The 68,503-nt window shown below is 52.3% G+C and overlaps 4 protein-coding genes and 1 long non-coding RNA gene across 7 annotated transcripts in view; 1 reads left to right on the top strand and 4 right to left on the bottom strand.

Moving 5' to 3' along the window:
• Nucleotides 1–9,019, bottom strand: part of DNAJC16 (DnaJ heat shock protein family (Hsp40) member C16) — a 36,631-nt gene extending 27,612 nt beyond the window's left edge. The window contains exons 1-4 of one of the 3 annotated variants that reach the window (XM_019801958.2): nt 8,861–9,019; nt 6,464–6,648; nt 2,574–2,640; nt 1,243–1,582 (exon numbers count right to left, since the gene is read on the bottom strand). In XM_019801958.2, coding sequence (XP_019657517.2) covers nt 1,243–1,582; nt 2,574–2,640; nt 6,464–6,630 — 574 coding nt within the window. In that variant the 5' untranslated portion in view covers nt 6,631–6,648; nt 8,861–9,019. The other 2 variants (XM_011227693.3, XM_011227694.3) reach the window with 2 other exon arrangements.
• A 1,507-nt stretch (nt 9,020–10,526) lies between these two features.
• CASP9 (caspase 9) lies at nt 10,527–28,321 on the top strand. The gene is made up of 9 exons (XM_002921431.4): nt 10,527–10,637; nt 13,239–13,632; nt 15,661–15,695; nt 16,620–16,796; nt 17,247–17,336; nt 18,545–18,692; nt 25,206–25,385; nt 25,990–26,099; nt 28,093–28,321. The coding sequence occupies exons 1-9, from the start codon at nt 10,620–10,622 to the stop codon at nt 28,180–28,182; spliced, it is 1,242 nt and encodes a 413-aa protein (XP_002921477.4). The 5' UTR covers nt 10,527–10,619; the 3' UTR covers nt 28,183–28,321.
• A 2,830-nt stretch (nt 28,322–31,151) lies between these two features.
• LOC117804363 lies at nt 31,152–43,946 on the bottom strand. Its single transcript, XR_004628715.1, has 3 exons — nt 43,810–43,946; nt 42,032–42,118; nt 31,152–31,282 (listed from the first exon to the last, which is right to left on the bottom strand). It is a non-coding gene; the product is annotated as an uncharacterized LOC117804363 (long non-coding RNA).
• A 6,317-nt stretch (nt 43,947–50,263) lies between these two features.
• CTRC (chymotrypsin C) lies at nt 50,264–56,210 on the bottom strand. The gene is made up of 8 exons (XM_011227696.3): nt 56,072–56,210; nt 54,855–54,946; nt 54,661–54,758; nt 53,695–53,817; nt 52,791–52,927; nt 51,842–51,987; nt 50,874–51,026; nt 50,264–50,326 (listed from the first exon to the last, which is right to left on the bottom strand). Exons 1-8 carry the CDS (start codon nt 56,109–56,111, stop codon nt 50,312–50,314), a joined length of 804 nt encoding a protein of 267 aa, XP_011225998.2. The 5' UTR covers nt 56,112–56,210; the 3' UTR covers nt 50,264–50,311.
• Nucleotides 56,211–60,873: 4,663 nt separating this feature from the next.
• On the bottom strand, nt 60,874–64,934 carry EFHD2 (EF-hand domain family member D2). Its single transcript, XM_011227704.3, has 3 exons — nt 64,752–64,934; nt 63,754–63,888; nt 60,874–62,620 (listed from the first exon to the last, which is right to left on the bottom strand). The coding sequence occupies exons 1-3, from the start codon at nt 64,863–64,865 to the stop codon at nt 62,489–62,491; spliced, it is 381 nt and encodes a 126-aa protein (XP_011226006.2). The 5' UTR covers nt 64,866–64,934; the 3' UTR covers nt 60,874–62,488.
• Between the last annotated feature and the right edge of the window lie 3,569 nt (nt 64,935–68,503).

Raw genomic sequence — 68,503 nt, 5'->3', positions numbered from 1 at the left:
TTTCATTGGTACGTTCTCTGCAGAGAAATCCAGGCCCTTGGCCCCTATGACTGAGTTTGGCCTTTCTTAGTTACTCAAGAATAGGTCTGCTAATGCCTATAAAACACAACACACACACCCACAACTCAGTAATTCCAACTTTTAAGAGTCATTAAAATAAACACCCTGTCTAGATCACTGGCATCTTCCTGGCACTAAGTGGTAACTATGAACATCGAACAGCTAATTCTGTGATCCAGAGCGGTAACCCATGACCGTGAGTGTTACGGACAGAACTGTGCCCCTCTGCCCAAATCCGAATGTTGAAGTCCTAACCCCCAGTACCTCAGTATGTGGCTGTATTTAGAGACAGGGCCTTTAAGGAAGTAATTAAATTAAAATGAGGTCTTTAGGGGCGCCTGGGTGGCACAGCGGTTAAGCGTCTGCCTTCGGCTCGGGGCATGATCCCGGCGTTATGGGATCGAGCCCCACATCAGGCTCCTCCACTATGAGCCTGCTTCTTCCTCTCCCACTCCCCCTGCTTGTGTTCCTTCTCTCGCTGGTTGTCTCTATCTCTGTTGAATAAATAAATAAAATCTTTAAAAAAATAAAAATAAAAAATAAATAAATAAAAAGAGGTCTTTAGGGTGGGCCCTAATCCAGTACGACTGGTGTCCTTGGAAGAAGAATTAGGACACAAAAAGAGAGAGAGACACCAGAAACGTGCACACAGATACACGACCACGTGGACGTGCAGGGAGAAGGCGGCCAACCGCAAGCCAAGGAGAGAGGCCTCAGGAAAAAAAACAAACCTGCCAACACCTTGATCTTGGACTTCTAACCTTGAGAACTGTGAGAAAATACACTTCTGTTGTTTTGTGGTATTTTGTCATGGCAGCTCTAGCAAATTCAATCACAGGATGAAATCACAAATCCTAATGAGAGCAATCTGGAGATCCCACCAGCATCAAAATTGATGCTTGAGGGCTGCTTTGTTCAACCAATAATTTTAAAACCTCTCCCATGTATTAGGCCCCCAACTAATGTTAGGAAACTATACAGACAAGGCTTCAAATTCGTAGTACAAAATGAGAGTGGCTGACACATTTCTTTCTCTGAAAATGTGTCCTTGGGAAACCCCAGTCACCATGAACTTGGGAAGAGAAATGTCACTGTTTCTTCTCCCCAAGAGCCCATAAAATTCAAGATACAAATGTTACCTTCCTCTATACAGACACCTTCCAGCAAATAAAATGATCTTACCCAATCCTTCCAGCTCCTGAACTACCTCTTTCCAAACAGGCTCGATGTGGATACAGCTGAAGCACCAATCTGAGGTGATCTTGATGAGGTAGGGTTTCTTGAAGCTATCTGGAACCACTTCATTCACGTAGTGTGAGAAGTGCAATAAATACTTCTCGTCAATGGAGTCCCGCCGCTCAGAATTAAAAGGGAAGTGAAAAAAAGATTCATCGAAGTAAAAATTCTCATGGAAATGGCGGAAGCGATACTCCCGCTGTTGCTGCTGCTTCTGGTAGCCCTGGTTCTCTCCGGCATCTCCATAGTGATCATAATTGGATCTCTTTTCTTCGTTGGAAAGAATCTATAAGGAAAGAAAAAAAATAGGAAATCCATGAAACAGGAAAAGTTTCACCCACAAGGCTATCCTGTGAGCACCACGGAAGACACAGGAAGAAAAGAAATGTAAAGCTACAACAGGGTTAGATATTCTTCAACATACCAGGAAACTCCTCTCTCAATTGAAATGTTCAACATTTCAAGACCAAAAGACTTCGGTCATTCAGATCTCGTGTTCATCTTGGCTTTAGAGATTTTGAGTTATTACAGTATTCGACGCATCAGTAAAACAAGTAAAACTTAACATAATGTTGACCACAAAAAAAATTGAGTAGGTCATGCCACTTCAGTTGGAATAACTCAAACCAAGATATGAGAAGCTACGAACACCAAAAAGTAGCCACAGGACTGAGTTCAGCGTCTTGTACGTTAGCTCTGGTTTACTTAGAAATAACTCTGAAGTCTAAAATTTGAGAAGCTATTTTAGGTGATGCACCATTCTAAAGCCAAGCACTGTCTCTCAAAGAGCATTACCCTGCACAGATCAGGAAGCCACGGATTCATCTTTTCTGCACATTCTAGACCAAGCTACTTAAGCGGACATGTTGGAAAATTGTTGAAAATCTTGTGTTTCTATGTACTTGTAACCTTGTGCCACTTTAATAAATACAGGCACATCGGTCTTTCTTTAATATAAGTTCTAGTATATATGCTGCCGAGGTGAGCATGTGATAAAAGTTTCTACAAAAGAAATACAGGCCTACATGTAGGAATTCTACAATTCCAATTAAAGCCTTTAAAATAGGCCAGTTTTTTTTTTTTTTTTTAAAGAGCTGAAGTATTCAGGCACCAATTTCAACATACTGGATGTGGCTAAACATGCTTTCTCTACCGTCATCTAGACACTGGGTCAAGGGCATTGGGAGTGTGCCCCTTCTGAGAGGTCTTTACAAAACTGGCCACCTAAAGAATATTTTATCAGAGCTAATGGATGCATCACAAGTTTGACACGGTACCTCATAAGCCTTGCTAATTTGGATGAACTTGTCTTCTGCTCCAGGATCTTTGTTTTTGTCAGGATGCCTGAAACACAAACGGGCAGGCAGTGAGCGTGGATTTAATGTTTTACATGCAGTTAACATCTTGTACACACAGTTCACTACATCAGAGGCAAATGGAAGGCCGTTTTGTCAGAATGGTTTCTTAAACGTAAACGGTAGAAGCAATCAGTTGCTTCACATGACCGTGATAATTAAGTGAAACTTGGAAGCAGGCTGTTTCTACCAAAAGCACTTCAGTGGGGCACATTCTCAAAGCACCAGGGAGTTCAGCAGCATCCCACTGAGGAAAGGTGTGCTATGCGCATGTCCTTATGTGGTTCCTGAACGCTGCTGAAGCTGGTTCCAGGCTACTGTCACTGAGCCCTAAGAGCCGACCTCTCTTCCCAGGATGGCAGCAATTCACCCCAACGTTGGAATGTGATCAAGGAAGGGATTTCTTCTGACAACTCAGGTAGACATAGGAAACAGCTTTTCCGATACACCGTTTAGTGACAACCATGTTCCAAAAAGCATTTGGCTGCTGATGTTCGAATGAGGTTTCAGTTTCATTATTGCTCTGCTTATCCCTTTTTTGCCTAAGGTGGCCTTTTACCTGTAAATGGATAATGATTTCCAGGCCCCATGTTTTAAGAGGTGAGAAAAATCTACAGTTCATGCAAAGTAATTTAAACTTCCGTTAGAACTACTGTTTGCTATTATACACAGCTGACAATTAACTGTATCCATTGGCGGTCATATGTTGTTCTGTAATTTGCTCGTGTTTATGCCAATTTCAGCTTTGGAGATTTTTAAAGTTCTGGAAGGTAGGGGCTAGGTTTTACTTCCTTAGGATCGCCCAAGACCTAAATCAGTGTTTTATACCAACTGATTTTTCAATGTTCTTTTGTTAAGAGATTCCATTACAGAGTATATTCTTTACGTAATCACTTCTGTAACTTTTAGTAAATTTCCTCTAGAAAGGTTCAGGAAAGAGAAACAATCCACTGGGAAGCAAATGACTACTAAAAACAGCACCAAGTACATTGGAATAAAGAAAATTTATAACTTGATCAACTTATTCTGGCAGGAACATGTTTGAATGAATTATACCACATATTCTGATTTCTCTAAAAAAAAACTGCAAATGGCCGGCTGTTGAATTTAGACATCATTCCTCCCTTAACTGTTTAGTTCTTATTACGGATATTAGTGGGGGAAAAAAAATCTCAGCTGGGTATAATAAAAATAGTATGACTTAGGGAAATAAGATGGTGGTTCCAAAGCATGTTTCTGGATGAAAAAAAAAAGTGTTTTAAATATTCAAACTTAGGCTAAAGGCTGAAAAGAGAAAAATGATGCAATCACACAAATGAAGATTTAACATACAGAATGTAGTAGGGGAAGAAGGATTGGAAGGGGCTTTTGAGGAGACCGAACCAAGGACAGGGCTGTGAGGGCGGCTGGGTTAGAACCACAGATCCCGACGCCGACAAAACCAAGGCCAGAGAACGGGGAGGAAACCACAAGACAGTTTCAGGTTATAAGGAATATTTTCCTAATTGCGGGACGCTACCATGAGGTGGGAAACATGTAGAAAAGGATAAATCCAGCTCTAGGAAAGAACTGCCCAATACTATTTTCAGTGTGTAGGAAACATGTCACCAGCCGCAATATGATACACGGCCTTTAAATCTGGAAGTGAAGAAAATACTGTACTTGGTATCTACTGGCTGTAGAAAAAGTAACACAGAAAAGTCACAGACAAATCGTTTTACTGTCCCAGTGACTGACCACGTTATACCCATTTGCTTCCAATCAAATTTTAGGATGCCTTATTCTTGGGGTGTGAGGGTGTTTATTTTGCCAATGTAGATGATAAAAGAAAAGCACCTATATTAAAACTTAATTATTAGGAGAGAAACATAGTTTTCCTGAGAGGAAAAAGTGACTTGAAATGGTTTCACCAAGGAAGGGGAAAGCTCTTGAGAAGCTTAAGAAACATGACTTAGGAGTAAAACCTAGCAGAGGAGAGTTACAAATCCAATTCAATGATTAACCGCTTCCCCTTCCCCCAGCTGCTGTTCATACCGAAAAGTCAGACTGGGAAGCACGGCTATTTTCAGTGCGTATGAAGCCATCATGAAATGAAACCAATGATTTTACGGCTAAAACACTGCCATAGCCAAAACGGCAACAAGGAATAACATGGTGAAAATACAAAGGTGAAGTAAAATTTTAGACTTTCCCTGGATGATACTCTCTATATTTCTAAGGTGATGAATGACTCCTAGAGAGAATCTAATTAAGGAAGAGAAGCATATGACTCATTTAATTAATAGCATAACACCCTTTTCAGCTCTGGAAGACAGAAAAGTCAAACCTGTACGTTTTAATAGATCCCACGTACTCAAACGATCATTTCTGCTTTTAAAATGTTGCCAAAGTCCAGTACCCTGTCCAAAAGAACGTTGCTATCTTATGAATTTATTGCAGATTTATGTATTTTGCTTTAAATATAGAGGCAAGAGTTTGAAACGATGCGGAAAGCAATTTTGCTGTAAAGAGAGTCCCTGGAAAGAGGCCACACATAATCAGATTGTGTTTTTAGTATAGAATTCTGGATTCTCTGTGATTGGAGTTTGGTTTAAAATATTTATGTATTCAAAACATTATATTTTAAACTATCTTTTGCCTTTATTGCAACCAGTTTAAAGCTACGCTACATCTTTCACTGAAGAATAATGGTGTCAGGCAGAGTCATGCACGGCCTGCAATGTCATCTGCATGTGGCAGCTCTGCTCCTGCACAACTTCCTGCCCGCCCCAACACTAACCCACTCACTCTAACATCTGCTCAGACCGGTAAGTGATTAAAAAGTAAAAAAAGCAATAAACTACGTATGAGCGCAGAAGGTCAAGCTACGGAGCCCAGCGGTAATAAAGACTTAATAAGAGTGAGCCTAGATTTCCCCATAGGTAAAAGAGGGACAGCATATCTCCCTCATAGGGTAATTATAAGGTTTAAATAAGATAAAAAGCATAGAACCTGGAGCCGAGCACGCAGCAGGTGCACGATGATCGTTTCCATCCCAAACCTGCTTTTATTATCTATGACTGGCTCCCCCAGTTTCTAGTCACCTGTGCCCTTCCCATCCTTCTCCTCCTGCTGCCACTCCACTCCAGCTGTGTGATCCAGAAACTTCTACTTCTTTGGCACGTCCAGAGCATTGGTGGAAAAAACTGATGACGTCTGTCCGTAAGTTTTAAATTTATTGCTCTCCTGCTAATTCACAAACACTTGTATACTCTTTAGCAAATACAAAACCTATCTAGATAAAGTTATGATTTTTTTCTATAGGATGATTTTTAAGAGTAACGCACTCAGTTTCTGAACATTGTAAAATTGAGGGCAAAAAGCTCTTACTCTAAATTTTCTTGAAAGCTTAAAACCAATAATTTCAAATATAGGATTGGAGGGTGTTCCCTTCTGCAATGACACTCATACTGAGCTACTTCATGGCTAACACATCATGGGGCTGGTTAACTGATCCACGGTTGATTACATACACATTTAAAACTAAAGCTCCCTTCTACTTTAACAGTAAATACACTAGCAGCATCTAGGGTAGTCCTTTAGGCCAAAGAATTCTTGAAAGGGGGTTTCACAGCAACACAGGCTTTGGATCTCATCACTAAAAATTACAGGATAACATGAACATTAGTTCTCCCCAGTAAAATATTTTAGACAGATATATGTTTATTGAACATAGAAACAGAGACAAATAAAAGCTAACCATAATTTAGGCTTCATTCCCCTGCTAAAACTGCTTAGCTTATATTAAACTGCTATTTCTTTGTTTCACCTACCATTCCCGGGCGAGCTTCTTATAAGCCTTTTTAATATCAGCCTGACTGGCTGTTCGGCTGACCCCTAGGACTCTGTATGGGTCCAAATCCAACGCAGACAGAATTTGCAGGGTCACAACCAGAACTACCAAGAACTGCCAGGAAATGCTCAACTTTTTCACTTCCATTCCTCTTCCTTTCCAGAGCTGAAATGATTGAAGAGGCAATAAGTCTCAGCCGTAGAAACCTGGACAGTCTTGCTTTTTAGGTAAAGGGATAAGATATACAGATGAAAAACAAAACAAAACAAAAGCTATTTGGCAGGAAAAGTGTGAATCTGTTTGACCAAGTCTTTTAAAATCAACAATCTTGCTACTATTTTTGAGTATATCACACATAAGAACTATTATAGATGAAAAGATGAACAATAGGACTTAACAGCAACTTTCCAGACTCCTTGGATTAGAAAGGCTTTAGAAATGACTGAACATGAATGAGATGAAGAAATAATAAGCCAATGTGGGAAAACGTACATAGGAAAACCAAGGCAACTACATCTCAAAAACTGTTTCACTTATTCTGACAATAAGACTTCAAATTTAAAAATAGCGGCTTAAGAACAATTCACTGAGTACATGCTAAATAAATTCATGAGATCTTAAGATTTGCCAGGTGCAAAACTATGAAATTAAATAGTTGTGACATTCTTGGGGTTAAATAAGTACAAGTAGGAAAGTGAGATACTCTAAAAAAAACAAAAAACAAAAAACAAAACGGTTATGACATTGTGTACCCAATTCTATTCTTTCTCACCACACCCACTGGACCAAGAAAACAGGGATGGTGCTCTTTAACCATGAGCAATATGGGTATTATACATGGAGACCTCATGGTGAGAAAAAATTTAGTTTTCCACGTGAAGGGAGATTAATGGCAAAGGCTGTAGACCAAGCAGGGTCTTCAAATGTCAAAGAATCCATGTCTGGTGAGTGTGGTAACTGAATTCACTGTGGGTTCAGAAATAACCCTGGTTGGCTAATGAACAAGGTAGTGCTGTATTGCGAGGACATGTACAGTCCAGAATTATGATCTTTGTGCTATCATATGGTGAGTATTCAAGGGTCGTATTTATCTTGACTTCTCATGAATTACTAAAGTTTTAAGGTTCAAGTGTCTAATGTGACACCTTATTTAAGGAAGGCTAAGCTGTTAACAGCGGTGGATTTTGACAAGCAGAAGTCTAAATAGTGCCTGGGCGTGCTCACGAAATTGACTCACTTGATGGCCAATTTTTAGGACTGCATGCATGCTGAACAAAAATCCTAGAACAGGGGTGCCTGGGTGGCACAGCGGTTAAGCGTCTGCCTTCGGCTCAGGGCGTGATCCTGGCGTTATGGGATCGAGTCCCACATCAGGCTCCTCTGCTATGAGCCTTGCTTCTTCCTCTCCCACTCCCCCTGCTTGTGTTCCCTCTCTCGCTAGCTGTCTCTATCTCTGTCAAATAAATAAAATCTTAAAAAAAAAAAATCCTAGAACAAATCAGTTTCTTCCTTGTTAAGGCAACCTATAACCTATTCTGCCCTATAAAACAAGTACAGAGCGCTTAAACTTGGGACGGTGAGGTAGGTATTGGTTAAGCACACAGGCTCTGGAAACAGACTCATATTGGGATCTGTCCTCCACCACTTTATGACCTTGGGCAAGTTACTTAAACTTGCTAAGCCTCAGTGTCATTCATAAATGGAGGCGAATAATACCACCTTGAAAGGATCAGCAAGGAAGTTAAATGTATGTAAAGGATTTACTGAACATAGGGTCAACAGTCAGAAAGTGATACTTATTATTTTTTCTATTACGCAGTGCAATCGCTGCCTTATTCCACCGTGTCAGTCGCCTCCAGTGAGCAGCCCAAGAGACGGGGGGCTGTGAAGTTCTTTGGCTGGCAGTCTCGAGCTCGGCTGTGCCGGCCTCGGGGCAAGAAACCACCTGCCCAACAGGTAGACTACCGCCCGCGGGCAGTATTCCCTGGTCCAGGCAGAGGCTCCAAGAGGCACGCTCCAGGTCTGAGCTCCCGCCGGAGGTCGCAACCCTCCAGGAGAATACCGCCTCCCCCGCCACCCACCGAGAGCCCTGGGCCGGGCCCTGTCGACTCCCGGTTTCCCCCGGGCCCGGGGGAACCCGGAACGAGGAGGAACTGACGGGAGATCCCCGAGTCTGCCCGGCCCCGCCGCATCCGCGGCTCCGCGCGTCACGCCGGGAAGGAGTTACCGGGAAAGGGCACCGGCCCAACCGGCTGCAGCGTCCGTGCTCCAGTTAGTCCGCCGGGCCGGGAGCCTCCGGTCCGCACCAGCGATAGCCAAGGGGAGAGGGGCGGGGACGAGCGGGAGGGGTCACGTGACACTTAAAGGCTCGGCTCACCGAAGGCGCGGACTGAACGGGTCGAGGACTTCTACTTTGCGAATCTGTTTTGACCCTTGCTACCCGCCGTCTGCGCGTGGACCTGGCGCGGTTGCCATAGGGACGAGGCGCGCTCTTTGGCTGGATCCAAAGGGATGATCGTGACCAAAGAGGCCAAAACGTGTCTCCTAGAGAGACGAAGTCGCGATGCATGATGGGATGCTCAAAAGACATCCCCGATTCAGGGAGGAGTTTCCACTCCTGCCAGGAGATGGCCCTCGTCTAGCAACAGTTGCTAGGGTGGGGAAACAATCGCTGGTCCCTGTTCTGTTTCACCCTATTCATAGAATCCTAGAGCGTCGGAGTTGGACGGGACCTTAGGGAGCCTTTCTAGTCCGACTTCACCTTATACTGATGGGGAGACTGAGGCCAAGAGAGGGGCAGGGACTTGCCCAAGGCCTAGAATCCAGGACTCCTAAACTTACTTACCAAAGCGAGCTCTGCCGTAGAATGTGCCAGAGACTGCCCTCAGCCTGGGAAAGGGATATGTGTGTGGCGGGGATGGAGGGGGAAACTCACAGGTGAATGAGGTAAACTTGCATTGAGCCAATGATATAGGTTCCTTGGGGATATAATGAAAGAGATTTCATATCCCCCCCGCCCTGTTTTTATTATTTAAAAAAATTTCCTTTGCATTTATCACCAACACACTCTTTTATTTCTTTATATTGTTCATTGTCTGTCTCCTCCCACTGGAATGTAAGCTTCTAAGGGCAAGGGCCTTCTGTTTTGTTCACCTGGATCTTCTCGGTGCCTGAGTAGACCTCAGCACAGGCAGGATCTTAATAAGTATTTGTGGAATAAATGAATGAATGGGGCTGAGGTTTTGATGCTCAAGAGAATGGATTCTAAGGTGGACTTGAGTCAGGTTCCGGTTTAAATTTTGACTGCCTTGTGCCACTTACTACCTCTGGGACCTTGAACGCAGACCACTGCTGTAAGATGGGGGGGGAAAGAACACTTTCTGGTATTCCTTTGGTAGGATCGTAGTCAAGGATAAGTGAGATAACGCAATGTAAAGTGACTAGCACAATGGCTGAGACTTAGCAAACGCCCAATAAACAGGAGCAATTATTTTTGAAATGTGGAAGTGAGCTGTACAAACTGGGAGTTCAGAAGAGATTACTGCCAGTTTTTTTTTTTTTTTTTCCCTCTGTAGGAGGTGCTAGAGTGTGGGAGGGAAGGAAGAAGGGGATTTAAGACCTTGAAATGTGGGCTTGGTTGGATGACACAGGCGAGTTTGGAACAGTAAACGACATCTGGCCACGGGCGGGGGGCAGGAGAATTACGGTTTTATTACCAACAGGGATGGGGCTGGAGGACCCCATACCCGCGAGAGGCTTGAATGGGGCGGGACAGACCATGACTCCAGGCATGGGCGTCCTCTAACCAGCAGTGTGACCGCCTCCGAGTTTTTGTAAAAGCGGAGCGGTGGTGCCTTCTGGCTAGGGGTTGGCGGCGCGAACTAGGGGTGCACTCGGGTGGGAGCGGTGACTCGGGGTAGTCCTGGGGGAGGGGCAGTGACTAGGCATGCGCCCTGGGGGCGGGGCAGCGACGCAGGGTACGCCCTGGGGGCGGTGCGGCGGCGCGGGGGTGTGTCGGGGGCGGGCGCGGAGGCTGAGCCGCTAGGGCGGAGGGGTGCCGGGTGCGGCTGGTCACCGAGCTGCAGGTGGCCTCGCTCTGGGACGTTCTGCTGACCCGCCAGCTCTTCACGCCCGCCATGATCGAGGACATTCAGGTGCGCCCAGTGTTCCGCGCCGCGCTCAGACTTCACGTCCCAGCTGGGATCAGCGAGGCCGCGCGGAGAGGGTTGCGGAAGCCACAGCATGACTTAAAGGCCGAGCTCCAGCTCTCCCCTCCCGGTCTGTGCCCCCAGTACCCGTCCCCTTTGGGGAACCATCGTGTGGGGGCCCCCTTTTCCACTAGAGCCCACTGGATCGTCCAGCGGAACCGTGCGATCCCAAACACCTCCTCCAGGGTTGGCTAGAGCGATTCCGCGCCCTGTACCACCAGCATGCACTGTTGGCTGCTACAGCCCAGTGTTTCTGCTCGGGAAGGAGGCCTGTGTTCTTCCTTCTAGCGTGGAGGTTCAGGGCACCCAACTGGAGGGAGTGGGTCACACTGCCTGGCTCTGTGTCCCCGGCTAAGTCACTGATCGTCTTTGACCCTTAGTTTCCTGGACTGTGAACTGGGGACAGCAGTAGTAGTGTGAGAACCAAATGAGCTGATGGATGTGGAACTGTAAGGTCAGGCACAGAGTCGGGGCCTAGCTGGCGGTGCCCTCTGCCCCCTTGTCCAGCTCCTCCTGTGCTAAGTTTATGTTTCCTGAGGCGTTTTGGAGATGAGGGGCCTGATGCAGGTAATGGAGAAAATAAACATATGAGGTTCTCTTCAAAAGAAGTTTCATGTCTTACTTGACTCTCACCACAGGCCTGTGAGGTTAGGAGGGGTCCAGGAGGTTATTTCCTACCAGGAAGTGTGTGTGGCTTTCTGGAGGCCTCTGGCCATTGCCCTGGGGGCTGCTTGCAGACCGAGTGTCTGTTTTCTCCATCATGCAGGAGGTTGGGCTGACCTAGTGGGGTAGTCTTTAATAGGATAAGGGTCATAATGAAAAATTACCAGTGAATAATAATATTAAAAGAAGTCTCATGAGCATCTGCTCTGTGACCTGTACGGAGGAGTGGAAATGGTTTGAGGCCATATCCTTGCCTTCAGATACAAATTAAAATGCCCACAGAGGCCCAATGGGTGGGCACTGAGGTGGGCAGCTCCCCAGCTCCAGCACATATGGTCATTCCAGAATGCTGGCCCTGTGTGGCCAGATTTTTAAAGAGAAGCTGAAAGTCCTGATTTTGATGTTCAATTCCCTGATTTTAAACGTTAGCAACAAATTCAGAGTTTTAAAAGAATGTCACATGAACGACAAGGCTGCCATTTTGCCTCCCCTGGTTTGGCTGAGCCACATGGATCTGGGTCCTCATCCTGGCTTTGTTACATATTAGCAAGTTGCAATGCCTTTCTGGGACCCAGTTTCCCTCATCTGTAAGGTGGGGATAATTGTAATTTAACCCCTTAAGGTTGTTGAGGGGGACTAGATGAAATGATGCATTTAACACAGTGTCTGTCTTACTGTGAGTTCTCCATAAATGTTGAGAGAAAGGCCTGTAGCTAGCTGTTTTATTAGTGAGGATTATCTTTTCAGTGACATTATAGGTCTGTGCTGGTCAGTATAGTAGCCATTAGCCACATGTGGCTATTTAAGTGTAAATCTGAAGTAATTAATATTAAACAAAATAGAAAATTTGGTTCCTCAGTTATAGGACCCCAGTGCTCAATAGCCATGTTGGTTAATGCCTGCCATCTTGGTCAGCACAAGTGAAGAATATTTCCATCATCATAGAATGTTCCCTTGGACAGTGCTGCTGTAGGATATTTGAGGCCAGGGTGGTGGTGTCTTATTCCTGTGGATCCTGAGGAACTTGGCCAGAGCTGGGTCTCAAGGGATGAGCAGCTAAGCAGTTTCTTCCTTCTTTTCCCTGTGTCAGTGACCAGCCCCACCATCCTGACACCCATTAACCTCAACTATTCCTGCACTTTACAGCCCACCTGATGAGTGCCCAAATCCTGTGCATTCTCCCTAATTTTTCTGGTCTGTCCACTCACTTCCCCATTCCTGCTGCGCCATCTTTGCGACCACCTGACCTGGCTGTGGCTCACTCCCTTCTGTTGTCCACCCTGCCCCTAGGATGATTTTTCTAAAAGGCAGATCTGACTCTGTCACTTTTTAAAACTCCTCAGTGGCTCCTCACAACTTTCTTGGCATGACCACACAAAGGCCTCATCCCTCACGACTGTTTCCCATTCCAGCTTACATTTCTCATTTCTCTGAATTCACTATTCACTTGCTAATGGTCCCTGGGGTCTCACTAAAGACATCCCCTGCTGGCGGCCTCCCTGGCTTCCCAAGGCTGAGTTGGATTCCCCTGGACCCTCCAAGGCCCATGTGCTCTCCCACCTGACACTTCTCTCTTTGGTGTGTCACTGTTGATTTGCCTGTTTGCAGCCCCCACTAGGTGTCTGCTTCTTGAGGACTGATAATGTTCACTGCTGTATTTTCAGCACTTAGCACAGTGCTGGGTTCATGGGAGATGCCTCCAAAATACTGAATGGATAGAAAAGCAAAGGCTGGCAAGTGGCACACACTCAGTGTAACCGCAGGCTCAAGTTTTGCCCAAGTGACCGATTGTTTAGATTTATGCTAGATGGGACATAGTGGGGACAAAGTGAGAGTCACAGGACATTGTGTGGATAATAGTGCCATGTCTTTCTTTCCAAACAGCATGCAGGCTCAGGGTCTCGGAGCGATCAGGCCAGGCAGCTGGTCATAGATCTAGAGACCCGAGGGAGTCAGGCCCTCCCTTTGTTCATCTCCTGCTTAGAAGACACAGACCAGGATAAGCTGGCTTCATTGCTGAGAATGAGTCGGCAAGCAGAAAAGCAGAATCCAGAGGCTGTCAGACCCCTGAACCTCATGCCTGTGGTGCTTAGACCAACGGCCCTCACACCAGAGGATCTCAGAGAGAAGCACGGTCCATCAAAGCCAACTCCAGGAAAACTCGCTCCAGTGGTGCTGGGGCCTGAGCAGCTCTGGCCAGACAAGCTCAGGCCAGAGGTTCTCAGACCAGAGGTCTCCAGGCCAGTGGACAATGGTTCTGGACGATTCAGTGATGTCTGTGAGTACCAAGAGAGTGGTTGGTGGGTAGTTGGACCTATGAGGTTAATGACCTTGGATATCCAGATCTCTCCCCAGGTGTGGGAAGTTCTCAGCCATCATTTTCCTAAACATGCCTGCTGCCCCTTTCTCCCTCTCTTCCTTCTTCTGGGACCCCAATAACACAATAGATGTTTCTTTTCAAGATAACCCACAGTTCATGTAGGCTTTCTTTATCTTCTTTGTTCTTTTCTCTTTGTTCTTTGCTGGTAATTTCAAACGACTTGTCTCCTACTTCGCAGATTCTTTCTTCTGTGTGATCGAGTCTGATGTTGATGCTGTCTGTTGCATTTTTTAATTTCATTCATGGCATCCTTCTGCTCCAGGGTTTCTTTTTTTTTTTTTTTTTAAGATTTTATTTATTTATTCGACAGAGAGAGAGACAGCCAGCGAGAGAGGGAACACAAGCAGGGGGAGTGGGAGAGGAAGAAGCAGGCTCATAGCGGAGGAGCCTGATGTGGGGCTCGATCCCATGACGCCAGGATCACGCCCTGAGCCGAAGGCAGACGCTTAACCGCTTAACCGCTGTGCCACCCAGGCGCCCCTGGTTCAAGCCCGATATCAGGTATAGAGATTACTTAAAAATCTTTTTTTTTAATTTTAAAAATTAGGGGCGCCTGGGTGGCGCAGTCGTTAAGCGTCTGCCTTCGGCTCAGGGCGTGATCCTGGTATTCCGGGATCGAGCCCCACATCAGGCTCCTCCACTGAGAGCCTGCTTCTTCCTCTCCCATTCCCCCTGCTTGTGTTCCCTCTCTCGCTGGCTGTCTCTCTGTCACATAAATAAATAAAATCTTTAAGAAAAAAAAAAAAAAGAAGAGAAAAAGTCCTACTACTTTATAGGCTGGTGGTCAGTGGACTTCTTGCTAAACGAAATGAAAACTCACTTGACCCTGAAGGAAGAATGATCACCTTTACTCATTTATTCATTCTGCAAATATTTGCAGAGGACTTTCTGAGTGCCGGGCTCCACGGATTCTGCATACAGGAAGCGTCCACTCTCCTAGAGCTTCCCTTATGCCTTTCTGTTTTAGAATTTCATATGAATGGAATCATGCACGTATACTCTTCTGGCTTCTTTTCCTTGGCATAATGTTTTGTGTTATCCACAGCATTGTACATGTCGGTACCTCGTTCCTTTTCAGGCTGTGGAGTGTTCCCTTATGTGGCTTTTTTCATAAATTGTTTATCCATCAACTCGTTGATGAACATTTGGGTTGTTTCTAGTTCCAGGCATTAAGAATAAGGCTTCAGGGGAACCTGGGTGGCTCAGTCAGTTAAGCGTCTACCTTCAGCTCAGGCCATGATCCCAGGGTCCTGGGATTGAGTCCCGCATCAGGCTCTCTGCTAAGCAGGGAGCAGAGATAATTTCAAATGACTGCCTCCCTCTCCTGCCTGCCACTCTGCCTACTTGTGATCTCTCTCTCTCTGTCAAATAAATAAAATCTTAAAAAAAAAAAAAAAAAAGAATAAGGCTTCAGTGGGCCGCCTGGGTGGCTCAGTTGGTTAAGCATCTGACTTTGGCTCAGGTCATGATCTTGAGGTCCTGGGATCAAGCCCTGCATCAGGCTCTGCACTTGGTGGGGAGTCTGTTCCTCCCACTCCCTGTGCCACTGTTCCTCCTCCCCACTTGTGTGCACACATGCTCTGTCTCGCAAATAAATAAATAAATAAATAAATAAATAAATAAATAAATATTTAAGGTAAAAAAAGAATAAGGCTTCAGTGATCATCTGTGGCCAGGTTTTTTTTGTGCTCACTGCACTCATTTCTCTTGGGTCTATACCTGGGAATGGAATTGCTGGTCAGAGGGTAGGTGTGTGTTTAACCTCACTGGAGACTTCTGAGCAGTTCTGCAAGGTGGCTGTCCCCCTAGTCTCTCACCAGCACTCCCTGATGTTTCCCAAATTCTTGCTCTTCTGTATTTAAAGACCCTTGCCCCACCCCTGTTGGGCCAGGCGTTCACATCTTCTCTCTCTCTCTCTCTCTCCAGGTGCTCAGGAGATTTCCAAGCAAAATGTTGATTTGGTGAGTCTTCCTGTGGCTTGGGGCCAGCTGCCTTGGCTTTGGGCTCTTCTGCTCTGCATGTCCCAGGTCCTTCCCTCTGCAGCTGTATTGGGAACCCAGGGAACTGAGCCCAGCTGGAGGGAGGGTCCCAGGCCCCCTACAGCTCCCTGACGCTGGCGCAGCTCTTCCTGGAGCAGGTTGTCCAAGCCTCCCTGCTCTTCCCTTGTCTGTGAAGTCAGGGGTCAGACCTCACGTGAGGCGGCCATCAGAATTGGCTGTGGGACCGAGTCACTCCCTCTCGTTCACAGTGTTTGTTGTGTGATTCCTGCGTGCCGGTCCTGGGCTCTGTGCTGGGATACCTTTGAGCAGACCCCTTGTGTTTCTAGTCCTTGTGCTAGACCGTCAGCCTAGCAGAGGCTAGTGACACAAAGAAATATCTAAATCTCAATCTCAATCGTGTTAAGTACTGTGACAAAAAGAACAGGCTGCTGTGAGGGGGTTCCAGGGGACACGGGGAGCCTGGCTGGGAAGTGGTGTCAGTGCTCTGAGGGCGGGTCTAGGCACCAGTCTCTCTGCTGACAGAGCCACCCACACGGTTCTCCCAGGCTCCCCTGGGTGGGACAATCTGTCAGGTCCTTTCCGGTCGAATGCCTCTGGGTGTCAGATTTCTAAGCTGAGGGCGGCCGAGGGAACTGCCCTCCTCTCCCGGGTTAGCTATTCGCACGTCACACCGCTCGTGCTCACGCCCATCTGGTTTGCGGTTTGTGGGCTTTTGCCCCAGAATGCTGGGTGTAGACGCTGCCGCTGCATCAGAGAGAGGGCAGACCCCCTCTTCGGTCCCAACTCTCCAGACTGCCGACCGCACGCAGGAAAACCAGGGCCTCGGCTTCTCTCCTGAGGGGTGCAGTGAGACCCCGGTTGACACTGGCCCCTGTGCTTGGGCAGGCGTATGCCCTGAACGCAGACCCCTGCGGCCACTGCCTCATCATCAACAACGTGAACTTCCGCCTCGAGTCGAGGCTCACGGCCCGCACCGGCTCCAATATCGACTGCGAAAAGCTGCATCGGCGCTTCCGCTTGCTGCATTTCACGGTGGAGGTGAAGTGCGACCTGACGGCCAAGGTAGGGTCGCTGTCTGCGGAGAGGGGTGGGGAGGGGTGGGGCAGGGTCCTGCCACCCACCTGACAGCGAGTGACTCCCCTAGATGAGCCCTGAGGACCGGAGCACTAGCAGAGGCAGTGTGGCTCTGGGGGGTGGGGGGATCCCAGGTCAGGCCTCAAACTCCGGGTGACCTGGTTCAAGACGGGCCCTCCCGTGTGTCTCCTGAGCTTTCCTGAGTTTCCTCGTCTAGACAGCAGGAAGGGAACTCACCTCCTCGGGTCACTGTGAGGAGTGAATGAGCTGTGCCCGAGCGCAGCACCTTGTCCCCAGGAACGGTGCCTCTTGTGACTGTCAGGCTGGTCATTACTGCAGGGTTGGCCGCGGGGGCAGGGAAGGGGCTCTGCCCAGGCGGGCCCAGCGTGGGGACCCGATCCGTCAGTGCTTTGGCTCATCTGCCACCTTCTCTCGTAGCAAATGGTCCAGGCTTTGGTGGAGCTGGCGCGGCGCGACCACGGTGCCCTTGACTGCTGCGTGGTGGTCGTCCTCTCTCACGGCTGTCAGGTAGAGGTGCCGGCTCCTTGGACAGCTGCCCCGAGGGGCTGAGCTGAGAGGCCATGACAGAGCCTGGTCCCTTCCTGTGTCCTGGCCTTGTGGGAAGAGCCGTGGGGCCCTGTCTGTCCCCTGTTGTCTTCCTGGGAGCCATCTGGCTCTCTGAGGACTCGGATGCTCTCCTGGGTGGGGCCGTGTGCCTGGGAGAAGCCATCTTGGGAGAGGCAGGGAGGAGATTCTTCTCACAGAGCTCCTATCCCGGATTTTGTTCAGAGCCGGGCACAGCACACAGCAGCTCCCAGCTCTTGCTTCCATTCCCACTAGGCATTGTTCCAGGCCCTTCGCCACTGGTGGGCATCAGGACACTGGGACCCACTCTGGGCTTGGCCACTCATGGGCTGGGTCATTGTGGCCCCGCCCCGCCCACTGCCTGGGCCTCAGGTCCCTCATCTTTTCATGTAAGGGTTGGACCGATCAGAAGCTCCAAGCTGGAGGCCTGTAGTCCCCCTGGGGGGTTGCCCAGTGTTTTCAAAATTGGCAACTTTCTCACAGAAATCAGGATTTCCAGCTTCTCTTGAAGAACCACAATGGTCTGGCTTTACTAGGCCACATCCTCACAGAGCAAAACTCTGGCCTGTAGCTGGGCAGGGACTGCCCCCTTTTCATTCATGGTGTGACCTGTGGACCAGCGGCATGGGCCTCACCAGGAACTCGTGAGAAATTCAGACCCTCAGGCCTTGCCCCAGACCTCTTCATGGAGAGCCTGTGCTTTGACTGGGTCCCCGTACACAGAAAGTTTGAGAAGAACTGATCTAGAGCAGTGGTTCTCAATGCTTAGCTGCACCAGAGGCTCCTGAAAGACCATATTGCTGTTCCCCACCACCAGGGTTTCTGAGTTGGGTCCGGGGGGAGCCCAGGAATCAGCATGCCTTACAGGTTCCCAGGTGATGCTGACGCACTGGTCTAGGGACCACACTTTGAGAACCATCAGTCTAGAAGAAGCTGGCCAGCACTCTCCAATTAGGCTGTCTTAGGCACGTGAGTCTGAGACCTTGGAATAGAGACTGCCTAGGACCCATCCAGAACCAGCCTCTGTCTAAATCAGCCTTGTGCCCCTGGCTGGGACCTTCTAAATGCTTGGCCCCACAAAGCCTCTGAACAGTGTGTTGGATTCCTACCCCAGCTTCTTGGTTTTGTAAACAGGATTCTTGGTCTTCTAGGCCAGCCACCGCCAGTTCCCAGGGGCTGTTTATGGCACGGATGGATGTCCTGTGTCCATCGAGAAAATTGTGAACATCTTCAATGGAGCCGGCTGCCCCAGCTTGGGAGGGAAGCCCAAGCTTTTCTTCATCCAGGCCTGTGGTGGGGGTAAGCAGGTCCTCAGTCTCCCAGCTGATGACTGGTGGGAGGAGCCCCCCTGCCTCCTTCTCTCTCCAGCCTCTCTTGATGCCAAGGGGTCTGTCGGGGCAGTCAGAGGGTCCCAAACGTAGCCCCTTTGTCCGAACGGCAGCACCTGCTTCTGTCTTGAGTAGGCCTCCGCTTTGCCCAGCCTGTAGAGGTTAGAGCCTTTCAGCTCACGGTGCAGTAGCCTGAGGGGCTCGTTTGGCTCTGGCAGCTTCAACTCCAGAGACTTGGCAATCACAAAGCAGAGGAGAGGAAAAAAAACACCTCTTTCATTTTCCTTATCATTCCCCCGACCTCCCTCAACTCGACCCTCTTCCCACTGTCCCAGAGAAAGGGAGGCCAGAGCTAAAGTATTAGAATTCTCATGGGCCCAGGGACTGGAGATTTCAGTAATATTACGTGCATGTGTATATATATACGTATATGTATATACGTATGTATATATATTTTTAAGAGAGAGCACGAGCAGGGGGTGGGAAGGGACAGAGGGAGAGGGAGAGAGAATCCCAATGTAGAGCCTGACGCAGGGCTAATTCCCAGGACTCTGAGATCATAACCTGTAGCGTATTCTTTTTTTTTTTTCTTTATTTTAGAGAGAGAGAGTGCATGTGCGTGCGCACGTGAGGGGGAGGGGCGTGGGGAGGGAGATAAGCAGACTTCCCGCTGACCAGGGAGCCCGATATGGGGCTTGATCCCAGGACCCTGAGATCATGACCTGAGCTGAAACCAAGAATTGGACGCTCAGCCAGTTAAGCCCCCCGGGTGCCCCAGTAGCGTATTCTGAATGTGCTCATCTGTCCCATGTTGTTCCACGTTGGGGGGGGTAAGGTGAGGGGGTGTGGGTCGTCTAGGAGAGCAGGCTGTGGTCACATGACATCTGGTAAGTGTTATTGAGTATCTGCTGTATACCCCCAGCTGTGTGTTAGGTGCTGGGGATACGGGATAGACAGGGTCTCTGCCCCCTGCAATTTATAATTTGACTGAACTGTATCGGGTCGCTGTCGTGACCCACGCCCACAACTTGGCCACGAGTGACTGGGAACACCAGGTTCAATCTTGGTAGCCACTTACTTCCTGCACAAATATGGGCCAGTCAATCTCTCGAAGTCTTTGCCGGTGGGGATGATAGCAGATCCCACCTCCTAGCGTCACTGGGGAATATCTAGTGCACGACGCAGCACACGTACAGCACTTAACACAGTGCCGGGTTCATTTTTGTAGCTGCAGACCTGGACTCTCCCCGTCCCCCTGACCCCAGAGGACCCCGTGTCGCATAGGAGCCCCCTGTGCCCCTGTCCCCGGCACAGTTACCCTAGAGTTGTGGTAAGAGGAAGGTGGAAAGGCTGCTGCTCTTGGGGTTGTAGAAATCTCCAGTTCATCGTTTTTCTTATGATCCCGAATGTATAGTCAGGTGATGTTCTTACTCTGAAGCAAATGGTTTTTCTTTCTTGTGTGAAGAGAGTGAAAGATGAAGCGGGCAAGGGAGCCGTGGATAAAGGCCGAGCTGGGATGCCAGCTTTCTGGGAAAGTCACAGTTCATGGTCTTGCGGCTCAGTGCCTCCTCACGGTCCATTCCCAGCAGCACGGAGGGTCTTCGCAGGGTCACTCTCTGGACCCCTCAGCGGGCCCACAAGGTCTCCTGCAGCCTCTGTTCTTCCCTCTCAGCACTTTCTCCTTGTATTGAGATGGCCTCCCCTGCAGGTCAGCTCTCCCAGGGCAGGGCTAGGCCCGTCTTCCCTACAGCCGGGTCCCCCCAGCCTCGCACAAAGCTCACAGGATGGTTGTATCTTCTGTGGATTCTAATTATTTGATTTTGAAATAGAACCATATAAAAATTACTGTAAGCAAAATTTTAAATAATATAGATTCCCTCCACTAAAAACAAACAAACAAAAAAAAACCCAAAATAAAAAAAAAACCCATCTTGATGGGAACAGCAAGATTTCAGAGCTGGAATGCAGTGATTAGGATGCTGCCTATGGAACTGTGGTCCCTGCTCCGCCCCAGGTGGCTCTTGACCTTGTGTGGAACGTTGTGGCCACATGGGGGCAGTAGGCCGGCTGAGAACGGAAATGCGACCTGCCCGCAGTCTGGGTCCGTCACCCGCCTGGTGTCCTCTTGCTTACAGGCATCCGAACCTCTGCCCTGGATTTTGGTGACTCTTGGGTTGCTTTTGCAAAATTCACTGTTGTTGCAATTTCCAACAGTTTGAAAATGCTTTGACAAGTTACCGGTTCTGTAAGAGGTGGCTCACGCCCAGGGCACAAACACGCGCTTCAGGGTTGGTAGGGCTGGTGTGGCCTGTCCGTGAGTCAGTAGCGTGATACAGCGTGACCCAGCCCGATGCACTTGGCCTCTGTGAGGCTGAGCTGTTCGTTGCGGGGCAGCCCCTCTTCAGACTTCTAGAGCTCCTGCTGAGAAGGCGGGGTGGGGGGGGGGGGGTGGGGGGGGTGGAGCACAATGTGCTGGTGGTTGTGGATTTTCTGTGCTGCAGGGACAGCTCCTCCCCGCACTGTGTGTTTATTCTTCTGGGGAAGTTAGTCTGCCTTACAGGGGGTTTTGCATTCGAGAATCTCCTTAAGCACACAGCTGTGCATAAGGTATGTAACCTGTGAGCGAGGCTTTTACCTCAGATTTGTCGAGTGAGGACACGTGAATGGAAACGGAGTTCACATCCCCCGTCTGACTCTCTCTCTCTCTCTCTCTTCCTCTCTCATATTCCCCAGTTGGGTCCCACTGTATCTTCTCTGCTTTCCCCAGGTGGTCCCTCTGTCCCCCTCTGTCTCAGGCCATTCCTACGGCTTTTCCCACCACAGTGCCCCCGACCCTGGCTACCCATGTCTCAGATTCCGGCCCCTGTTCCACTTCAAGTGATTCCCAGACGCCCAGGGCAGATTCCGGGATCTCGGCCAAGAAAATAACCAGAAGCAGGGACCTGAAGAAGCAGTGGAACAGTCCAGCTCTCACAGGTCTCAGAAGTTCTCTTTGCGGGCTTGGGGGTCTCCATGGAAGAGGCAGCAGAGCTAAGAGGCAACACGCGTAGGGCAGAATCCTGGCCCCTGAAGGTCAGCTGTGAGAACAAAGACAAACTACCAAGTTTCTGGTCAGATGTATGGGGTGAGAGGTCAATAGATGTTGGGGCTATCGTATGGGGTTGCCAGAACCATCCTTATCCCGTCTCTGCCCCCCTGCAGATGGGACCCTGGCTTCCCTGGGTGAACTGTGACCTCCTTCCCTCCTTGCTGTTTCTCACCACAGATCCTGCCACACAAACCTGCCTGCTCTCTTGCCCAGAGCCTGCCCGACCTGCTGCTTCCCCCACCAGGATTGTTCCCTCTCCCGTTGGAGCCTGTGTCACGGTCACCTGCCCCAGAAACCATTCCCTAAGGAACCCTCTGCGCCACTCTGCCCTCTGTCTGCTTTTACCGAAGCTCTTTGTAGCTGCTTTCTCTTGAGGGCCCATTGTACCCTGCAGTGAGCTCTGCTTCTTTGGGGCTCGTGCCAGGAGACCTCCTGCCGTGTCACCACCCCAATGGCTCTGTGCTGGAGCTGTGTGTGGCCGGAGTCCTGCCTTGACCCCGCTCTGGTTTCCGGGTCTGCCACAGCTTTGGGGGGAGTTCAGATTCTGAAACAGAAAAGACAGAAAATGTGAGTGCAGAAATCATCCAGGATCTTGCAAGCCTGACACAGCGGGCTCATTTCTGCTTCTTACTGTGGATGGTGGCCCGTGGGCACAGTCTGCTTTTTCTCATCCTGCGTTAGCCCGTGAGCATTTCTTCACATCACCACAGTCCTCATCACCACTAGTTTAAATGGCTTTATAATGTTCCATTTTAGTGATCTGTACTCACCAACCCATTTCCCTAGTGTCGGCCGTTGAGGTGATATCCAATTTTTGGCTCCTGTGACCACAAATGTCTCTACATAGAGGGTGTTGACATCGCTTGAATTATTTCCTGGGGAAAGTACAGGGTCAGAAGGTGTAAACATCTCCACAGTTCCCATGACCTATGATTTGCTGCCTTCTTTGATGCCCTAGAAGGATCTGAGATAGCTTAGGGAGTACAAGGAATATAGTAGAACGAAGTAACGAGGGAGGAAGGGGAGATGCAAGGACAGGAGAAGAGTACATTTGGGGTCTAGAAATGCACGTTGTGAGGTCCTGCTGCTTGCTGGAGGTGGCCTGTGCATTTGGCCTTGTGCTTTCCAGCCGCTGAGGCAAGACCAGATAAGACAGAATTGCTCACAAGATCCACCTTACTGGTCTTCGTAAGACAGCAGCCAAGAATGGCAATTTTTCTTCCCTTGGTTTTCTGAAAGGGAGGGGATGGTGCTACAGTGGAGAGTTTCCTCCACTGTATCCCTACCCACCCAGCCCCCCCAGAGAAGGAGAGAGGCGAGTTCTCTATCATTTTTGAAAATCTAAGTCTCCGTGTCAAGTAAGGGCCTGGGTTTTTCCATTTGTGCGTTTAGCTCCCCGGAAAGCAGACCCCCATCTTGTTATTTTGTGTCTTTGGTGCCTGTACCCCAGGGGTACTCCCTGTGTGTGTGTGTGTGTGCCGTCTGTGTCATAAACCATGATTGTAAAGAAGGCTTTGTAATAACCTGTGGAAAGTCCCCATGATGTTGTGATACGGGAGTAAAGCATCATTAGTTGAACCTGCAAGTGACCAGGTAAGAACAAACATATAAAGGTCCTGAGGGGGACGCAGCCTACTGTCGACCACGGTTGTCCTTGGATGCTGCCACCGTGGCCAGACTTTGTGTTGATTAAAATCATTGTGGCGAGACTTAACGTGTGTTAAGAAAGAGGCCGTGAAAACCAGGGATGTACTGTATGGTGACTAACATAATATAATAAAAAAACATTAAAAAAAGAAAAAGAAAGAGGCCGTGAGTATGGTTAGCAAAAGCAACCAGCTACAAAATGGTCCACGTACGTAATATTGGTCAGTAAACTCCTGAGACCAAAAGGAGTTCATGATCATTAAAAAACCAGAAAGAAAAAAAAATCCAGCCTTCTGAGGTATATTGAGCTGACAAGTAAATGTCCTCTGCTCACCCCTACCTCCAGTCTTGTTCTCAGGGGGGCGGCCTCTGTGAACAATTGGTCTTTTTTTTTTTTAATTAAAAAAAATGTTGTCATAAAACACACAGAAAATTTACCACCTGAACCATTTTCAGTGCTTGGCTCAGTGGCGTTAGGCACATTCCCACTGGTGTGCAGCCGTGTCCCCCAGTCTGCCTCCAGAACTCTTCTCATCCCACAAAACTCAAACCCTGTCCCCTTGAAACCCTGACTCCCCGTTCTGCTCTGCCCCCCATCCCCAGTAACCACTGCTGCATTTTCTGTCTCTGTGAATCTGACTATGGTAGGCGCCTCCTGAAAGTAGAAGCAGGTGGCGTATGTTTTTCTGTGACCGGCTTGTCTCACTGAGTGTCATGTCCTTGGGGTTCACCCATTCTAATGTGTGTCAGAACGTCCTTCCTTTTTAAGGCCAAATAATGCCACTTGTTTTTTAATGGCATATGAAGTTGATCATTTTAACCATTTTAAAGTGTACAGTTCAGTGAGTACATGAGTACACATCCCCATGACCTAATTCTAGAACTTTCTCATTGCCCCGAGCAGAAGCTTCATACCCATCAGTGCTCACTCCCATTGCTGCCTCCTCTCAGTCCCTGGCAATGACTCACCTGCTTTCTTCTCTGTGGATTTCCCCATTCTGGGTCTTGCACGTACACAGAACCAGAGGGTGGCCTTTGGCATCTGGTTCTTGCACTCGGCATGTTTCCAGCGCCCGTCCACAGGGCACCAGGGGCCAGCGCTTCACTACTTTTCAAGCCAGAATGAAATTCTGCTGGAACTGTGCAGCCCGTTCTGTTTATCCATTTGTCTGTCATGGACACGGGTTGTCTCCATCGTTCGCCTGTTGTGAATAATGATGCCGTGAACGTTGCTATGCATGGTTTTGTTTGAACACCCGTTTTCAGTTCTCTTGGGTGTGTACCTTGTAACTTGTTTTAACAGCTTTTTAAAAAAATTTCTGCACCCCGTCCCCCTCAATTTTACCTAATGGATGTGTAAAAAGTAAAGGTTCAGGGGCTCCTGGGTGGCTCAGTTGGTTAAGCGTCCGACTCCTGATTTCAGCTCAGGTCCTGATCTCAGGGTTGTGGGATTGAGCCCCGTGTAGGAGTCTGCTTGAGATTCTCTCTCCCTCTCCCTCTGCCTTTCCCCTGCTTGCACACACGAGCTCTCTCTCTCAAATAAATAAGTCTTAAAAAAACAAAACAAAACAGGCAAAGCTTCAGTTGTCTGTTTCTTGCTGATGTTTGCTCAGCCCTGGAACCCTGGTTCCAGAGGGAATCAGGCAGTCTCAGGCTGGGGCAGGCCAGATGTTGCCGGGAATCAAGGAGCAGGAGCTTTGGTCTGTGCGTGTCAATGATGAGTGGTGTGTCTGTCTTTGGTTCCTGCAGAGCAGAAAGACCATGGATTTCAGGTGGCCTCTGCTTCCCCTGAAGACAGGACCCCTGACAGTGACCCCAAGTCCGACGCTGTCCCGTTCCAGGAAGGCCCAGGGCCCTTTGACCAGCCGGACGCCGTGTCTAGTTTGCCCACACCCAGTGACATCTTTGTGTCCTACTCCACTTTCCCAGGTGAGCGCATCAGGAGAGTTCCTCCTCCCAGCCGGCGGGGTCCCCGGGTCCGCCCTAGAAGCAGCAAAGATGTGGGTGTGAGTCTTAGCTCTGCCTCTTGCCATCTGTGGGACCCTGAACAAATTACTTCTCTCTGAGCCTCAGCTCGGGGAGAGCAGGCGAGGTGCTTAGGATGCAGAATTTAAGATGCCTTACTTGCCTCACCCTTGTCTTGGTCCTGCCTCGGTCTTCTCATCTTTAAAATGGGAATAGCAGTCGCACTTCACGGGGTGCCCTGGGGATTCGCGAGGTAGCTAGTACATGACAGAGCACGGTCCCTGGCATGTAGCAGGTGTGACGAGTGTTAGTTTCCTTCCTTCCTTAGCCCTTGGGTGAGTCCCGTGACTTTTCGGAGCCTTGTTCTCCTTGCTGGGAAATCAGGAATCACAACCAAAGGCCCAAGGTGGTGGTGAGGGTGAAGTAAGGTCCTGATGGGGATGGAGCGCAGCGATGGGGGCCGCTACTGCTGGCCGTGTGAATGGGCCCAAGCCCAGAGGCGGCTCGGGCCTGCCTGTGGGGGTGGTTAGCGGCTTTCCACTAAAGCTCTGCCTCTCTGCTTCTGCAGGCTTTGTTTCCTGGAGGGATACCAAGAGCGGCTCCTGGTACGTGGAGACCTTGGACGGTGTTTTTGAGCAGTGGGCTGACTCGGAGGACCTGCAGACCCTCCTGCTCAGGGTGAGTGTGGCCTTCCTCCGGGAAGGAGAGGGAAGGCTGCTGGGAGGGGCGCACGTCACCCTCGGAGGAGGGCGGGAGGGGCGAGCAGGGCCCGGGGCCCACACCAGAGGTTTCTTCCGCACCCTGGCTTGCCGTGAGAGTCGGTGCTTTTGCTTCTCTTAATTGCGAGGTGTTACAGTTACAGTGACATTGGCCCGTTATTCAAAGGGCTGCCTTCCCTGGCTCCTCTGGGGTCCCAGCTGACACTGGGATCCCCACTGGCAGAGGCAGTCCTCAGTGCAGGGCAGGGTGGTGCGGTGGCTAGAGCAATGCGTTCCTGAAGGCAGGTTGTGGGGTCTGCAGCCTTCTCCCTACTGTGTAGTCTTCTATGTTTGACCCTTAAGAATTCTGATTTCTTCAGTATATGCCCTTCTCTGGGGGTGGGGCCAGTGAGAGAGCAGGAAGGATGGCCTGATAGGTCCCCAGCCTCTCTCCGTGGAATCCCGCTCAGAGCAGCCGCTTCCTCCACGGGTCTCAGAGCACATCTGGGCCTGTCCCGCTTGCTCAAGTGTTTTGTGTCACAAGAAGAGTCTAGAAGGGCTGGGACCATGCCTTCCTCCTGGGGGGGCTCTGGCTTTGTGCTTTGCGGAGCAGAGCCGAGGAGAAAGGAAAAGTAAGTGCGGGACTCGAGGGGGCCCCATGTGCCATGGCTCTGGGCAGGTGACCTCAGAGGCAGCCAGGGTCCATGCAGGGTCGGGCTGGGAGTCCGTCAGGGCCAAGCAGCGCACTCGGCTTCTGGGCCTGATCTCTTCTCTCAACTCTTTAAGCGAACCTCTCAATTTTTGAAGTTTGAAATTTTGAATTTTGAGTTTTCTTTTTTTTGTTTTTAAAAGATTTTATTTATTTATTTGACAGAGATAGAGACAGCCAGCGAGAGAGGGAACACAAGCAGGGAGTGGGAGAGGAAGAAGCAGGCTCACAGCGGAGGAGCCTGATTGTGGGGCTCGATCCCATAACGCCGGGATCACGCCCCGAGCCGAAGGCAGACGCTTAACCGCTGTGCCACCCAGGCGCCCCTGAATTTTGAGTTTTTTGAGTTTATAATGGAGATACTTTACTTTAAACACTCTCCCTCCCAACTCAAGGAGACTGCAGGTTTTTAAAATGGTTTTTAAGCTTTTATGTATTTTTGTATGTACGTACACATTTATTGAAGTGTAGTGGACATAGGTAGTAATGTTATGTGAGTTTCAGGCATACAACACGGTGACTTGACAATTCCGCACTCGCGCTGTGCTCACCATGATAAGTGTAGTCACCATCTGTCACCAGACAAAGTTACTACAGGGTTCTTGTTTCTCTATGCTGCACTTTTCATGCCCGGAAGTTTGTACCTCTTAATCCCCTTCGCCTATTTTGCCCAGCCCCCCACTGCCCTGCCCTGCAGCGTTACTTACAACAGCCTAAGTACCCATCAATAGACGCATGGATAAAGAAGACGTGGTATAGTACACACTGGAATATTACTCAGCCGTAAAAAGGAATGAGAGCTCACCATTTGTGACAACATGGATGGAGCTAGAGGGTATTATGCAAAGTGAAATAAGTCAGACAGAGAAAGACAAATATCATATGGTTTCACTTATATGTGGAATTTTTTTTTTTAAGATTTTATTTATTTATTTGCGAGAGAGAGAGCGAGAGCGCATAAGCAGGGAAGCAGCAGAGGCAGGGGGAGAAGCAGGCGTCCCGACGAGCAGGGAGCCCGATGAGGGGCTCGATCCCAGGACCATGACCTGAGCAGAAGGCAGACGTCCAACTGACTGAGCCACCCGGGCGCCCCTTATGTGTGGAATCTAAAAGACAAAAGAGAGAGAAACAGACTCCTAGACACAGAGTAGAAGCTAGCACTGTGACAGGGCTGGGTCAGTGGCCATTCCCCCCCAGCCCCTCCCTGGACCTCTAACTTCCATCGAGAGCGCTCACAGACTTCCCCGTGCTCCTGTTTTCACAGGTCGCTAATGCTGTTTCGCAGAAAGGGATTTACAAACAGATTCCTGGTTGTTTCAATTTCCTCCGGAAAAAACTTTTTTTTAAAACATAACGCGAGCCAGGGCCCCTCCGCCTCTCCCCCTGCTTTACCTGAGTTCACCCCAAAACCTTCCTGCTCTGGGCCCATGGCAGCCGAGGCCTGTCCTGTCCTAGAGCTATGGCTGTCATTCTTTAAAGGGGTTGGTGGCCTGTCGTGGGTCTACTCTTTCCCCACCGGTGGCAGACAGGCTCTTAGCAGCTTCCACATTGGAGACAAATGACCGTCGACTGAGGAAGAGGAGCAGAAGATTACCAAGGACACCACAGGACTCTTCCCAGCGGCCCTTTCTCCAGCCCATGGCTGGGGCCTGTGACCCCACTGCTGTCTCTAGAGGTGGGCTTCTTGACCTCAGCACTATTGACAATTGGGGCCAGGTAGTCCTTTGCTGTGGGGCCGTCCCGAGAGCTGTAGGGTGTTCAGCGGCGACCCTGGCCTTTACCCACAGATGCCAGTACTCCTCTCCCTGAGGAGTGACAACTAGAAATGTCTTCAGACACTGCCAGGTGTCCCCTGGTGGGACCCCCCCTTGAGAACCACTGATCTGTAGGAAATTTGGGTTATACACAAACCAGCATCTCTCTTAGATCAGCCTGTTTGGGGCTGCTGGAGTCTGCGAATCCTAAATGAAGTTTTCAAAGTTACCAATTTTTCTTATGTTCCAGTATTCTTAAAAAAAATCTTACGTGAATATGGACACTTTTTTTTTGGTGCCTGTTTTCCCCCTCATTTTGTTCCAACTGTTTGTTTTTCCTTATAAAAGAGATTTTTGCTTTTTTATTTCTATTTTTTTTAAAAAAGATTTATTTGAGAGCGTGCACACGCAGAGAGGGGAGGGGCGGAGGGAGAGAAAGTCCCCCAAAAGATTCCGCATGGAGCGCAGAGCCCAACTTCAGGCTCCATCCCACAACCCTGAGATCACGACCTGAGCCCAAACCAGGAGTCAGAGGCTTAACCGACTGCGCCACCAGGTGCCCCAGATGTTTGCTTTTTAAAACACATTTCCCCATCTCTTACTTTATGTGAACCCTACCCCACCTTGGGAAGGTGACTGGGCTGGGAGCTGTGTCCTTGGGGAAGTGAAGTCGCAGGTCAGGGGGGCACAGGTCAGGCCCCATCCTGGAGGTCTTACAAACTCTCCTGACCCTGGTCAATTTGCAGCTTTCACGGCCTTGGACGTGAGGCTTGTTTGCTAAGATCACCAAGCTGGGATTCATGTGGTTGTCACCTCATCATTATTTTCCTCCTGTGACCTTTCCAGGTCTGAACTAGTCCCTGGGACTGCTGGTGCTTAGTTACTTGCACTCACCTGCAGGACACGTATGAGAAAATAATCAGGTCGACCCAGCAGAGCAGAGCTGAGCTTGGCAGTTTCCTGGTTTTCTCCCGCCAGGCTCTGCGCTTGATGCTCTCGTGAATCAGGGGCCCTCCCCTGGGGAGCCCTGGTGACATTCAGGAGAACGAGACATTATCACAGCTCTTCACGGACCTGCTGGGGCCTTTGAGTCCACAGGGCACTTAGCCTACAGTTCTGTTTGGGCTTCAGGGCAGCGGGCCTGCGAACTCCTAAAAATCAGATGTCAGATATGTGGACGTGCAGATTTTTAGATTTCATTTGTTTCTCAGAGGGATTGAGAGCCCCGTAAGGGTTAAACCAGCAATGCTGTTTGCAAGGCGCTGTTCTGCGTTGCTTTCAGAGGCCGTCGAGAAGTATCTGTTGAAACTTTTACTGGGCCAACTCTGTCATTCAGCGATGCTGCTGGAGCCCCACAGCGCAGGTGCTCGGCTCTTGTGCCAGAGTGTGTGTCCAAGGGGGTTCACTGCAGCGATGGGAGAGAGGACAATAGGGAGTGGCTGAAAGCATCGCTCGTTATAGTCGTAATATGGAATATTACTGAGCTGTCCAAAAGCGTGACCTGGATGGAGGGACTGCTACGTAAAATGTGATACAGTGTTCAGTGAAAAGATCCAGTTGCAGGACAGTATGAAGAGTGAAATGCTATTTTTGGTTAGAAGATATTCTATATTAATGTACATAGAGAGATATTGGATATAGGCCCCTACATAAAGTCCGGAAGACCATCCGCCATGCTGTTAACAGCGATTATCTCTGGAAGGCGGGATTGGAGATGTCAAATGCGGGGCACTTTCCTGTTTTACTGGATACACTCCTATATTCTTCCAGTATTCTTACAAAGACTATGTATTACCTTCTTGAATAAAAATAAGCATTCAGCTAGTGGATGCATGTGTTGCTGTCGTTCCGTGAACATTTGTTGAAAGGATGAATGCCCTTGGCCACCTGTCCCCGTCACCTCCCTGCTTGGGCATTTTGCTGGCAGCTTCCTGACCTTGGCTCGGCCCTCCCCATCTGGGTTTGTGTGGGCGGCTGCCCCCAGGCTGCGAGCACGGTGAGGCTTCAGCGGCCCCTCCGCAGCTGCTGGGGCAGCCTTCACCAGAAGACAGCTGTCCGCTCGGTGGTGTCAGTCCCAGAGCCCATTACTGGGCACATGTACTGGTCCCGGCTGCTGTCCCCTGTCCCCAGGCTTGCCTTCCCCGTCGATCCCCTCTGATATCTGGCCATGCTTTCGGCTGTGGCCTGCTCTGTGGTGTCTGTGTCTGGCTTGGAACAGCTAATGCTGGGACAAAAAAGGACAGTTGCCCCCAGCCCCTGGTTTGGGTCCCCAAGGTGCTGCCAGGACCCGCTGCTCTGTGGTGACTTATGCAGCAGCTGGGCTGGAAAGGGCTCCAGGGTTTGGCTGGGGAAACGGTCCTAAGCTCACCTTCCATCCGGCCACTCTTGGGCTGGGCTTCTTTGGAATGCTGGTGGAAGCCTCCAGTCCTGCATTCGGATTTTGCTTTGCGCAAATGGAATCCATGGCTTTCCCCCCAACTGAGCAAACACAACCACTGTGAATTAATGGCCACACCCTTCTTGATTTTACACTTTTCTCCAACAAACTTTTCTGGAATCTCCGGTGCCTGTGACCACTCGATGGCAAGGAGCTGCCAGCAGACAGACAGACTCGGAGACGGCCGCCTGCTCATTTTGACGTTGCCCGTGTGACGGGTAGTTTCCCTCCTGCGACCACATGCTCATGGCTGTGGTTTCATCCTGGATTTTAAAACAAGAGTGACAGTTGATTCACTTGAACAGTTCTTTGCAAAATAAACTTAAAAGAATGAAATCACGTGCCAGCGTTCCCTTGCTTCGGGGCACAGTCACAAACAGCACACGCAACTCCCCCTTGTTCTAGGCGTCTATAAAATTGTGGCGGGGTCCCGGTCTGGTCCAAGTCCATTTTACAGAAGAGCCAACTGACCAGTGGCCGTGTCAGGAGGTAGGTGAAAAAAGTGGCCCCGATCAGCACGGAGTCCTCCTGTTTCCTCCCAGCAGCCATCACCAGACCCCATGTCTGCTCCTCCCTCCCCCGGGCACCCCCAGGCACCCCTCCCAGGCCCGCCTTTCTCAGGAAGTCTCCCTGTTCTGGCTGCGCGCGCCATGCTGATTGTATCCCTGGCTGCTCCCCTGATTGGTGCCAGGTCTTACAGATTTTTTAAAGAATTAATTTTTATGGTTTTCTTTACAAACAAATCTGTGTCCATTGTTTACAAAAACAGGAATGGAGCTGGTGTGGAATCTTAGGAGATACTGGTTTTGAGCTCACAGGAGACCGCTCTCTGGGGACACATTCATAGTAAGAGTGGGACCAACTCAGTCCTGTCTGCCTGGTCTCTCCCTGTCTAAAACCAAATATCCTGCCTCCTAGGAAACCTCTGAGCCCAGGGCAGACTGCAGAGTCATTGGGGGACCCTCTAGAGGGACTCGTTCCAATCATTAATGCTGTGGAGGTCTCAAATGATCAGGTTTTGGGCTTTGCAGATAAATAGGTTTATAGCATTGGATGGTAGGGACTACATACAGAAAAAAAGCAAAAATAAGATAAAAGACCCTCCTGGTCCTAAGGAACTCACTCTTAATGCCTAAGGACTATCCTTTGTTCTCAAGCTCTCTGGACAAGGCCACCCTCCCGGCACCTTTCACTCAAATTGTGGGGGCCCAAGAAGGGGGACCCAGCTGGGGTTGCCTAGGTCGGCAGCCTCCTCCAGGCGGCTTCTGTCTAGCTCTCAGGAGGAAGAAGGGGGTTCTCAGACCCTAGGAGGGCTCTGCTCTTGTGGGGCTGGGGAGCAGGACAGGGCCCAGGAGGCGCAGGGCTTGTCCGATTCTCACTGAGTGGATCCAGTCGATGTAGCTGGAGACCCACCCGAAGACGGGGCTTGTGGTAGTAGTTGCAGCCGAGGGAGGCCCCGAAGCTGACCACACCATACACTTCCCCCTGGCCAGTAGTCCCCTGGCAGTTGGGTGGCCTGCCATGGTCCCCCTGAGGAAGGCTGCAGTTCTGTCAGGAGGAACCTGAGAGCTTTTGTGGGGCCATGGGAGGGGAAGAGGCTGCCCATGACAGCCCCATGTTTCCCATGTTTGCTGTGAATTTATATCCTGTTCCACCCTGGGATGTCGTGTTCCCTGAGGCCAGCCCGCGTGGTCAGAGCTCAAGACGATGCCATCATTACCAAGAGCTAACATGGGTTCTCTCTCGGTGCCTGGAACGGAGCTTGGCACTTTGTGTGCTTTATCTCATTTAACCGTCACGAGAACCCAGGAAATAAGTATTGTGAGCATCCGCATGTCACTGAAGAGGAAAAACTGAAGCCCTCAGAGGTTGTGACTTGCCTGAGGCTGGTCAGGCGGTAAGTGAAGGAGCCCCAGGCTGGGAAAAATATTCTAATGAGATGAAAGTAAGCTTTCCCAATGGCCCCAATGACACTGTCACCATCACCTCCGTCACGAGTACCACGGCTACGAGTGACCAGGATTAGTAGTATCGTAATTCTCCACTTGAATTTAGGAGGCTTCTTATAAGATGCTAATCGTCATGGCAAAGATTTATTCCTCTTTGACAGATGGGGAATTGAAGCCGAGAGAAGTCTCACGACTTTCCCAAGACGACTCTAATGAATATTTAACACGGATAATATTTTACCTCGTAAAAAGCATTTTCAAATCTCTTTTAGTCTTTACCCACTGTCTTTCCATTTTACGGAGGAGGAAACTGAGGCTCTAGGGTGGCTTGCCCAGGGTTATATAGCTAGTGGCCCAACAGCTGGGACTAGAAGCCAAGCATTTGGACGTTTCCCTGGCTCTTGCTGCCTCTGAGGAACTATTTTCTGCCCCGGTGTTTTCTGCGTAAATGAGCAAGCGAGCTTGTGTCTCGATAAGCCCGAGACACCTCCCCCATTTCTCACTTCTGCCGAGTTTCCATGCAGATAAGCTAGTCACGAGGGTGCTATTAATTTATTTCCATGTATGTGTGTGGATCTACTTCTGGAAAAATATGTGACTTACAGGTTTGTATCATTATGAAAAAGCAACCGTCTGTATGAGTCTTGGTCTTCCTAACCTCTGATGATTTTGTGAGAGAAGGGCAGGTTCTCGGTGGCCTACCGCGATTGGATTTCTGATGGTTGGAGGGGTTTTGTTTTGTTTGGTTTGGTTTTAGAGAGGTGGGGGAGGAGCAGAGGGAGAGGGAGAATCGTAAGTAGGCTCCGTGCTCAGCACGGAGCCCGATGTGGGGTTCTATCTGCCGACTCTGAGATCATGACCTGAGCAGAAATGAACAGCCGGGTGCTTAACTGACTGAGCCACCCAGGTGCCCCTGACTTTTGGAGTTTATATCAAAAGGAGACTCACACTCAGCGAGATCGGGTGGCACGTGAGACAGGGAAGCTTTGAGGTTGGGAGTGGAGCATCTGATGAGGGCTCCAGTGGCCCTTGCGGAGTGATGCTCTTTGGGATTCTGACCTTGGGCCATACAAAGGGACTTATTTGCCTGATGTCATGTGGTCCTTCTAACACCCATTTCATCTTCGTGGCTATGACAACAGCAAACAGACGACAACTAGTAGGTCCCAGACACTGGTTTAAGTGCTCCCCATGGATTATCTTCTCCAATTCTCTTCCCTGTGATGCGGGGGCTTTTATGATCCCCATTTCACAGATGAGGAATCTGCAGTGTGGACAGAGGCTAAGTAATGTGCCCACAGTCACACAGCCAGGAAGTGGACGAGCTGGGGTTCGAACCCAGGCGGTTTGACTTCTTATCAGTCTGTGCTCTCCTGCCTCTCCCAGGCAGCCACCACTTCTTCCAGGCGCCCTGGGATGGTGAATGTCAAGAGACACTGAATGGATAGGGGTGACCTGGCCTCCTTTCCCTCCTGAGCCCTGGACTCCCAGAGCCTTCCCCAGTCCGTGAGGCAGCAGGCGTGGCTGTCGGGTAGAAAACAGCCCAGCTGGTTCTTGCTGGCCAGGTTTGGCCAGTTTGAGCCGGGTAGTGTCGTTCCTGGGTCGGTAAAAAGGCAGAGCACAAACAGTTGACTGTTCCTGTCCCAGTTTTATTTCTGATCTAGCCCCAGCTGGCACCATCGAACCCCGTCCTCGGCCAGGCTGATTGCGAATCTTCCTTCTGTTGGGGCTACAAGGGATTGGATCAAACCCCAGGACTGCATTTTGTCCCTGGTGGAGCTGGGAGCCCTGGATACCCTCGAGCCCTTTCATGGGACTGCTCAGAAGCGGTGGTCTGGACAACAGTCCCAGCGGACCTTCCTCCTGGCCCCCGTCGCTGAGGGAGGGAACCTTCCGGATGGTGCAGCTCAGCCCCCACCGTGTGTCTGTAACCTCACCAGAGACCCAGAGTGAGAACCGCCCAGTCGAGCTCACTCAGTTTTAAGTCATCAAGTTTTGGGGTGATTTGTTACCCAGCAATAGGTAACCAGGAGAGTGACACTGATGGATAGGACAGATAGTGACGGTCCTTAGGGCTGATGGGCTTCTCAGTTCCAATGCACATTCTCAGCCATCCCTCCCATAGTGTCACTTCATATACCCTCTATTCCCACTGGACTGCTCTGCTCGCTGCTCCAGGACCACTGTCCCTGCCATGACCAGTCCCTCGTCTTGGCAGTCCTCTTGACCTGAAGAACCCCCTCTCCACTCTCTGCCCCCCCCACCTCCTCCCCATCTCTCAAGGCCTTCCCTGACACACGCTGTGTCATTTCATAGCGTTCCAGTGTCTTGTCTGTGTGTGTCTCACCTAGTTGACAAGTCCCCTTGAGGGCAGGGACTGGGTCACGCCTCGGGGACCCCCTATACCCTCTGTGAGCCATCACGAGCGCTGGATCACAGCAGGCTGACTCAATGAAGGGACGCTGAGGGTTACGGTCACAGGGCGTCCTCCCGCTCTCCGTGGGTCTGTGATGAGGCATCTTCTGGAAGATTTGGCAGAGTGAGCCCTCTGGGTAGCCATTCAGGAGCAGCAGCTTGGGCTGAGAAGTGGCTATGCGTGTGGATGAATTATGCAGATTCGAAGGGATGGCTGGAGGCCCTTCTGGAACTGCAGACCTGCTGTCCGGACTGGGAGACGAGGGCTAACAGCACCTCTGGCTTCTGGGAAGGTGATGTGGGGAAGCAGGGAAAAGGGAAGCTCACTCTCTGTCTCCAGCGGGGAGATGATCATCATCACCATGATGATAAAAAGGCCCGCTGAAAGATCCGGCCCTCTGCTAGGCACATCACACCTCACTTAAGGCTCCCTTCTAGATCTGCGACTTCGGGCAAGTTCTGTAACTTCTCTAGGTCAGGGTCTCCTCGCACGTGAAACGAGGGTAATAATAATGCCTCTTACCTCAGGCTGCTCGAGGAGTACGTAAGCTGGTTTACTAGCTGGGGAAACATTTAGCGCAGCGCCTGGCTCAGAGGAAATGTTAAGTGTGCGTTTGTATGATCGACAGAGAACTCACTGGAAAGGCATCCTGGAGTGCACGGTTTCTGGAGGGTTGGCGACCCTCAACATTCCCGTCTATCCCAATGGAAGACCCGGTTGGCTGGGCACAGATGCCAAGGTCACAGGAACGTGGGAATAGAAAGGGGAGTCCCCTGAGCAGCAAGGAGCTGCTCAGATTTAGGGGCGGCCCTAAACTCACAGGGCTGGGGGCCTTGTGTGTCTCGCTCATGGCTATTTCCCGGACGCCTAGAACAGGGCCTGGCTTGTACTGCTACGTAGTAGGTGCTTAACAGGTGTTTGCGGAATGAAGGCGAGAATAAACCCATGGCTCTGCATTTTGTTTAGTGCTGCCTGGATCTCGGGTGAGTGATCACAGAAGAAGCCTGATGGTCCAGCAAACATCCCTTGGCCCTCCTATGTGCCCCTTCCTAGGTTGGGGCTACAGATTCAGGGGCGAGTCAGGCACAGCCCAGTCCTTGCAAAGTCCTGGCTGCATCTCTAATGCGGCAGGCTGGGTGCCTGGATGGGGGTTGTACTGTGACAGCGGGAAAGGGCAGGAGTGAGTGGTTGATTCTGCCCAAATTCCCTCTTGGGCAGATGACCTTTCCCCTTCTCCCCCCTCCCACCTTTTCTCCACTTCCTGGGGCCATTCCCCAGGGTCTCGATGGCTCAGACGCACCCCCCAGCGCCGACACACCGGTACTGCACGATTTTGGCTCCAGCAGCCGCTCGAGAGCGGAGCTTCTGTCACTCGCCAGGCCCCTTTCCATGTGCTTTACCGGCACTGCCCCACTGATCCTCACACCAGCCCAGGAGGCAGGCGCTGCTGTCACCCTCGTTTTACGGAAGAGGAAACTGGGGCACGGAGTGGCGAGGAAGTCACGTGGAGCCAAATGTCATTATTCATATCTAAGACACCAGGCTCCCGGAGCTCAGCCCCTAACCACGACCCCGCACTGCCCCACGGCCACCCTTACATCCACAAGCTCCCTATGCGCTGGTGGGCTGACCCGTGCATCTCTGCGTGTCCGGCACCCACCAGGGTATATGGTCCATGGGGGTGGTCAGCAAAGGTGTCAGGTGAGCACAGGATGGTATGTGCGAGGGGAGGTGGGCGTGGGGGGGGGCTCTCCCGTTTTTCCCTGGGGGGAGTGGAATACTTGCTGGGAGGCCTCCGAGGGCTCTCAGATGCTAGCCATCCGCCTGTGCACATTACCCCAGGATGTCCCTGCAGGGTATTGGGGAATCTTTGAAAGTGTAAACGGTCTTGTTGGGAGGGGTCACTGGATGGGCTGCGTCCTCGTCCACCGCCAGTTGTGGGGCTTGCAGACCCATCCCTGTGTTCCCAGTTCTTGGCATGGAATAGATACTCGGTCAGTGAGCGCCTGGGGCAAGCAGGGGGCCCTGCAGGCTTAGCCCGCTCTGACAGCTGGCTCTGACAGTCTTTGCCTCTCTCTCTCTCCTGGTTCCCGCCCCCACTCTCACCCCAGGCATCTCTAGGGCTGACTCTGCCTCCAAGAACCAAAGGAGGGCAAGGGGCTGCGCTCACTGCCTCCTGCAAGAAGTGCCCCCCTCCCCGCAGCCTCTCCTCCGCATCTGTGCTCCTGCCAACCCAGCCTGCAAGTGCACTTGGATGGAAGGTGCCCTTTGCAGAGCTCGCTGAGTTCCAGTCCTCTGAACACTGCAAGCCTGGGGACCTTGACACCAGCGAGCTGGGCTCGTCAGTGGAGAGGCTGTGCCTGCTGAGCATGGGGTGGGGTCTGGAAGAGCTGGGAGAAAGGGGGCCGAGCTAGAGGGTCAGCTCCCGTGGTCCTTCGCTCTCTCTGGCCCCTCATGGGCAGAGACCCTCCAGGGGCCTGGCTTTGGACAAAGTTGGGATGGGCCCAAGTAAGCCTGGGAATTTTTCTTCCCCAGGGACAACGAGTTCATTATAACATCATACCTCTAACTACGTAATAATTATAACCGCATCATACTAACTATAAACTATAATAGAAAATAAAAGTTACAATAATATAAACTATTATTATGGGGAAATGAATTGGACACAAAGAAAATAGGAGTCATTTGCCCTCAGGGGCTTTCTAATCAAATCTCCCACCTCTCATTTTTAGGGGGGGAAACTGAGGCTCAGAGAGGAGTAACTGGTCCAGAGTCCAGCTAGTTAGTGAGAATTCAGAACTAGAAGCCAGACTCCTGACTCCCAGCCTCTGTTCTTTCCCCACCCCCTTGCAGAGCTCATAAATTAGGTGGGAGAAGGGGCAACTCTGGCACTGGGGGGGGGGTCCCTCTGATGTAGATAAGCANTGCCACCCAGGCGCCCCATCAGGGGCATTTTCTAATCAAATCTCCCACCTCTCATTTTTAGGGGGGGAAACTGAGGCTTAGAGAGGAGTAACTGGTCCAGAGTCCAGCTAGTTAGTGAGAATTCAGAACTAGAAGCCAGACTCCTGACTCCCAGCCTCTGTTCTTTCCCCACCCCCTTGCAGAGCTCATAAATTAGGTGGGAGAAGGGGCAACTCTGGCACTGGGGGGGGTCCCTCTGATGTAGATAAGCAGAGGTCATAGGCGGGAGGAGGACAGGTGAACAATGAATGTCACAAAGCCTTTTCTTTCCCTTGTGGGTCTTTTTTTTTTTAAGATTTTATTTATTTATTTATTTATTTATTTAGAGATTGAGAGAGAGTACAAGCAGGGGGAGGGAGAGGGACAAGCAGACTCCGTGCTGAGCATGGAGCCCGATGCGGGGCTCGATCTCACAAGATCATAACCTGAGCTGAAATCAAGAGTCAGATGCTCAACCCACTGTGCCACCGAAGCGCCCCCCTCCCCTTGTGGTTCTTTGTAATGGTGACCGCTCACTTTCATTGAGCACTTACTAAATGCCAGGCCCTTTAACGCATCATCTCATTTAATCCACACTCAGTCATCTGCTCTTTTTGGCCAGGGATGACATTGAGGCTTGGAGAAGTCATTTAAGTCCCTCATGGGAACCCAGTTCCAGATCGGGAGGCCACATCTAGTACCCACAAGAGGACAAGACATGGGTCTCCTCCTCCCCACAGTCCCCTCAGTGCCCTGGCCAGGTTCCAACTTGCAGAGATGCGCGCGGGCTGGTGGGGCGAGCGGGCTGGTGTCTGGGGAACAGCGGTCACCCGATGCGGCGGGCAGCTGTTAGGGCCNTTTATTTATTTATTTATTTATTTAGAGATTGAGAGAGAGTACAAGCAGGGGGAGGGAGAGGGACAAGCAGACTCCGTGCTGAGCATGGAGCCCGATGCGGGGCTCGATCTCACAAGATCATAACCTGAGCTGAAATCAAGAGTCAGATGCTCAACCCACTGTGCCACCGAAGCGCCCCCCTCCCCTTGTGGTTCTTTGTAATGGTGACCGCTCACTTTCATTGAGCACTTACTAAATGCCAGGCCCTTTAACGCATCATCTCATTTAATCCACACTCAGTCATCTGCTCTTTTTGGCCAGGGATGACATTGAGGCTTGGAGAAGTCATTTAAGTCCCTCATGGGAACCCAGTTCCAGATCGGGAGGCCACATCTAGTACCCACAAGAGGACAAGACATGGGTCTCCTCCTCCCCACAGTCCCCTCAGTGCCCTGGCCAGGTTCCAACTTGCAGAGATGCGCGCGGGCTGGTGGGGCGAGCGGGCTGGTGTCTGGGGAACAGCGGTCACCCGATGCGGCGGGCAGCTGTTAGGGCCCAGCTGTTGGCTGTCGGAGACCCTGTGCAGGTGCAGCATTCCCACCTCTGGGCTGAGCTGCAGGCGCTCTCGCAGCCCCAGGACGGGCCTCTCAGCTCAATGGAAAAGATACTATTTGTGGCAGCAAAGTGCGGCCAAAAGAGCAAGGATTGAACCAAATGTGAATCCCCACTTTCCCTCAGGCTAACTGGGTGATTTTGGGGCATTTATATAACCTTTCTGAGCCCTAGTTACCGTATTTGGAGAATGGAGATCCTGATACCCACCGTGCAGGGCTCTCGGGATGATTAGTAATCAAAACTAATGCTTTGTCTGATCATTGAGCACTTACCATATACCAGACACTATTCTGAGCTCAGGATGTGGATCAGCTCACATCATAATCATAGCAGTCCCGTGACACTACTATTGTGCTCATTACACAGATGAGTAAACTAAGGCGGCCCACAGAAATTTGCATGATATGGTCCATGCCATAAAGGCCGTTTGATATTTTTAATATTACCCACTGAGAAATTTAAATTGAGCTGCTCCTGGTCACACAGCTGGTACGTGGTGGAAGAGGGATTCCAGCCCAGATCGTCTGGCCCCAGAAACGTGGTTTGGAAACTATACATCTTACTTTAGTTTTAAAGCACCTAGCCCTTATTTTTGAGTGCCTGGTGGATTGTAGCCGACGGCCACAATCATGGGTGAGTGGAGAATAAAGAGGCCTCTCAGGAATTGCTGAGCTGAGTTATACGAATCCTGGCTTTGTTTAAAATTTTGGTATATTGTTCATCATGGGTTATTTTTGCATTAAGTTTGATTAAAAAATTACATTCGTATAGTATTCATTTTGGTTACTGAGTTATGCGGTACCCCTTAAATTTTGCCCCAAAGTGAGTCTCTCGCTTGTCTCATCCTCGTCCCCACCCTGCTTGACCTGCTCATCCAGCCCAGTAAAAAAAAAAAAATCTCCCACGATAGCAGAAGCAGGGAATGGAGAGAGACTTTTCCAAGACTAATGGGTTCCCAAGGCAAGGATTCATTTGTATGAGCTGTGCCCACTGGTCCAGAGGGTGGGGCAATATTTTCGTAGGCAGCACCAGTTGGATCTCAGCACAAAGGTGACCTCTGTTATGGGGGTGGGGGGGCAGGCAGATGGCTCCTCTTCCAACTTCCCAGAGAAAATTTACTGCAGGAGCGTGAGAAGAGGAGGAGCGCTGGCACGCACACAGAACGAAGTTATACATTATGAAATATCAGTCCTCATTCTGTGACTGAATCCCTCTTAATTGAGAGGCTGGTGTGGAGGTTGTCCATTCACCCCCTTTTGGCTCCTTTGTTCCCAAATGGCTCACACTATCATTATGTAAATTGATTAAGCATATAGACAATGAAATGGGAGTTCAAAAAGCGAGTTGTGATTTATGCAGAAACGAAGTGAAATGCTTGGGAGAGATTGGATAACCGTGACCTTCAAAAATTGCTACGGGATTAGGTGTCTGTGAGAAAGCTGAAACTCTGGGAAGGAAGGTTGTAAAAATCTAGAAGGGCTCATGCAGATTGCTTTGCGGGTGTCTCAAAGTCATTGTGCTACTTTAAAGAAATGGAATTAGAGGTGATATATGATGGCAGTGGTTTATAGAAGACAGAAAGCAAAGAACTCAAAGGATTGACTAACATATATATTTACAAGTTTTAAATTAAAATGTTTAAAGAGTATGTGTGATTTGTAATAATTTCTCTCTAGCCAACTTTTCACTTACTCAGTTCCAATCACCTCAGATAAGAGAGATTTTCCTGTATTTGTTTATGTCAGCCTCCATATATCCTTTGGGAGTCCCACCACTAAAGGTCCTAGTAACTTGTGTCTTTGCAGCACCCAGCATTTTCGTCTTGATATCAGTATGATTATTTCAGGGCAAGGAAAACATTTACTTTCATTGGTAACATGTTTGCCTGTAGGGGAAAAGTCATTTGCATAAACAACACTGATTGGTTCCTTAAAGCAAGGAATATTTGCATAGGCTCTGAGAATGGTTCATAGGCTAACTACATTTGTAAGCCAGCATGTGGTTGGTCACCAGGGTAAGACTACTTGTGAATTTGTGCATTATGGGTAGTGGAGTGGGTCATTTCCTCCCCCAAGCTGGAGAAGGCACCTCTCCCTCCAATTCCAAGGTTGACCACGGCCACAGAAGTGTATTTTATTGGTGAATTTTCCTGATCTTTGCCAGTGCCATAGACCGCATGGTGGGGGCAAAGGGATGATGTGAGGTAGGTAAGCACAGGCAGGGAGGAAGAGGAGTGTGGGTTTACTCACCTTCCAGGGCCAGCTGTTGGGCTTCCCACGTTCACGTTCAGTTGGGGCAGTTGGGGTCCCTAAGTGGGGAGCCTACAGCTGAGAGTTCTAAAAAGAGAAAGGGTTTTGGGTTTAGGAAGTAGTGACCCATTCAAACAATATAACCTACGCTTGCTGTATTCCCAAACCCAAAGGAAAAAAAATCCATGTTCTGGAAGGATTCCAAGAAGTCATAGAGTCCTGCCTTTTGCTCTACCTCTTTGGAACTTCCATCCAGCTTTCTTATGACCATAGGACAGAGTCCAGTGTGGGCAAGGAGGTCCCCAGTCCACTGGGGAACTGGGAAAGGGCCTCTGGGTGACAGGGCTTCCCTCCAGCCACCAATGCAGATGGTGGTAGGGCCCTGAACATGGAGTGTCTGTAGGAGTCCTGTTAAGTGTGTCTCTGCTTCCGGCTCTGGCTTTGTGAGTGGGCTTACAGGCCAGAGATATACTAGGAATACAGAGGATGCGGATTTTCTCAAAGCCAAGTGGAACAAAGGGCCTGTGTGCAAATATTTTTTTCCATTTCTCTTCCCACCTGTCACCTTGGAAATACTTTGAAAAAGATGCCAAAGGTGGATATTGACACATGGGTTTTATTTGCTTTCAAGAGATTGTTATGTGTTAAAGAAGGAGGGAAAATATTGGTTGTTGGTCCATGGAGTTGTGTTTTCAAAGAAAAGATCAGGATATCATGCTGAAGAGAAAGCTCTCTAGGCTGTTCCCAGTGGGGCTGGCATTTCTGGCCAGGGGACATGTGGCTATGTCTGGAGACATTCTCAGTTGTCATGGCGGGGCCTGGGGCACTACTGGCATTTCTGGGGTAGAGACGAGAGGGGCTGCTAAACAGCCCACAATGCACAGGGCAGCCCCTCACAAGGAATGATCCCGCCCCCAATGTCAATGGTGCCAAGGTTGAGGATTCTGTTCTAGGCTGTGCCATGGCTCGCTGTTTTACCTTGTATGAGTCACGTACGTCTCTAGGCTGGGGGCCTGCCTATTGGTGAAACAGGGAGAGAAACGTTGCAACATCATGGTGAGGATTTGAAGATCACAGGGAATGCGCTTACACGAGAGGAGCACAGGAGGGATCCGATGATTGGTGCTTGACAGTGCCAGCCATGGGGTGAAAGAGAGAGTGCTAACAGAGGAGGGCTTGATTGGGATGGATCAGGTGTGTTTTACTGTCTGCTCCCAAGACAACAGGAGTCTGCACCTTCTCCGATAATTTTGACTTCCAAATGGGGTCAAAGCAGGACCTTCTTAGAAAGGGGGCTGATACTTGCCAAACACCACATACATGTCAGATGTATTGGCAAGTCTTATTTAAGCTTTACAGGACCCTGCAAGAGGGTTCCATATATTGGACGAGGAAGCTGAGGTTCAGAGGGGTAAAGTGACTTGCCCAAGATCACACAGCTCCTAAGGCAGAACAGGAATGCCAACCTAGGTTGATCTGTTTTCAAAGTCCCTTTACTCGATGCCACTGGTGATGGCCTTCTGAATCTCATTCTGCAATAAGCCCCTTGTTTTTGGTGGGGGAAAGGTGGAGAAGATGAAGGGTTTCCTCACTCTGCCTTAGACTCTCAGTCTTCTTGCTTGTGGTCAGAGCCCAGTGCCATGCAGGCCAGGGAGACAGCCCTCCTCTGTGACCATAGCCGGAAAGGCAGAGAAGAAAGTGGATGTCAGCAGTTAAGACCTGGGCTCAAGTCCTCACTGAGTCGGATTTGAAAGTTCTATCTTGGACAATTCACTCACCTTAAGGGTCTTGGTTTCCTCGGTCACCATCTGGGCCCGGTCCTGGTGTGAGACCCCTTGACCCCCTGAGCTCAGGATTGATCCCCTGAACTCAGGACTGACCTCCTAAGGTCAGAAAAGTCCTAGAGGCTTCTGCCTGTTGATGTCATCTTTTAGACACTACCTAATGCATTGCAGGAACAAGAAAAGAAACGTTTGGGGACCACGCCTGCCCAGATGAATCAGAAATTCCCCGACAGTTACCTCAGCTTTGTTAGAGTGTTACACCCCTCTCTGAATATTCATCTCAAGCCCTAATAAAAGCAGCTTACTGGGGAGTCGTGGCTTGGGAAGCTATTCCCCAGTGACCTCCTTGTTTGTACAAATGAAGTGACTTTTGCCTGCTGTAGTCTCGGTCTCTAGTGCACCAAGGAACGGGCCCACTTTGGTCCAGCAACAGCCCCGACTGCAAGATTGCTGTAAGGCTTAGAAAACCAGTGTGAAGAGTTTTGTCATTGCCCCAGGGTCACTTGAAGGTGAGGGAGGGTGGGGTGCAGAATCAGGTTGGACGGGAAATTAGAATTCGGGGGTTCTAGTTCCAACACAACCCCCAACTCCCCGTTTGGGCTCCTGATTATAGTCTGCTGCAGTCACTACCACAATAAACTGTTTCTGAGGTGTTCTATTTATCTCAAAAACTGATGCGAATTTGGCATTCTGCTCTACGTAGCTGTGTTTACTGTAAAAATAAGGTTTGTCCTCTGTGAGGTCGCTGAACAAATACCAGTTTGGCACATGCCATGGGCTTGCTGTGTGACCTTGGGTAAGTCACGCAGGCTCTCTGGCCTGGGGTTGCCCATATATAAAACAGAGAGAGGGATATATGGCCAGTCTGTTTCACCATGTTGCTGTGAGGAGTTAAAGGTGACAAAAGACTTCATCAAACAGGCTGAAGCTGGTCACTGACTGGACCACAAAATGGAAAAGTCCAAGGGCAAGGTTGGTCTCAGGCAAAGCTGGATCCAGCACTTGGCTTCTCTCCATCTTTTGGCCGTGCCTTCCAAGGTGGGGAGCCATTTTCAGGCTCTACTGAGTGGCCTGCAGCAGCTCCACGTTCTCCCTTCCACAGGAACAAAGTGGCTACAGAATCTCTGGTCCAGAGCTTCTCAACTGTGGCACTGTTTTGGGCAAGGAGTCTTTGTTATCATGGCCGTCCTATGTAGGATGTCTGCCAGCATCCCTGGCGTCCAGCCACTAGAGCCCCTACCCCCAAGTCATGGCAACCAGAAATGTCTCCACACATTAACATGTATACCCTGGTGAGCAAAATCACCCTTCTTCCGCTTTCCCCCCATTTTGCTCTTGGAGTCCCACACCACCTCATTCTCAAACCCAACAGACGGATGCGTGAGAGCCTTCCAGAAGAACTCCCACAGAAGTCCTGCGAATCTCTGATTGGACCTGCCTCAGGTCACGTGCCCATCCTTGAACCAATTGTTTGCTGGGGAGGAGATGCAAGGTGTTGATTGGCCAGGGCTGGAGCACAAGTCCCGCCCCTACATCTGGACATGAGGCTCCACCCAGACTATGGGGAGGAGGTGGAAGGACGCGGAGTGGAGGCAGAAAAAAATGTCCAGGCTTCTGGAGAGGAAATGGAAGGTAGGCTCCCAGAGAGGAAGTGACCCCACAGCCTGCTTTCCCCTCCGGGGCTTAGTTCCTTATTTATATGTTGTTGGACAACAAGGCAATCTGGAAACTTCTAAACTGGGTTGGGTCCTTGAGGTCTCCGTGTGGGCGGGGAGATGCAGAGGTGAACTTCTCATGGGGTTTATGACTCATGCAAAAGGATTCCTCTGAGAAGCCATACCGTTTGGTGGTTAGGGGCTTGGGTTTACACCCCTGTGCTTCCGTGTCCTGACTCCATGGTTTGGATCCTTGCTCCTCAGAGAGGGTGGTCTGGCCCAGCGGCTGCAGCAGCATAGTTTAGGAGCTGGTTAGAAATGCAGACCCTCCCAGCCAGACCGGCCTACTCACCATCTGCCCTTTATTTAACAAAATACCCGGGGGGGTGGGGGGGTTCTTCTGCATGTTGAAATTTGGGAAGAACTGGATTAGGGCAAGTAAATGTGTACTAAAATGTTCACTCTGTAAGATTTTATTATTTATTTATAGAGAGAGCACGAGCGAGTGAGTGGGAGGAGAGGGAGAATCTCAGGCAGACTCGCCCTTCGTGCTGAGCCAGATGCAGGGCTTGATCTCACGACCCTGAGATCATGACCTGCGTGGAAGGCTTAACCGACTGGACCAGCCAGGTGCCCCTAAAATGTTCACTCTTAAATCCTCAGACCTACAGGCCTCAAGTATTGGAATAGCAGAGCATTCTTCAAACTTCTCCATCAAAGAATCCTAGTAGATCGAGGTTGGCAAACTTTTTCTGTAAAGGACTGGATAGTAAATATTTTAGGCTCATCGGCCATACGGCGTTGGCTGCTAGCAGTCGGCTCTGCTGTTGCAGTGTAAAAGCAGCCATATGGCCTAGCTGTGGTCCAATAAAACTTTATTTACAAAACATACTTGGTTTGCAGGCTCTAGTTCTCAGCGGAGCAATGGTTTGGCGTCTAGCACTCCACAGTCACATTGCAAAAGGTCTCAGAAGTCTCATCTCTCATCCAGAAAGCTGAATCTGAATTTTGCAGCTTACTTCATAGCATAGCTGGGTTTAATGTAATTTTTTTTTTCCTTCCCACCCAGTCTTTGTAGGAAATTGATGCTTTGGGAAGAGGCTTTGTGTTTATTCTCTGCCTTTACATCCCCCACTCCGGTCTGCCACCAAGTGAACCTTTGCAGGCACAGGCCCCACAGGCCTGCTGGGAACGAGGCTCTGCCTCCTAAGGAACGAAAGCAAGAGGGAAGTGTTGCTCACAGGGCCCAGGTGTGAGGTCAATAGGACGAATGACACGTTATTACAAGCCTCTGTTATTTTTTTGGCTCCGGACAGGGAAGGAGGACAGAGGCCCATTTTATAGATAGGGAAACTGAGGCTCTGTGAGATTAAGTGACTCGGCCACTGACCCTCCTTGTCAGTGGGGGTGGCGTTCAGAGCTCTGGCCCAGTGACTGCCCTTCCTTCTGCCCTGTCATAGTTTGTCTCCTTAATTTGTGCCAGAGATCATGTGGATGGTCTGGCTTGCCAGCGTGGGCCTGATTCTCCTCCCTCCCCTGTATTCACGTCTTTGGCCTTGTCACTCAATGTGTCCTCCCCGGAGGAGGGTGAGAGACACGTGGAGCCGAGCTGCCCCAGCCAGACCAGTGCAGCGGCAGCAGTGCCCTGCGAGGAGTGATTCCAACCAAGATCGTCAGGACCCCCTAACTGACCCCAGCTGACCTCAGATACGTGAACAAGAAATGCTGTCAGCGGATGCCACGGAGGGTCTGTGGTTGGTTGTCACGCGGGGCTATTATTCACGCCATGTGGTGCGTGTAAGCTGCTTGTGAACACGTGTGAGCAATAATTCTCTCCAGGGGCACCTGGGTGGCTCAGTCTGATAAGCGTCTGATTTCCTTGGCTTGTGACCCCTTCCTCCATCTGCAAAGCCAGCAGCGAAGCATCCTCAAATCTCCATCTGGCTCTGACCCCCTGCTCCTGCCCTTATCCCCCCTCTGCCTCCAAACCTCCTGCCTCCCTTGTGATAACATAGGGCTCAGCTGGGTAATGCAGGATACTCTCCCCGTTCCCAGGTCATAAATTAACCACATCTGCAAAATCCCTTTTGCAACACAAGGTAACCCATTTGCAGGTTCTGGAGATCAGGACGTGGACATCTTGGGAGGGCTGTTATTCTGTCTGCCACGGATAGGCGTGGGACATGGCAGTGGCTTTCATTCCCGAATCTGAGAATTTTGCACTCTCATTGAACAAACAGAGCCATGGCTTATGCTTTATCATTTATTAGCTAATAAAAAGTAATTTGGATAATTCAAACACATTCACAAAGTTTATTCAGATTTGAGATGGGGGGTACAGCTCTGCACACGACACGGATGCCTCTGAAGTAAGTACTGAATTATCACCAAACTGCTGAACCCCTCTCTCCATCACTGCCTAGGTCGGGCCATGTTGATTTTGTCCTAGTGCATTGCAAGTCGCCTCCCAGCTGGCCTCCTTACCTCTACTCTTGCCTGCTCCGAATCACCCTGCATACCGCTGTCACGTGAACGCTTTGGGGGTACATATCTGACCCCGGGGTCCCTTCTCTATCTACAACTTTTCTGTGGCTCTCTGCTGGCCTCAGAATGAGGTTCCAACAGTCTTCTACCACAGCCCCACAAGGCTGTCCGTGAAGGGCCTTTGCTCACTTTCCAGACACATCTCTTGCCACTCCCTGCTTGGGTGGCCAACCATCCTGGTTTGCGGGGGACTGTCCCAGTCTTAGCTCTGGAAATCCACATCCTGGAAAACTACTCGCTACCAGGATCATTCGTCCCTCTATCCCTGCCCCTCACTTTATGCTCTAGCAACACCCGCTGCTTGGAGTTGTCTTTCAAGCAGCTGCTGTGACTCTGCTCATGCCCTTCTCTCAGGGAGGAAAGCCACCCCTTATGTGATCCCCCCCCCCGGGGTACCAGTGAGGAATGTGCCAAACTGCAGGTAACAGATAACTTGATTACTACGTTTAAGACAAATGCAGGTTTATTTTTTTTTCACATAATAAGACATTCAGAGCTTGGTTCCTGGCATTGGATCTGTAGCTTGGTGATGGTGGAGCTCATAGCTGCAGTTCTCTTAGCCACAAGATGGCTGCCTCAGCTCCGTGCATCACGTCCATATTCATATTCTTGCAGGGCAGTAGAGTGTGATGGTTACGAGCAAGCGTTCTGGAGCCAGATTACCAATGTCTGGATCCCAGCCCCATCACCTCCTAGTTAAATCACCTTGGGAAGTCACTAGCCCTCTCTAGCCTCAATTTTCTCATCCGTAAAACATTTCATAGGGTCGTTTTGGAGATTCAGGGAGGTAATGCATGCAAAAACCTGTAGAATAGTGCCTGGAACATAGTAAGTGCTCAATATGTGTTAGCTTTTATTTTATTATTACAGCTGCAAGGGACCTGAGGACAACTATTTAGGATCTATAACCTCCAGTAGACATGGAGACAGGCACAAAAGGAGGCGGCTGGTAATGGAGTATGGATCAAACCACCAGGAGCATCTTCTATACTTGGGTATCCTCTATTCACATTTTAGGACTCAGCTTGGGCATCACCACCTCCAGGAAGCCATCCTGGACTCCTCCTGCTAACCGACACTGGTGGCAGTGTCCCCTTCCTATGCTCCTGGTCTGTACTCCAACCTCTGTACTCACACCAGGGAGCTCAGGAATCTGTCTTTCTGTCCCCTGCAGAACAGAGGTCTTGTCTGAACCATCCCTGGATTCCCAGGACTGAGTGGATGTCAGGCTGCTTGAAGGCCTCTTCACTTGTTGAGTAACTAAAGTCTTTCCTGAGAATCACCTTGGCCTAGTAAGGTTTGGGAGGAGTGTCTGGTCCCCACCTCCTGGAGCCAAACTCTGATGGGGGAGAGCTGACAGCTCAGGACCAACCGGAGGCTGCTGTAGCTGGGAATTCTCCCAGCAGGAGTCCAGAGCCAGGGCGGGAGCACGACCTCCATAGATGAGTGCATTTTCAGGAGCACATGGTCAGGGGTCCGGGGCCCCACTTGGACACTGGATCACCCTCTTTTTTGGCCCCACTTGCCCTCTTGTTGGCCTCAGGAGGGCTCCCTTCCCTGAGCCTCTGTGGCTTATGCGTTACTGGTCATTCTGACCTGGCCCAGCTCTGTCTTCTCCCTGGGCCTCAGTTTCCCTGCCCGTCTGATACAGGGCAAACTTTTCCAGCTCTGACTTGCTGTGACTATGTGTGGAAACCACTGTTTTCCTCAAACCTGTGCCCCCAGAGGGAGGTGCGGGGGCCTCGTCCTCCTCACGGTGCCCAGCATAGGGCTGGCATAAGTCAGGGCTCATGGAACACTTCTCGACTCAGAGAGCCCAGCCTGACAGGGAACTCTTAGAGAGCCTCTTTTTTAGGGACCCAGTGTAACGGGCATCCTCCTGTGGCCATCCTTTCCAGGCTAGGGAGCTGCTCTTGGGGAGACCCCATCCTCACCTGCAGCTGGGGGCCTGAGGACCCACCAGACTCCTCTGTGGAGGAAGGATCAGGAACGGGGTGATTTGATCAGGCGACTGTCATTTACTGCCTGCGAGATGTTGGGGGGCAAGCGTCTCGTGTGTCCTAACTCCTAGCCCCTCGGGCTACCATGCGGCTTTCTGAGATTCCCTTCTGTGAGCACCCCAGGAGCTTCCCCACAGTCTAACCCGGCTGGCTGAGGCGGGCTCTCTTCGCATCCCTGGTGTGGAGAGGGGGAGCCTCTACAGAGCCTGGGACCCCGCAGGGGAGGCACACATCAAGAATGCAGGCAGCCTGAGCAGGGAAGGAGGTTTATTGGGGTTGCAGGCTCCCAAGGAGGAATCACTGCTGCATTTTCTGGAAGAGCAGAGAACAGGGTGAGGGACTTGGGTGGAGGTGTGTGTGTGTGCCCCCTTCCGGAGGGAACACTGCCCGCGAGTAGGAACAGGGGGCGTGGCAGGCAACCCTGGGTCTCGGACAAGCCAGTCTCACCTCTGCCCAGGGGGTCTGAGCCCCCTCGGCCCTTCAGACCACCGGGCAAGTGGGGCTCAGGGCACATCCTGCCCCCGGCACAAAGGCCCAGAGCCCGGGGTGACCCTCTGCTCCCCCACCACCCGTGCTGACCCCTCTCCCCCTCTGGGCCTTGCTCTCATGAGGCCACGTGTCGTTCGGGGGCACGGGTGTGGGGCCTGGGACGGAGCTGTAAGGATTTGCTGAAGCCAGCGGATGAACAGATGACGTCAGCGACTGTGCCCCTCACCGCACCCAGCTCAGCACTCAGCGCTTCCCGGATGGGCGCATGAGCGTGTAAGCACACGAGTGAGCGAGTGAGCGGGAGGGTGAAGGCACGGGTGAGTGGGGGAGGGGCGAGGGCGGGAAGAAGGGCTCGGAGATGCGCACCCACCTCTTTGATCCAGTTGATGTAAGAGGACACGCGGGTGAAGACCGTGGGCTTCTTGACAGTGTTGCAGCCCAGCGAGGAGCCAAAGCTGACGATGCCCCTCACCTCCCAGAAACCGCTCTTAGCCTGGCAGTTCAGGGGGCCGCCCGAGTCCCCCTGTGCCAGACCGGGCGGTCGTCAGCCATGGGGCTTCCCCCAGAGGCAGGCTTGGGAAGCAGGGGTTGGGGGGGGTCACAGTGGGGGATACGGGTCGGTGCTCCCTATTTTGGCCTCAGCCTATCTATGGTGAGGGAGGCAGAGGAGATGCGTTTGGGGGTGCCAGACTAGCTCGTAGGTTGCTGTGTGATCTTGGGCTAATGATAACCCTATCTGTGCCTCGGTTTCCCTAGCTGTTCATGTCACCGTGTCTAAGGCTCTGTGAGCTGCCCAGAAAGGTGAGGATGCCGGGAGCTGTATTGGAGACCTGAGATAGTGAGGAAGGTGGGAGTGGGGAGAGGGGATGGAAACAGGACAGTTTCTGATTGTTCTAGATGTTTCTATGTCAGACTCCTTAAGTCCTGTGCCTCCCTCGATGGAGCTGATGGCTTGAAGGAGCACGTGCAGAGACTTCACGGAGGCCTCTTCTATGCTTGTTAGACTCGGTCCTCACACCAGCCCTGTGCTCACTTTGTCTCCGTTTTATAGATGGGAAAACTGAGGTGCAGAGAGGGTAAGCAGCCCACACGAGATGGCACAGCTACCTAGTGGTGGGACAGGGACTCCACCTTGGATACCCATGTACCTTGGGTTCTCCTGCCCTCGCCACGGTGCTGAGGGGTAGGGGTGACAAGTTTCCCCTAAGCCTCCTGGGCCCAACCGGGGAAAGGGCTCGCTCATGTGGGTTACCTACTCCCACCCTCCTTTGCCCTCCTCACTGCCCCCTTCCATTCGGCCACCTGGAGGAGGGATGGGGCGCAGGGCCTGACACTCACGTTGCAAGATGAGATGATGCCGTCACCCCCGGCACACACCATCGTGTCCCTCACCATGCTGCCCCACCAGTCTCTCTGGGTGCACGTGGCATGATCCACCACGGGCTGCAGGCCCTGCTGCAGCTCGTCGGCAATGGGGCCGTTGGCTGGGGGAGAGGACAGAGGGTGGCCCCGAGTCAGCCAGGCAGTGCCAAGCCTTCTGGGCACAGAGGGCTGGATGGGGCTGGGGCAGGACCCAGTGAGCTCTAGCTAGACTTCATGAGAACTGCACGTGGGCCTTTAATCGAGAGGCATGACTCCGAGCCTATGGTCCCAAAGTGTCGGTCAGGACCCCTCTGTAGGTGGGGCAGGACCCCTCTGTAGGTGGGGCAAGTTCTGGAGGCAGAACTAATCTGTCGAAAGCCCTTGAGGAATAACCATGGAGTTTTCCTTGATTTGGATTCTGGGGTTTCCATGGTCAATCATTTCCTTGTAGGTCTGCGTCACATCGGTAAAGGTCTTTCTCACCCCAAGATTTTCCACGTTTTGACCTGCGTTTTTCTCTAAGTCTCCCATACTTTCCTTTATTTGCATGCAACCTTTTAATTTAGGCATACGGTTTACCGTAAGCTCTAATCCCCAACCCCCAATGGCTTATTTAGTTTATTTTGTAGTCACTTAGATGCACTAAGCATGCACCAAGGACTGTTCTAAGCACTTGACAAATTCTAATCCACTTATCCTTACAACACCCCTTCTATGCACTTGTTAGATCGCCTGCCATGTGATACATACTTAATAAATATTAGCTGTTATTATTACAAAGGTAAAAAAGGCGAGAAGATGTTTAGACAGAAAGGAAAAGTGATGGGCAAATGTGGGTGGTACACTTATTGTGGGAGCTGCTTCCTCCAGGAAGGCTCTCATGATATGCCGGGGCAGGGGGAGGGGATGGGGGTGCTGTACTCACTCCAGAGGCGGCCCCAGCCAGTGACATAGCAGGGGTAGTCTTGAGGCAGCAAGGAGCCCGCCTCCGGCAGGCAGGCCACCTGGATGGTGTCACTCAGCTGCACGGGCTCCTTGAGCTTGATGAGAGCAATGTCGTTGCTGGAAGCCAAAGCGGAGGTGGTGAGTGTGTGGGAGGGCCTTGGCGGTGCGAGGCAATGCTAAGCACCCCAGACTGTTAGCTGGGAGTCCAGCCGAAGGTGACCAGGAGTCGTCCATGAATATCCCAGACCGCCAGTTCCTTACTGGTCAAATGATTGGCTTTCTAAGGCCATGGCCCGCCCCTTAAAGGAGGCTTCTGCCTCCTGTGCCTTGGGGTCCTGTAAGGCTCTACAGGGGGAGGCCAAACCCCTGCAGGCTATGTATCAGCCAGAAACTAAAGCCAGTTGGAAATGATCAAAGAGGGGCCCTTGCAGATGAAATTTTTAATATTTTCATGTTAACAATGAAAGCTGGTGACCCTAGACAGACCCGGTTCTGCCACATACTGGGCTGTGTGACCTGGGGCATATTTCTTAACCTCTCTGAGTCTTGGGTCCTTGTCTAGGGCTACCATGAGGATTAAAGAAGTCATGGCATATGAAGTGCTTATTGCAATGTGGGCACGCAGTAGACACTCAATAAAGGTGAGTCCTTGGGGTTTTTATGCCCCATGTACCTTCTGGGAACACTTGGCCAATGATGGAGATGGGAAAGGAGTCTGTCTCCACTTAGCATTTTCCCATTTTGCATAAAGGGGTCATCTGCTGGCTGTTCTGGGTGAGGATGGGGTCCAGGGACAGGGTGGGGGCAGGCTCTGCCGCTCCATGTCAGGGACCCCTCCTTACTGCGCGCCTCCCGCCCGGGGCTGAGAGACGGTTGGCACTCACCGCACTAGGAAGGAGTTCCACTTCTTGTGGACAATGATGGAGTCCACATTTGCAAACACGGAGCCTTCCTCATCTTCCACCAGGTTGTTCTTCCCCAGGGCCACGCGGTAGGTCAGGGTGTTGCTAAGCAGAGGCAGGGGGCTGGGTCAGCGTGACGTAGGGAGGGAACTCAGGGCTTTGATGGCCCAGCCCTGTGGCCACTGTGGGGATCGTTCCTTTGCGGAGGTGAGGGAGAGGGAGTGTCTATCTGCACTGATCCTTCCCAGGGTTCAGGGTGAGGACCCTGCTTTTGGAGTCAAGTCTACCTTGATTCCTAGGTAGGTGGTCTTGGGCCTTAGGTTTCCTCATCTGTACGGCGGAGACAGTGTTGTAATCACTCTCAAGGCGGCTGCGAGGTGAGCTAGTCCGAGCTGCCATTGCTTCTTGCCCACATGATCTCCTCTCTCCCCCACCTCCCGCTCCACTCACCCACTCTGCTCCTGGCACACCCGCTTCCTCGTTATTTCTCCAACCTACCAAGTAGGCTCCCTCCTCCCGGTCTTTGCACTGGCTGTTCCTTCTGCCCGGAACACCCTTCCCTTACTTCCTTTGGGTCTTTGCCCTAATACCCCCTTTCCAGAGAGATCTTTCCCAGGCCACCTCATTTCAAATAGGACCCCTTGTACTTTTTATCCTGCCTTATTTTTCTTCACTGCCACTTGATATGTTGTATATTTGCTTCTTCAACGGCCTGTTGCTCTTTTGCCGGAACGTAAGCTCCCTGAGAGCACAGACTTTGTCCTCGTGGCACATTGGGCGTGCGCAGTAAATACCGGCTGAATGAGTAAGTGAACCACGAAGTTACTGGATGTGAGCAGCTTATTTAGCCCAGTGCCTGGAGTGTGCAGTAGGCGCTCAATAAAAGCAGCTTCTCAGGCTCCCACCCCAGGGCGATGGCGGGGCCTCCCAGGCGCCAGCCCCGCTCACCTGATGCAGTGGGCAGCTGTGAGGACGTAGTTGTTGGCAATCAAGGTTCCGCCGCATGTGTGCCTCCACGTACCATTCTTGAGGTACTGGAGAGAGATCTGGGGCGAGGTGCGGGATGGCCAGGCGTCAGCCCCGGGACCCGCACCCCGCCACCCTCTCCAGCCCGCCTCCCACCCCGGCAGCAGCATGCTTACCTGCCAGGGCCAGCTGTGGGGCCTGGCATTGTCTCCTCCCACCACTCGGGCGGATAGATTGGGCTGGAAAATGGGGACCCCGCAGCTGGAGGCTGGGGGACCCAGAAGAGGAAGCGCACAGGTGAGAGGGGCCGGCATCCCCAGTGGGGAGGGGGTGGGTGGGAAGAGCACAGACTTTGGGGCGGGGCAGACATAGGTTCAGGTGTTAACTGCACGGCTTTGGGGAAGATATCTAGCTCTCTGGGCCTCAGCTTCCCTTTCTCTGAAATGGGAAGAATGGCACTAACCTGATGAGTTTGTCCTGAGGACTGAAATTAGACAATGCACATGAAGACTTTAGTGAAAGGCTTGGAGCAGAGTGAATGTTAATACATTGAAGGAAATATAAAACTAGGGTGTGTGTGCGTGCCCGAGTCTACCTGTGTCCTTCATCCTTACCCTGTGGTCCCTTTCTAGACCACAGCATAATGGGGGGGGGTGTGAGCACCGAATCCAGGGGTCCAGCCTGTCGTAGCTGGGAGCTGTGTGGGGTGGTCAAGAGCGTGTGCTCTGCACGGAGACAGACCCGGATTCAAATTCCAGCTCTACTGTTAACCAGTCACGTGATCTTAGGGACGCTACCGCGCCTCACTGAGTCTCAGTTCCTCATCTGTAAAATGGTGGTATTGATAGGCCCTGCCTCTCCAGGATCGTATTAGCTCCTGCATGTAAAGGGCTTAGCACAGTGACTGGCACATAGTAACCATGCAGCAAACAGGAGCTGCTATGATTATTCATGACTGTTGTTGTTGTTAGCTGGAAGGACTCTTAATCAAGTGCTCACATTTGTCAAAAGAGCCAGTGAGATTTTGAGAGGTGAAGTGGCTTGTCAAGGTCCCGCTGAGGGTAAGTGACATTCAAGCCAACTTCCTTGATCCCTGTCTGGGAGAAGGCCCCCGAAAGGGGTGAGCACAAGCACCAGTCCCCAAGGCAGAGATGCCAACACTAGGAAAGCTAGGCCTTTCTGGTCCCTGGAGTAAGCCCAGGACGGGCAGTGGCTGTGTCCCCAGATCACGTCCTCAGCCCTATTCTGTGGGTATGGAGGCAGAGTTGCCGAGCAGGTGAGTGGCTTGTCTGACCTGCAGCTGGTCACCCCAGAATGCCTTTCCTGGGCCCCCTGCGCCTCTCCTTGTCCCCGGAGACTGCCGGCTGCAGCTTGTCCCCAACCCACAGCTTACCAAAGGCCAGGAGCGTGGCGAGGACAGTGACACCCAACATCCTGCTAGTGGGACTGGCGGAGGAACGAGTGGCTGTTGAGGCGGGCGGGGGACGCACTTATAGGCAGGTGTGGGGGTAGGCCCACCTGCTCAAGGCTGAGCCGCCCCTTGGGAAGAAACCTGTTCTGACAAGGCCCTTTCCCTGACCTTGGGTGGTTACTGTTTAATGTGGGCAGGAGATGGGGTTGGCTCAGAGGCATGGGTTTCCCAAATCTCCTGAGACAGCAAATTCTGCAGCTTGTGGGTTTGGGGGACCTCCCCCACCTCTCTGCCTGGAGCCTGTTCTCATCCTCTCTCCCTAACTCATTCTCTTAGTTACCGTCTATTGGGCATTGTGCCTGGCACTTCTTGCAGTCACTCGGTTGTCCCAACAACACGCAGGAGATGCTTTTATCCACTCAAGAAAGAGGAGGAAGCCGAGACTCAGAGGGTCGGCGACTGCCCAGGGTCAGCCAGTGGGGCAGCACCAGAGCCAGGGTCTGAAGTCAGGACTTCTGACACGGGGCTGGGGTTCATCCTGCAGTGGTATGCTGTTTCCTCCTCTCTCTTCCTCTCTTCTTCGTTCTCCCTCTTTCAACTAATATTGTCTGGTCTTGGGGTACCCCCTGCCTTCCTGCCCCAGATGGAGGCTGAGAAGGTGCTCAGTTGGCCAAATTCTTCCCCAGAACCAGCCCAGTTCTCTCCCTGCAAAGTCTTGGTTTCCCTTTCTCTAAAATGGGCACGTAGGACCAGATGCGTCCCGGGCTCCTGTCAGTCCCAAGGCTCCACGACTTGAATGTCAGTGTCAAGTGGCAGATCTGGGTTTGCAGTGGGGTTTGCTGTGGGTCCAAAGCACTGCGTGTCCAGAATGTCTATCCAGAGCCCTGGTGGTTTGGCGTCAGCTCGTCCCTTGTAGGGCCTTGTAGTAAACCGTTTCCCCCAAGGCCTGACTTGAGCCCACTCAGTTAGATCCTGCTCTCCCTCCCCCTTCTACTCACCCGATGCTCCTCGGAAGTCGTTTTTTGAACTGAGCCCACTGCTCAGCTAAGGAATTGTTTCCTAATAAAACAATGCAGAAAACTCTACACTCTGCTGTTAACGGGGGGTATCTGAGGGTAAGGAAGGATTCGAATTTATGTCATTGATACAGCTTAGATTCTTTTTTAAAAACAAGCATGCATTACTTTGGTAATATAAAAATCAAGACAGTTTTTGATAAAAAGAGACATAAAGACAGGGAGTGTAAGCGTATGGATAAGGGGGCCTGTCTTGCTGTGATGATCTCAGGCCCCAGGCCTGGGGTGTTGGGGATCTCAGGCTGTGGGGAACTGTCTGTTGTGTTAGAGAGGCTGGTCTGATGGCAGGGTCAGCAGCTACCAATCGACCTCAGACCCAGAGCAGATGGTGGCCAAGCTCTGCAAAGGGCCTGCCTGACCTGCAAACTGATGTGGGACACAGAGATGAGGACCGAGCTTCGTGGCAGATCTTGGGAGCGACAGGGCTCGGGCAGCAGGAGAGAAGGCTCCTGGTTGCTGGCTCAGTTAGGGACCCGGATCTTGGGCAAGGTTTTTGGGCCTCAGTTTCTCTCTCTCTCTCTTTTTTAAAGATTTCATTTATTTATTGTCAGAGAGAGAGCACAAGCGGGGGGAGCGGCAGGCAGAAGGAGAAGCAGACTCCCTGCTGAGAGGGAGCCCCACGTGGGGCTCGATCCCAGGACCCTGGGAATCATGACCCAAGCCGAAGGCAGCCGCTTCACTGACTGAGCCACCCAAGTGCCCAAGGACCTCAGTTTCTCTGGAGCAACTGGGGAAATGATGAACCAGTCTTCTACGTGTGGGCGTTTGCTGGTTTCCGCTCAGAGATAAAACAGTCTCCTGACTTGCCCACTGCTGGCCATACTCGCCAAGGAGCCTTCGCTTCCTGGCTGTGTGACCTTGTGTTAATGACTCAACCTCTCTGGGCTTCTGTGCCTTCATCCGTAAAATGGGGGTTAAACATGGTGCCACCTCTCACTGCAGGGAGTGCCTGGCGTCCAGGAAGCTCTACGTACGTGTCAGCTGCTATTCGTGCTGTTGTCTGGTTCTTACGAGAAAGCTCGAGTCTGGACATCACTGGGCCCTTTGCCTTTGTGGCCCCCTTCCTCCCTCAAAAAATACTTAAAAAGCATGTTTTATGACTGCAGAGGTATAAAGACTAATCTCATCTAAGCTGGTATCATATAATAGAAGCCTGGATTGTAGTCATTCTTTCTCTGCTGATTTGATAAGAAACTAGAGGATTTTCCTGGGCCCTAAAGATATTGTGGACCCCAGCACTGTGGCCACAGTGTGGACGGACCTGTTAGCCCTGGCCGTGACCCCTCCTTACGTCAGGTTATGTGCGACTGAGTGATGGGATGAGACTTCGGGGAACGTTCTGTGGATGATCGGAGCCTTCTCCAGGCCCTGGAGGCACCTCTGGCTGTGCCTTGGGGTAGCCGGGGACGAAACCGTGTTCTCACTGGAAGCAGCTGGGCAGAGGTGGGAACCAGTGGCAACCCCTGCCGACTTGGCCTCGATGCAGGGAGCCCTGGTCAGGGGATGCCATTACTCCAGTGGTCCCGAATGCCTCAGTTACAGTGGTGACATGTGGGGGGCTGACCTGATTTGTTGGCCTTGGTGGGTTATCAGAGCTGAAGCAGCTGCCATGGGGTGGGGTGGGGGGGGGTGACTGTCTGCAGAGGGGAGCCCTGTGGACCGGATTTCCTGGATTAACTCGATTAAAGACTTGACCATTTTGTGTGCAGAGTCTGTGAGGTGCTGACATACTGTGTACCCAGAAGCCATCTGTCCGTCCGTCCACCCATCCATCTACCCATCTATCCATCCCTCCCTTCCTCCCTCCCGCGTGCGCTGAGCACCTGCCATGCACAGACCTTGTGCTCGGGCTGGAGCTGCAGGGTTAGACCCTAATCGGCTGGGCAGGGCAGTAAGGGTTCCTCCGAGGGTCCCTGAACGAGAAGAGGTTCGTTCGGGCTGGGAGCTCAGTGGCGCTGCAGATTGAGAAAGGATTCCTTCTTGACAGATTCCATGTCCAGAATGAACTTGAGGACTTGAGGGTGTGAGAATGCTGGGATCCCATCCTCATCCCCTTGACCTCTGTGCTTTCCAGGACCCAGAGTGGGTACTCCCGGGGCCTGGGCTGCAGAGTCTCCCAGACACTCAGGGTCAGACTGTCCTGGAAAAATAATCAAGGGTGACTCGGCAAAGGCTGAGCTGCCGGAGGGGGGCCTCAGGAGACGCGGTGCCAAGGTTGGGAGTGTGGGGGTGGTGAGAGCCTGAGAAACAGGGCAGGTGCCACTGACTGGGGCCCATAGTATCTAGCGGCTGGGACAGGACTCTCAGGTGGCAGCTGTTTCTTGGGTGAGGCCACCAAGGGGCCAGCGGGGGTGAGAGGGAGAAGCTGGCAGTGCTTCTCCTTAGAACCGGATAGAAGTATTGGGGGTTCAGAGGAGGTCTGGTGGCTCACTGAGGGGTTTCAGTGTTTGGCGATGGGGGCCGAGAGGATGGGGCCTGGGAGGGGATGGAGGAACCATGTACTTTCCCACTCTCGGGCCCTGAGTTACTCTGGGGCTCTTCCCTCCGCAGCCTTATCCCTGTGCCGGGGCTGGAGTGGGCGTCTCGTGCGGGCCAAAGCTAAGGGCCCCCTTCTGGCTGAGACCTGTTGTGGTGGGGGGTCCTGGCGTGGGACAGTGGGACCGTGTCTCTCACATTCCGAGGGCTCGAGGCCCACATTCATCACGGGCCCAGCGGGACGGGGTGTTCTCAAGCTTGAATTTTAGTCCTTCCCAATTAGTGTCCTCTATCCCTTTGTTCTGAGACCCTCTGAGCTCAGACGTCAGGGGTTCTGACGTTCTTCCCTCTTGGGGAAGGGTTACCAAAAGGCTGTGTTAATGATGGTGGCATCTTAGACATTGGGAGGCGTGTGGGGGTGGCATTCCCCAGGAAACACTCCAAGGACGCTCCCTGTCCTCCCCTCACGGGGCAGGTGAGGGAGCCAGAGGCTGCTGCAATACCACCCACGTCCACCTGGGGGCAGCGATGCCCAGCCTAATCCCACACTCCTACACCAGAACTCCGGTTGTACTGGGTACCTGGAAACTGCAGGGCTCGGAAGACCCTAGACACCTTAGCCCACCCTCGCTTTGAACAGATGGGGAGACTGAGACCCAATAGGAGCCTGATCCGTCCAATGCCACACAGGGAGTACCTCGGGTCTTTCCTCATCACGCTACCACCCCAGCCTGTCCTGTGTGTTGGGAGGGCTGGGGGTTGAGGTGTCTCTGCATGGGAGAGAATACTGGGGGGCTCTAGGGGGCATCCATCTGGAACCCCCTTCCAGTGCATGCCCTCCTCTGAACTTGCCTGGCAGGTGACTGGAGGGGGAGGGGGATGGGCTGTGGGCTGAGGGCCTGGTCCTGCATCCTGTCCCCCGCCCAGCCCTGTCTCCCTCCAGCCTGTGTGCCTCTGGGACACCCTCTGGGAAATAAAACAGCACCCCTCATGCCCTGGTCGTGAGGATTAACCGAGTGGAGACCCTGGTGATAGGCGGTGGGGGTCACGCCCAACCTCCCCCGTTAGGAAGAGTCTCCTCCCGGGGCCTCTGACAGGACATGGAAGCCACCTGAGCAAATGCTGCCCCAGCACCGCCAGGTGACCTTGCCCTTCCTCCCTCTCCCAGCCTCTCCCCCCCTCCCAGCCCCTCCCCTCCCCTCCCCCCACCAACCAACAAGAACCACACACACATAAGAATATAGACTTTTATCTTATTTTAGTTAAAAAAAATAATTGTACCACCAAATGAAGAAGTAGCTTTCTTTCGGGGAAGGTGAGAAGGGAGGGGAAAAAAAGCAGTAAGCCAAAGAAAAAGAACTTTTTATATTCATCTGTATAAACACATCCGCTAAGGCAAACGCAATCCAGGGCCAAGGCTGCTGCACTGGGGTCAGTACCTCCTAATTTCTGCAGATTCTAAGGCCAAAAAAATAAAACCTCTGCAAATCCAACAGGAGTTTTGTGGACTCTTGGGGCATTTTACTAAAATAAAGAGTTATCAAGTTTAAAAAGCAGTGACGTCATGACACACACCGAAAGTTGCATAACCGTGGCCTTGATGGCCATTCACTTGTTTGGACTGGGTGACAGGCATAGTTTCACGACACGGCAACGGACACAGACGCGCACACACGGACACGCACGCACGGAAGTGAGCACACTGGAAGCCGCATGGGACTGGGCTGGTGGCACAGGCTTGGCCGTCGCCTGTCTGGGGTTGGGCACAGGGAGGGCTGGGGTCCCCATGCTTCCTCGCGGGGGGGGGCTGTTGACGGGACAGGTCCCGTCGCTGGTGACAAGGCGGTGCCCATCACTTGGGGAAGGATGGCATGAAGGGGCCAAGCAAGGCCCTGCTCCCCACCGCCTGGTCCGTGCAAACCACTTAAAGCACTTCTTGGACGTGCCCTGGAGAATGAAGCCGGGTGCTGGTTTCCTTCCCCGTGAAGGGGCCAATCCCTCCTCCCCACCCTGCTCTCTCCAGAGCCCCTGGGACCCTCACGTGGTTCCAGGGAGACTAGGGAGTGGCGCTTCTTCCCCCAGAGCCTTCCCTGCCCATGATCCATGGCACGGCCGGCAGAGTGTGGGCCCGTGAGGTAGATCGGCACAGCTGCCCCCTCACCCTGCCTGGCTGGGTCCCAGAGCGCTGGGGCCTCCGTGGGAACATGGGGTGCAGGGGCCTGGGTCCCTCTGCCAGAACAGAAGCCCCCCCCCCCCCCACCAGCAGAAAGAGGAGGCAGGGCTGTAGGAACAGTCGTCGGGGGTGGGGAGCCCTAGTGCCTCTGATTAGCCCCTCGGTCCTGCTCTACTGGAGCCAGAGCCCCCCACATTCTTGCCGCCTGTCCTCCCCCAGGCTTGGAAGCGGCTCGGAGGGCTCCAGGGGCAGCGCGGCCTGCAGGTTCAGGGCAGGTGGCCGCTGGGCTGGGCAGGGAGGAGGAGAGCGTGCGAGGGCAGGCACCCGGGGCAGGGAGCGCCCCAGGGCCAGGGGCTGGGCTCAGAGCACTGCAGCGCTGGAGCTGGAGCGGGCAGAGGGCGGCCGGGGGCGAGAGACACGCAGGAATCGCAGGAGAGGGCTGGGCCAGGCAAGGAGCCAGCACTGGTGGCCCGGCCTCGGGAACAGGGGAAGGGAGCAGGGGGCGCCGGGCCACCTGGGGCCCCCCTCAGCTGGCTCCGTTCACAGACTTTGTAGGTTTTCAGTGTGGTCCCTTTAGACAGAGCCCGGGACTCAGGCTTGGCCTCCAGTCCGCCCCCGCTGCTGGCTGGACCGGGCGCCAGGGCCGGGGCCGCGCAGTCAGGCCGCAGCCCCTTGCTACTTGAAGGTGGACTGCAGCTCCTTGAAGGCCGCCTTCCGCTGCTTCATCTCCTCCGCCTGCTTCTTCCTCTCCTCCTGCTCCGCCTTGATCTCCTCCTCGAAGCGGCTGGACACGTTGATGGCCTGGACCTGCGGTGGAGTCGGGGCGACGGGGTCAGGGCGGGAGGGGTGTCTGTGCCGCCACTGTGGGCTCTTGGGCTCCCAGTCCCGCGACTCTCCCCCTGCCTGCCCGCTACCGCTCTGCCTCTTGCTAGCTCTGGCCGGGGGCCAGGGGCCTCGCTGACCTCTCTGAGCCTCAGTTTCCCATGCATAACTGACTTGCGAATTCATTGAGTGGATCGGAAGCCAGATCACATTCGGTGGCTGCTGCCTAGAGTGAGCCCTGTAAGTGCGAGCTTCCATGTTGCTCCTTTTTTTTTTTTTTTTTTTTTAATTTTTACTTATTTCTTTGGGGGTGGGTGGAGAGCACGAGCTGGAGGGAGGAGCAGAGGGAGAGGGAGAGGCACACCCCCCTGAGCAGGGAGCTGGACACAAGGCTCGATCCCAGGACCCCGAGATCATGACCTGAGCCGAAGGCAGATGCTTCACTGACTGGGCCGCCCAGGCGCCCCCTGAAGTTGCTATTCTTATCCTGCTTCCTGTCCCGGGAAGCCCAGATGCATACCAGGTCCCACTGATGAACCCTGGAACATCCCATCAAACCCAGAAGCCCAGAGGGAGGCGGGAGGTGGCCTTCAGAAGCCATGTTCGTAGTTAACAGGGGGAGAGGGAGAAACAAGGAAAAGCAGGTGCCCCGGGAGGTCAGAATCCACGAGCTATATTCCCCCTCCATCTAAGTGTGTACAGCTCCGGGACGGTGCCTCTGGGGCCCACCTCCCCTCCAGGCCCAGGGCTGGTGGGGCTGGGCTCTCGGAGAGGCCCATGGGCCAATGCGCTGTGTTTCGGGGCCTGCTCTGCCATTTCCCGGGCCCACATTTCAAGGACTAGTCCTTTGGGGGTAGTGGTTCGGCGGGCCAGGGACAGAAAGGAGACGCCAGAAGGGATCCCAACCTGGTTGGAAGGGGACAGAAGCCAGGAGCGCTGTGGGCCTCGCCCAGGCCAGCCCTGGCGTCAGCGCCCCGTCTCCTGTCCGCAGTCTCAGCAAGGCCACGACGGTGAGCACTGACCCTGGGGATAACTCAGAGTCCTGTCCTCCCCAGCCTGGGCACTCTTGTCCTTGAGCGCCCCCCACCCTGGGCTCCACATGGCCTCAGGATCCTCACCTTGGCCTCGAAGAAGCTTTTGGCCCCCTTGACGCCCTCAGTGGAGACATCGATCTCGGAGAGGCGGGCGAGCACGTGCAGCCCGCTGTCCTCCTGCAGCTCCCCAGCCGCTGCCTTGCGGAAAATCAGGAGGAACTGCGATAGAGAGAAAAGCACGTTGTCGGAGGGCCAAGGGGCCAGAGGTCTGGGCTCTCTCCTGCCATGCTCTAGGCCTCGGTCTGCCCATCTGTACCATGGGAGGCAAGGTGACCCATCTCCTGCTCTCCCAGGATCCGGGGCTACCGCAGGCCAGTGTGCCCACACTCGGCTCCCAGGAAGAGCCCCAACCTACCTCGTATCTTTGTCTCCCCTGTTCCCCAAACCAATTTACTGAGTCTGAGTCCTCAAGGTATAGGATTGTGCCCATTTTACAGACTGGAAGACTCAGAGACAAGGAAAAAAACCTGCCCCGAATCTTACCAGCAGGAGGTGACAGAAGAAGGGTCTGAACCCATGCCCTGACTCCACACCATCATCGGGCACGGCCTCCCCACCGCCGTTCTCTTGCCCTGCCTCCTCTCGGCTTCTTGCTAGTTTGTCCAGGGAGGCCACCACGGTCATTCACCCGAGGCTGCCTGGGGTCTGGCACTGCTGTTTTCTGGCCGTGAGCCTCCATTTCCTCCTCCAAGGAACAGGCTTGCTCATGGCTCCCGCCCCAGAGTGAGGGCGGACCGACACCCGGAGCGTGAAGTCACCCAGCGCAGAGCCTGGCCCGTCTCGGACGCAGGGCATGTCACTCCCTCCCGTCCCCCTCGTCTCCTGCGTCACAGCACCCTGCCCTTTCCCTCTCTGGGCATCTCCCCCTCTGTATTCCAGGACCCCAGGAGCACAGGGCCTTCCCCTGGATTCCCAAAGCCCCCCAGAGTCAGGTGTACAGAAGTCACGCAGTAAGTGTCGACCCCGTGAGGGCATGGCTGTCCCTCCCTCCTCGCCCGCGGCACCACGGGGAGTGGGCTCACCTCCCGGAAGCTGAGCTTGCTGTCAAAATCTTCATCTACCTCCTTGATCATGTTCTTCAGGCCCAGGTGGGTCTGCGGGGCTCCGAGCTTCTCCATCATCAGCTTCAGCTCCATCAGGTCGATGAAGCCGTCCCGGCCAGCGTCGTACCTGTGGGAGCCAAGCGGAGGCTGAGGACATCCCGACGGGTCAGAGCACCGAGGGCTGGACTGCGAGGAGCCTGTCACCCTATTGCAGCTGGAAGGGACCTCGGTCCAAGCGAAGTCCCGAGGTGTGGCTACTGCTTGGTTACCTCTGATGACGAGTAACTCCCTGTATGGCCTGCGGCCTCTGACACGTTCGTTGAACAGCGCTAAGGTTTGGACCAGTGCGATGCCTAAGGAAGCGGAAGCCACAGCCTGCCTGTCCTGGACGGGAACCAGCAGGGAGGAAGAATTCACGACACTGCGGGGGTACGGATTGCGGGGGGGAGGGGATGACTCTGATGCTATCTCCAGGGCCAGCCTGGCATCTCTACTGGCCCCCTCTCCCCCACTCCTGCCTCCACCCAGGAGAGAGGCAGAAGGTAGCAGGTGTCACAGGGCAGGGCCGCGGGAGGGAGGTCCACTTGTAGTTTGCTGGGAGGTGGCCTGGGGCCAATTCAGGGAACAGTTTGTGAGGGTGTGCCTGTGGGGGTGGGGCGGGATGTGGCTTGGTGGCTGGAAAGGGCTGGAACACTGATGAGGTGATAAAAGTGTGTCTGCACATTGCAGGTCTGTTTTCTACCACCAACGGCCCAGCAGACATGGGGACAGTGTGTGTACGTGTGTGTACGTGTGTGTGTGTGTGTATGGGGCGGGGGTTGTCTAAATGTCCCTCTCACTGGCCTCCTTGTGGTAAGAGCTTGGGTCAGAGATGGCCTCGGGGTCCAGTCCCCACTGGGGAGGTGCTGCTGGGGCAGAGCCCATCATATCATGACGGATGTGGGCCCTCTTATCAGGCTAACCAAACACCTGCCCTGAAGGCCTCCTGGTGGGGGGTGGGAAGCACGTTCTCAGGGCTAAAATGGGCTTTCTGAGCCTAGAGGAGCCAGCGTAGCCCCAGGCCTCAAGCTGCCTGGGTGAGTGCTGGCGACAATAGCGTGACACAGAGGGGCTGAGCTGCAGAAATCTACGTCCTGGTCTCGGTGCTCCTGCGTAAACACACACCTCATTTCTGTGCCTTCCTCAGGGCTCCCCAGTTCCCTTCCCCCATCCCTAGGGATATGTAAGCTCCGCACGACCTTGAACAACGAATAGAAATGTGCCGGGAACTTCACATACTTTATTGTACTTAATCCTCATAATAACCTTATATAATGGAGGCTCAGAGAGGTTAAGTGACCTGCCCAAGGTCACAGAGCAGTAAAGGAAGGGGGCGGAAGCCCAGCTCCAGCCTGCACACCTGCTCCGTGCCAGCCCGCGTCCAGCTGTCCCGGTGAGGCCCGCAGCACTGAGCCGTCTGCCCGGAGCACGGAGCAGTTGGTGTGAGGGGTATAAATAGTTCACAAACGAGTCAGTGGTTGGAAGTGACGCAGCACAGGGAAGATGGGGTTCTGGGAACCCTGCAGGCAGCACGGTCCTGAAGCTTTTTCCCCACAGGGCTGGGGGTGGGGAACGGGGGCAGGGCCAGATGGGCCGGAGGTCCCTGTGGTCAGCGCCGTGGCTGGGGCGGTGCCCTGGCTGGGACAGCGCTGTGGCTGGGGTGTGAGCCGACGTGAGAGGATGTGGTACAGGCTTGTGGGCCTCGGGAGGGCCAGGCAGGCCTACGATCCCATGCTCCAGGCTCCCCTTCAGGCCGGAGGGGCCCTGCGGGGGGCACGGCAGAGACCCCTCCTTGAACCTTTGGAGTCTGGTGAGGGGCTGGGGGGCTGTGGTGTGACCCCGAGTGACAGGTCCTGGAGCGGCCCTGCGGAGAGCAGCCTGGTGAGAGGGCCGGTCCTTCCTGGGGCAAAGCCACATGGGCGCCGCCCCTCAGGAAACCCCACTGCTTTCCGCTGGTCTGTGATGACATGGCAGGGCTGGAGCAGACTGCCTGGGTTCTGGGCCACCCTGCCACTTGAGCCTCCAGCCGGGGTGTGATGGTGACTCTCCTGCAGGGTCACCGTGAGGACTGGCCGAGCTCCTGCACGGCACGCACTTAGCCCAGTGCCTGGCACATGGAGTGGATTCCAGAAATGGCAGAGTGGCCATCACTGGAATGAGAGCTAGTTACCTCTATGAAGCTCCTACTATGTACCAGGCATTTTTTTGACAACTGCCGTGCTCAGCCATCCTGGGGGGATTATTTCCCTATGTGACTGACTAGGGAACAAGGAGAGTAGGGGTGAGGGCGCTGGCCTACTGACTAGCTGGCCAGGGACTCACCCCCCCATCCCTGGGGTTCCCACACTCTGTCCCACCTGCCTCTCCCGAGCCCCAGCTTTATTTACTGCCCATGTGTATGGGTTTCTCCTGCAGCTGGGGGTGGCTTAGTTTCAGAGGAAGTGCAGATAAAGTGTCTGAACTTGGACAGAGACTTTGGCTCTGTATCTGTTGGTCTCTGGCAGCTCCCAGGCCTGGCTGGCCTGCAGCTTTATCCGCGGCTTGAACCGCTGCCTGCGTCAATCAAAGGTCAATCAATTACCGGGTCTGGGCTCTCTCCTGGGCGGGCTCTGGCCCCCAGGGGGACAATGCAGGGGTTGGTCACAGCGCCAGCAGGTCAACTGCCAAGGGGAGGCGACAGAGGTCAGGAAGAGGCCAGGTGCTGGGGTGGGAGTTGGGTCCCCCAGGGGAGGAGACATTGGAGGGGGGAAGGGCTGTTCCCTCAAGGCTCCTGGGAAGCAGGCATCTACTGTGTGCCCTGGGCTTGGGGCCACGGGAGCAGCCAGGTCCCCAGGGTGAACATGACTGAAGATGACCTTGAAGTTTCTGTGCCCACATCAGCTCTACTGAGACCGACTGGGGTCCAAACCCCAGATCTGCCACTAGGCTGGCTGGCTGAGCCTGGTCAAGTCACCTGACCCCACAAACCCCAGTTTCCCTATTTACATTGTGGAGATCAAGGGACCCATCTCAGGATGGAGGCAAAGACTGACACAGACGAGCCGTGCCGGATCCTGGCACAGAACGTGGCCCACAGTAAGCCCTTAAGGAGCACACGCGGACAGTGACGCCAACAGTAATAATGATAAATCAAAGCAGTATTATCACTACTTACCTTTAGGATTAAAGATTAAATGAGATGATGAACATAAAATGCCTAGTACATAACAGGTGCTTAAAGCCTGCTAATTTCATCCTAAGAGTGGCCACTGAGCACTTTCTGTGTGCCAGACATTACCTTACGTACTTTGCATACAGAACGTAAAAATGGTGCTGATAACAATGATAATGGTAAAAAACACAAGGGTTTCTCCCTTGGGCACCAGTCCTGAGGGTGCACGGCTGCGAGGAAATGCTTGCTGTAGACTGGTCTGGAGGCCCCCAGCACCTCCCCCTCCTCCGAGGCCCCCACTACTTTTCCAACTAGGCCTGATTCGAAGACCCCACCGCTTGGGGAAGTGGAAAGACAGCAGGACAGAGCCTTTCACTCTCTTGCTGGGCAGAAGGAGAGAGGAGCCTGGGCCCTGGATTACTCTGTCCCTCTTCTCATGGGAAGTAAGTGACAAGGTGGGGGGGGCTGTCACCATGTCACCAGCAAGTGGATGAATAGCAACACAAGATGTGCCCCTGGCTAGGGAGACCCTCTCACCCGT

This window comes from Ailuropoda melanoleuca, chromosome 11 (assembly GCF_002007445.2).
Source record: "Ailuropoda melanoleuca isolate Jingjing chromosome 11, ASM200744v2, whole genome shotgun sequence".
NCBI lineage: Eukaryota > Metazoa > Chordata > Mammalia > Carnivora > Ursidae > Ailuropoda > Ailuropoda melanoleuca.
Note: the sequence above shows the minus strand (reverse complement) of the source record. Positions and strands in the feature narration are given on the sequence as shown.

Excerpts from the sequence above, each read along its gene's own strand:
- EFHD2 (XM_011227704.3), bottom strand. The coding sequence starts at position 64,865 with ATGGAGCTGAAGCTGATGATGGAGAAGCTCGGAGCCCCGCAGACCCAC. Across the intron at positions 63,889-64,751 it reads GCAAGCTCAGCTTCCGGGAG|TTCCTCCTGATTTTCCGCAA; the intron begins GTGAGCCCACTC and ends TCTCTATCGCAG. Across the intron at positions 62,621-63,753 it reads AAAGCTTCTTCGAGGCCAAG|GTCCAGGCCATCAACGTGTC; the intron begins GTGAGGATCCTG and ends ACTCCACCGCAG.
- CASP9 (XM_002921431.4), top strand. Across the intron at positions 15,696-16,619 it reads CCAAGCAAAATGTTGATTTG|GCGTATGCCCTGAACGCAGA; the intron begins GTGAGTCTTCCT and ends GTGCTTGGGCAG. Across the intron at positions 25,386-25,989 it reads GTCCTACTCCACTTTCCCAG|GCTTTGTTTCCTGGAGGGAT; the intron begins GTGAGCGCATCA and ends CTGCTTCTGCAG.
- CTRC (XM_011227696.3), bottom strand. The coding sequence starts at position 56,111 with ATGTTGGGTGTCACTGTCCTCGCCACGCTCCTGGCCTTTG. Across the intron at positions 51,988-52,790 it reads TGGCTGGGGCCGCCTCTGGA|CCAACGGCCCCATTGCCGAC; the intron begins GTGAGTACAGCA and ends CCTCTCCCCCAG. Across the intron at positions 51,027-51,841 it reads GCATCATCTCATCTTGCAAC|GGGGACTCGGGCGGCCCCCT; the intron begins GTGAGTGTCAGG and ends GGTCTGGCACAG.